General features: G+C 41.5%; 1 protein-coding gene and 1 pseudogene across 1 annotated transcript; one reads left to right on the top strand and one right to left on the bottom strand.

Moving 5' to 3' along the window:
* Positions 1-41,212: 41,212 nt before the first annotated feature.
* Positions 41,213-57,371, bottom strand: LOC148098191 (putative E3 ubiquitin-protein ligase UBR7). Its single transcript, XM_087830044.1, has 8 exons — positions 57,327-57,371; positions 57,168-57,221; positions 54,958-55,063; positions 54,774-54,844; positions 54,536-54,700; positions 54,250-54,415; positions 41,688-41,749; positions 41,213-41,606 (listed from the first exon to the last, which is right to left on the bottom strand). Exons 1-8 carry the CDS (start codon positions 57,369-57,371, stop codon positions 41,517-41,519), a joined length of 759 nt encoding a protein of 252 aa, XP_087686170.1. The 3' UTR covers positions 41,213-41,516.
* LOC148098192 (uncharacterized) lies at positions 47,423-48,106 on the top strand (annotated as a pseudogene).
* Positions 57,372-72,089: the final 14,718 nt, after the last annotated feature.

Raw genomic sequence — 72,089 nt, 5'->3', positions numbered from 1 at the left:
ATTCAAGATCCCCGTGCTGGGCAAACAGGTTTTGAAGCTGTTTGAGCCAAGATTTTCAAGTTATTCACATAATGAAAACCTATACTTTGTTTCGGCCGCATTCCCCCATTCAAATGCATGTAATCGTAGGAAACGCACTGTCTTGACGAAATAAAGCGTTTTTGTACAACTTCATATAAATAGCTGTAAGTCTTGATAGAAGAAGCATACACACATATATGTGGCTTTCTCTTATACAATTCAAGATCCCCGTGATGGGCAAACAGGTTTTGAAGCTGTTTGACCCAAGATTTTCAAGTTATTCACATAATAAAAACCAAACCTTTTTTTTTTCGGCGCTGTTACGGATTCAAATATTGAGGATGGATACAGGAGGAAAACCAAAATAACCACACTGGTCCGGCCGGGTCAAGTCAAACGATGATTTAATGAACACACGCGTGGGAGATGGACACCATACAGCAGACAGCATCAGATCTCAAAATGGTGGAGCCTTGATCAAACTCTTATAGCCTCTAGTGGCCCCCACCTAATCATAAAAGCCTAAACATTCACATTCTTTCTCACACACAGCGCCTAAGCTACGACCTTGGCTCCCTGTTTATCTGCTCCTGCTGAGATGGGGCAGTATGCTCTGTTCTCTTCTAATCAGACAAGTAAGGTGATGACTTTCTGTGAACAATATTTCTTATAACTCAGCAATATAATGCATCATAAAACAATATCATCCATTCACAATAAATCAGCAGTCTAATGTAATGCAAATCAGTTTACCAAATGTAATAGTTATCACCTTCTTCTAATTCAGGAGCATAATGCAAACTAAAACTACATAATAATTCACAATCTTTAATTAGGGGTCTAACATTGCATAAAGTAATATCATAATCCGACAGCGCATTCCCCCATTCAAATGCATGTAATCGTAGGAAACGCACTGTCTTGACGAAATAAAGCGTTTTTGTACAACTTCATAAAAATAGCTGTAAGTGCTGATAGAAGAGTCAGACACACATATTTACGGCGTTATCTTATACAATTCAAGATCCCCGTGCTTGGCAAACAGGTTTTGAAGCTGTTTGAGCCAAGATTTTCAAGTTATTCACATAATGAAAACCTATACTTTGTTTCGGACGCATTCCCCCATTCAAATGCATGTAATCGTAGGACGCATTCTCCCATTCAAATGCATGTAATCGTAGGAAACGCACTGTCTTGACGAAATAAAGCGTTTTTGTACAACTTCATAAAAATACCTGTAAGTCTTGATAGAAGAGTCAGACACACATATTTACGGCGTCATCTTATACAATTCAAGATCCCCGTGCTGGGCAAACAGGTTTTGAAGCTGTTTGAGCCAAGATTTTAGAGTTATTCACATAATGAAAACCTACACTTTGTTTCGGGCGTATTCCCCCATTCAAATGCATGTAATCGTAGGAAACGCACTGTCTTGACGAAATAAAGCGTTTTTGTACAACTTCATATAAATAGCTGTAAGTCTTGATAGAAGAAGCATACACACATATATGTGGCTTTCTCTTATACAATTCAAGATCCCCGTGATGGGCAAACAGGTTTTGAAGCTGTTTGACCCAAGATTTTCAAGTTATTCACATAATAAAAACCTATCATTTTTTTTTGGGCGCTGTTACGGATTCAAATATTGAGGATGGATACAGGAGGAAAACCAAAATAACCACACTGGTCCGGCCGGGTCAAGTCAAACGATGATTTAATCAACACACGCGTGGGAGATGGACACCATACAGCAGACAGCATCAGATCTCAAAATGGTGGAGCCTTGATCAAACTCTTATAGCCTCTAGTGGCCCCCACCTAATCATAAAAGCCTAAACATTCACATTCTTTCTCACACACAGCGCCTAAGCTACGACCTTGGCTCCCTGTTTATCTGCTCCTGCTGAGATGGGGCAGTATGCTCTGTTCTCTTCTAATCAGACAAGTAAGGTGATGACTTTCTGTGAACAATATTTCTTATAACTCAGCAATATAATGCATCATAAAACAATATCATCCATTCACAATAAATCAGCAGTCTAATGTAATGCAAATCAGTTTACCAAATGTAATAGTTATCACCTTCTTCTAATTCAGGAGCATAATGCAAACTAAAACTACATAATAATTCACAATCTTTAATTAGGGGTCTAACATTGCATAAAGTAATATCATAATCCGACAGCGCATTCCCCCATTCAAATGCATGTAATGGTAGGAAACGCACTGTCTTGACGAAATAAAGCGTTTTTGTACAACTTCATAAAAATAGCTGTAAGTCTTGATAGAAGAGTCAGACACACATATTTACGGCGTCATCTTATACAATTCAAGATCCCCGTGCTGGGCAAACAGGTTTTGAAGCTGTTTGAGCCAAGATTTTAGAGTTATTCACATAATGAAAACCTATACTTTGTTTCGGGCGTATTCCCCCATTCAAATGCATGTAATCGTAGGAAACGCACTGTCTTGACGAAATAAAGCGGTTTTGTACAAATTCATAAAAATAGCTGTAAGTCTTGATAGAAGAGTCAGACACACATATTTACGGCTTTCTCTTATACAATTCATTATCCATCCCCGTGCTGGGCAAACAGGTTTTGAAGCTGTTTGAGCCAAGATTTTCAAGTTATTCACATAATGAAAACCTATACTTTGTTTCGGCAAAATTCCCCCATTCAAATGCATGTAATCGTAGGAAACGCACTGTCTTGACGAAATAAAGCGTTTTTGTACAACTTCATAAAAATAGCTGTAAGTCTTGATAGAAGAGTCAGACACACATATTTACGGCGTTATCTTATACAATTCAAGATCCACGTGCTGGGCAAACAGGTTTTGAAGCTGTTTGAGCCAAGATTTTCAAGTTATTCACATAATGAAAACCTATAGTTTGTTTCGGGGGCATTCCCCCATTCAAATGCATGTAATCGTAGGACACGCACTGTCTTGACGAAATAAAGCGTTTTTGTACAACTTCATAAAAATAGCTGTAAGTCTTGATAGAAGAGTCAGACACACATATTTACGGCGTTATCTTATACAATTCAAGATCCCCGTGCTGGGCAAACAGGTTTTGAAGCTGTTTGAGCCAAGATTTTCAAGTTATTCACATAATGAAAACCTATACTTTGTTTCGGCAAAATTCCCCAGTTCAAATGCATGTAATCGTAGGAAACGCACTGTCTAGACGAAATAAAGCGTTTTTGTACAACTTCATATAAATAGCTGTAAGTGTTGATAGAAGAAGCATACACACATATTTACGGCGTTATCTTATACAGTTCAAGATCCCCGTGCTGGGCAAACAGGTTTTGAAGTTGTTTGAGCTAAGATTTTCAAGTTATTCACATAATGAAAACCTATACTTTGTTTTGGGCGCATTCCCACATTCAAATGCATGTAATCGTAGGACACGCACTGTCTTGACGAAATAAAGTGTTTTTGTACAACTTCATAAAAATAGCTGTAAGTCTTGATAGAAGAGTCAGACACACATATTTACGGCGTTATCTTATACAATTCAAGATCCATCCCCGTGCTGGGCAAAAAGGTTTTGAAGCTGTTTGAGCTAAGATTTTCAAGTTATTCACATAATGAAAACCTATACTTTGTTTTTGGCGAATTCCCCCATTCAAATGCATGTAATCGTAGGAAACGCACTGTCTTGACGAAATAAAGCGTTTTTGTACAACTTCATATAAATAGCTGTAAGTTTTGATAGAAGAGTCAGACACACATATTTACGGCGTTATCTTATACAATTCAATTTCCATCCCCGTGCTGGGCAAACAGGTTTTGAAGCTGTTTGAGCTAAGATTTTCAAGTTATTCACATAATGAAAACCTATACTTTGTTTCGGCCGAATTCCCCCATTCATATGCATGTAATCGTAGGAAACGCACTGTCTTGATGAAATAAAGCGTTTTTGTACAACTTCATATAAATAGCTGTAAGTTTTGATAGAAGACTCAGACACACATATTTGTGGCTTTCTCTTATACAATTCAATATCCCTGTGCTGGACAAACAGGTTTTGAAGCTGTTTGAGCTAAGATTTTCAAGTTATTCACATAATGAAAACCTATACTTTGTTTCGGGCGAATTCCCCCATTCAAATGCATGTAATCGTAGGAAACGCACTGTCTTGACGAAATAGAAGACTCAGACACACATATTTACGGCGTTATCTTATACAATTCAGTATCCCCGTGCTGGGCAAACAGGTTTTGAAGCTGTTTGAGCTAAGATTTTCAAGTTATTCACATAATGAAAACCTATACTTTGTTTCGGGCGAATTCCCCCATTCAAATGCATGTAATCGTAGGAAACGCACTATCTCGACGAAATAAAGCATTTTTGTACAACTTCATATAAAAAGCTGTAAGTTTTGATAGAAGAAGCATACACACATATTTGTGGCTATCTCTTATACATTTCAAGATCCCCGTGCTGGACAAACAGGTTTTGAAGCTGTTTGAGCTAAGATTTTCAAGTTATTCACATAATGAAAACCTATACTTTGTTTCGGGCGAATTCCCCCATTCAAATGCATGTAATCGTAGGAAACGCACTGTCTTGACGAAATAAAGCGTTTTTGTACAACTTCATATAAATAGCTGTAAGTCTTGATAGAAGAAGCATACATACATATTTACGGCGTTATCGTATACAATTCAATATTCATCCCGGTGCTGGGCAAACAGGTTCTGAAGCTGTTTGAGCTAAGATTTTCAAGTTATTCACATAATGAAAACCTATACTTTGTTTCGGGCGAATTCCCCCATTCAAATGCATGTAATCGTCGGAAACGCACTGTCTTGACGAAACAAAGCGTTTTTGTACAACTTCATAGCTGTAAGTCTTGTTAGAAGAAGCATACACACATATTTACGGCGTTATCTTATACAATTCAAGATCCCCGTGCTGGGCAAACAGGTTTTGAAGCTGTTTGAGCTAAGATTTTCAAGTTATTCACATAATGAAAATCTATACTTTGTTTCCCGCGAATTCCCCCATTCAAATGCATGTAATCGTAGGAAACGCACTGTCTTGACGAAATAAAGCGTTTTTGTACAACTTCATATAGATAGCTGTAAGTCTTGATAGAAGAAGCATACACACATATTTGTGGCTTTCTCTTATACAATTCAAGATTCCCGTGCTGGGCAAACAGGTTTTGAAGCTGTTTGAGCTAAGATTTTCAAGTTATTCACATAATGAAAACCTATACTTTGTTTCGGGCGAATTCCCCCATTCAAATGCATGTAATAGTAGGAAACGCACTGTCTTGACGAAATAAAGCGTTTTTGTACAACTTCATATAAATAGCTGTAAGTTTTGATAGAAGAGTCAGACACACATATTTACGGCGTTATCTTATACAATTCAATTTCCATCCCCGTGCTGGGCAAACAGGTTTTGAAGCTGTTTGAGCTAAGATTTTCAAGTTATTCACATAATGAAAACCTATACTTTGTTTCGGCCGAATTCCCCCATTCATATGCATGTAATCGTAGGAAACGCACTGTCTTGACGAAATAAAGCTATTTGTTCAACGTCATATAAATAGCTGTAAGTTTTGATTGAAGACTCAGACACACATATTTACGGCGTTATCTTATAGAATTCAATTTCCATCCCCGTGCTGGGCAAACAGGTTTTGAAGCTGTTTGAGCTAAGATTTTCAAGTTATTCACATAATGAAAACCTATACTTTATTTCAGGTGAATTCCCCCATTCAAATGCATGTAATCGTAGGAAACGCACTGTCTTGACGAAATAGAAGACTCAGACACACATATTTACGGCTTTCTCTTATACAATTCATTATCCATCCCCGTGCTGGGCAAAGAGGTTTTGAAGCTGTTTGAGCTAAGATTTTTAAGTTATTCACATAATGAAAACATACACTTTGTTTTGGGCGAATTCCCCCATTCAAATGCATGTAATCGTAGGAAACGCACTGTCTTGACGAAATAAAGCTATTTGTTCAACGTCATATAAATAGCTGTAAGTTTTGATTGAAGACTCAGACAGACATATTTACGACGTTATCTTATACAATTCAATGTCCATCCCTGTGCTGGGCAAACAGGTTTTGAAGCTGTTTGAGCTAAGATTTTCAAGTTATTCACATAATGAAAACCTATACTTTATTTCAGGTGAATTACCCCATTCAAATGCATGTAATAGTAGGAAACGGACTGTCTTGATGAAATAAAGCGTTTTTGTACAACTTCATATAAATAGCTGTAAGTTTTGATAGAAGACTCAGACACACATATTTGTGGCTTTCTCTTATACAATTCAATATCCCTGTGCTGGACAAACAGGTTTTGAAGCTGTTTGAGCTAAGATTTTCAAGTTATTCACATAATGAAAACCTATACTTTGTTTCGGGCGAATTCCCCCATTCAAATGCATGTAATCGTAGGAAACGCACTGTCTTGACGAAATAGAAGACTCAGACACACATATTTACGGCTTTCTCTTATACAATTCATTATCCATCCCCGTGCTGGGCAAAGAGGTTTTGAAGCTGTTTGAGCTAAGATTTTTAAGTTATTCACATAATGAAAACATACACTTTGTTTTGGGCGAATTCCCCCATTCAAATGCATGTAATCGTAGGAAACGCACTGTCTTGACGAAATAAAGCTATTTGTTCAACGTCATATAAATAGCTGTAAGTTTTGATTTAAGACTCAGACACACATATTTACGACGTTATCTTATACAATTCAATATCCATCCCTGTGCTGGGCAAACAGGTTTTCAAGCTGTTTGAGCTAAGATTTTCAAGTTATTCACATAATGAAAACCTATACTTTATTTCAGGTGAATTACCCCATTCAAATGCATGTAATAGTAGGAAACGGACTGTCTTGATGAAATAAAGCGTTTTTGTACAACTTCATATAAATAGCTGTAAGTTTTGATAGAAGACTCAGACACACATATTTGTGGCTTTCTCTTATACAATTCAATATCCCCGTGCTGGACAAACAGGTTTTGAAGCTGTTTGAGCTAAGATTTTCAAGTTATTCACATAATGAAAACCTATACTTTGTTTCGGCCGAATTCCCCCATTCAAATGCATGTAATCGTAGGAAACGCACTGTCTTGACGAAATAGAAGACTCAGACACACATATTTACCGCGTTATCTTATACAATTCAGTATCCCCGTGCTGGGCAAACAGGTTTTGAAGCTGTTTGAGCTAAGATTTTCAAGTTATTCACATAATGAAAACCTATACTTTGTTTCGGGCGAATTCCCCCATTCAAATGCATGTAATCGTAGGAAACGCACTGTCTTGACGAAATAGAAGACTCAGACACACATATTTACGGCTTTCTCTTATACAATTCATTATCCATCCCCGTGCTGGGCAAAGAGGTTTTGAAGCTGTTTGAGCTAAGATTTTTAAGTTATTCACATAATGAAAACATACACTTTGTGTTGGGCGAATTCCCCCATTCAAATGCATGTAATCGTAGGAAACGCACTGTCTTGACGAAATAAAGCTATTTGTTCAACGTCATATAAATAGCTGTAAGTTTTGATTGAAGACTCAGACACACATATTTACGACGTTATCTTATACAATTCAATATCCATCCCTGTGCTGGGCAAACAGGTTTTGAAGCTGTTTGAGCTAAGATTTTCAAGTTATTCACATAATGAAAACCTATACTTTATTTCAGGTGAATTACCCCATTCAAATGCATGTAATAGTAGGAAACGGACTGTCTTGATGAAATAAAGCGTTTTTGTACAACTTCATATAAATAGCTGTAAGTTTTGATAGAAGACTCAGACACACATATTTGTGGCTTTCTCTTATACAATTCAATATCCCCGTGCTGGACAAACAGGTTTTGAAGCTGTTTGAGCTAAGATTTTCAAGTTATTCACATAATGAAAACCTATACTTTGTTTCGGCCGAATTCCCCCATTCAAATGCATGTAATCGTAGGAAACGCACTGTCTTGACGAAATAAAGCGTTTTTGTACAACTTCATATAAATAGCTGTAAGTTTTGATAGAAGACTCAGACACACATATTTACGACGTTATCTTATACAATTCAATATCCATCCCTGTGCTGGGCAAACAGGTTTTCAAGCTGTTTGAGCTAAGATTTTCAAGTTATTCACATAATGAAAACCTATACTTTATTTCAGGTGAATTACCCCATTCAAATGCATGTAATAGTAGGAAACGGACTGTCTTGATGAAATAAAGCGTTTTTGTACAACTTCATATAAATAGCTGTAAGTTTTGATAGAAGACTCAGACACACATATTTGTGGCTTTCTCTTATACAATTCAATATCCCCGTGCTGGACAAACAGGTTTTGAAGCTGTTTGAGCTAAGATTTTCAAGTTATTCACATAATGAAAACCTATACTTTGTTTCGGCCGAATTCCCCCATTCAAATGCATGTAATCGTAGGAAACGCACTGTCTTGACGAAATAGAAGACTCAGACACACATATTTACCGCGTTATCTTATACAATTCAGTATCCCCGTGCTGGGCAAACAGGTTTTGAAGCTGTTTGAGCTAAGATTTTCAAGTTATTCACATAATGAAAACCTATACTTTGTTTCGGGCGAATTCCCCCATTCAAATGCATGTAATCGTAGGAAACGCACTGTCTTGACGAAATAGAAGACTCAGACACACATATTTACGGCTTTCTCTTATACAATTCATTATCCATCCCCGTGCTGGGCAAAGAGGTTTTGAAGCTGTTTGAGCTAAGATTTTTAAGTTATTCACATAATGAAAACATACACTTTGTGTTGGGCGAATTCCCCCATTCAAATGCATGTAATCGTAGGAAACGCACTGTCTTGACGAAATAAAGCTATTTGTTCAACGTCATATAAATAGCTGTAAGTTTTGATTGAAGACTCAGACACACATATTTACGACGTTATCTTATACAATTCAATATCCATCCCTGTGCTGGGCAAACAGGTTTTGAAGCTGTTTGAGCTAAGATTTTCAAGTTATTCACATAATGAAAACCTATACTTTATTTCAGGTGAATTACCCCATTCAAATGCATGTAATAGTAGGAAACGGACTGTCTTGATGAAATAAAGCGTTTTTGTACAACTTCATATAAATAGCTGTAAGTTTTGATAGAAGACTCAGACACACATATTTGTGGCTTTCTCTTATACAATTCAATATCCCCGTGCTGGACAAACAGGTTTTGAAGCTGTTTGAGCTAAGATTTTCAAGTTATTCACATAATGAAAACCTATACTTTGTTTCGGCCGAATTCCCCCATTCAAATGCATGTAATCGTAGGAAACGCACTGTCTTGACGAAATAAAGCGTTTTTGTACAACTTCATATAAATAGCTGTAAGTTTTGATAGAAGACTCGGACACACATATTTACGGCGTTATCTTATACAATTCAATTTCCATCCCCGTGCTGGGCAAAGAGGTTTTGAAGCTGTTTGAGCTAAGATTTTCAAGTTATTCACATAATGAAAACCTATACTTTGTTTCGGCCGAATTCCCCCATTCAAATGCATGTAATCGTCGGAAACGCACTGTCTTGACGAAATAAAGCGTTTTTGTACAACTTCATATAAATAGCTGTAAGTCTTGATAGAAGAAGCATACACACATATTTACGGCGTTATCTCTGCTTATGACAAAAAATCCCCAAAAAAACCACACACACAAACACAAAATCCCCAGCCTTTTGTGTTGGTGGAAAAATGCACCATGTCGACCAATCAAAAATGATATGGCAACATGACATTTGGTTGTTTAGGAACAGGGGGAAGTTTTAGGAGTCACCGTAAGAGAGAGAGAGAGAGAGAGAAAGAAACAAAGAAAGAAAGAGAAAGACAGACAGTAGAAAAAGAGAGAGAGCGAGTTTTGAGATGTGAGAGATTTGTGATGTTTAGCATGTTTGGTTAATGTGTTGTCTTGTGTGGCTAGTGTGTAGTGTTGTGGATAGTTTTGTGTTGTGTGTCAGAACAATGAGGCGACTGCTGTCTCCAGGTAGAAAACAGGAGTGATGCACCTGCTGCTGTCAGACCTGCAGGTATCAGTCCTGTGATGTTCTCCTTTATAGTGGACAGAAATATTTGGAGTGGCACAAATATTTGTGTGGCATCTTTTTTAATGCAGAACAGCTGATTGTTATGTAAATAGTTTGAAATTGTTATTAAAAAGGGGGTAAAAGGTAAATACATGCAAATAACTTTGTTGTTTGCAAAACTTGTGCATATAATTTTAAAATTGACAATTTATATTTGCATTTAAAGTTATGATTCATAAAACATGTTTGTGGTTGTTACAGTAAAAAATACAACTTTTTCTACTTGGTTTTTATGTTTTTTGTCTGATTTTAGATTAATTGTCTTAATACAGTATGTCAAAATGAAAACATAACTGTAAATTCAGACACATGGGGTTGTGCTGAAAAGGATGATACCAAGCAAGGCAAAGTATATAGTTTTTAAAGGTGAAATGTAGAGGAAACATCAAAAGTTGTTAAAAATGGCCAATTATACCCTGGACCCCAGAGGGTTAAACATTTTTTTCTAAAGTAACACAATAGTTACTTTTCAACTAATTAATCACTTTTAGAATCTTGTAACACAGTTACTAACTCAGTTACCTTTTTGAAGAAGTAACCAGTAACTATAATAAATCACTTTTTCAAAGTAACTTGCCCAACACTGTTCATGACACTTTAACATGTGAGTGAAAGTTTTGGTGTTGCTGCAGGTTGGTATATCAAAAAATATATTTTTCTCCATTTTTACTTCAATCCTTTATATTTCTAAGTTAATTCAAAATAAATTACCTACTTAATGATAGAAAGTATATAATAATATACATTTAGCTAATAGAATTATCATTAAGTAGATATTACACTTCAAGGATTGTGTTCAAGTGTAAAATGTAATGCTAATGGATATATATTGCAAGTGTATTCCCATTCAATTCTTCCTTGTAAACAACACCATTAACACATAGCAAAGTTTTGATTTCAGACATTCAAACTGAATTTCGAGCAGAGGACCGGTCCAAATATAAAAAGGTAAGCACAGCCTGTTGTATTATAAATACCAAATGTGCATATTGGACATTCTAAATTAATCTGTTCGCCGAGTTACACGTATTTTCACATTAAATTGTCGGTGTCTGGTTTTCAGCGCGAGATGGTAACATCATAAGTTGAGGCTGAATTCCAGTGTCATAGGAACTGGCTCTAGCAAGAAACTAAAAACATTCTACGTTGAGACTAGAGTTGCAGCCCACATTACATTCCACATTTAATTTTGTGTATGACTGGCTTCTGTTGCAAGAAACGGAGAAAATTTCTAAGATGCGGCCAAAGTTCAGCATATGGAATAGAGGTTGTTGAGACAACGCCGGTCTCTGCGATTCTTTTGGTCCTGGTAGAGATCACTCTGAGATGTTTCCATGTTTTACACAATCCTTTTATTACCCATTATTCTTACAGATGCATCTGGAGATCAGCACACTGCATTCCTATGCAGTCCTATGCTAAAGGCTGATCTAAAGAACTCCACACAACAGTTACAGTTATAACCTCTGGTCTCCTCCCCCCTACAGTAAACACCCCCACAATGGAAATACACTAGTACAGTGGCCAAGGGTGCTGACACCCTGACCCCCATCTCCTTTTATGGTAGTGCCCGTTTGCCCTTTGTCTGCCCCTCACCCTCAGTAACTCTTGCTTCATGCCCTGGGGGTGGGGGTTGGTCCTCCTGCCCTGCACCTCAGTTCTTTGTTCCCATCCCAGGCCTATTTTCTATTTTGTATCCTTACACCCATTACCACAATATTATAATGTTGCAAGCAATCACAAACTACATTCTCTTTAACTCTGATCTACATTAAGGAATCTATTCTCAACAAGGTGAAATAGAGTCTGGCTTGTGGTGCGCTTGCATTTCAGAGCTCAGAGGTTTCTGTGTGTGTTTCTGCGTGTGAGATGCGCTCTCTGTGTGTTTCAGCGTGTGAAATATGAACATGGTGACAGTGAAGGTTGATGTGTGAATTGGAGGACACTTGTGCGAAGAAAATATTTTATGATCAAAGGTTGACGCCTAGTGGACCTCGTGGATTAGTTCCGGGAGTGGTTTCCCAACCGGTAGATCGGACGCGGCCCGGAGGTAACTAGGGTAGCAACCTTGGGAGTGGAACCCCTAAAGAGCTTGTTCATGGTGTGGCAACCCCCCTGTCTGTGGACGCTCAGGCAGGGCTCAGGCAACTGGTCAGCTGAGGTGGTGACTTGGGACGTGAGAACCCCCGCATAACTACAGAATAACCACAGGTTTACATTTATTCTGGACTAGAACAAGAAGATATTTTGACATCTAAGGTTGAGTTCTATATTAGTCAAAAAGGTTGAATTCCTCGTTTCAGTGCTTGAAATTGTAGATTGTTTTGTGCCTGTCCCCTGACGAGTGTGTAAAATTAAATAAGAAAGAGGAAAAGAGGGCAATTTGGAGCCACATAGAGATAGACGGGCGTAATTGGGTGCAATACTCTGTGGTGTAAAAAAAAGAAGAAGAAGAAAAAACGGTAAGAGGTGAGTAGTGGTGTGAAATATGTTGGGTTTTAAATCTGACGTAGAGAAAGGGGAAATAAAGAGAGAGAGGAGAATTATTGAGAAGCATAGAGAGGAATGTGTTGTGAGACTGGCATGCAGTTTGCGCTGTAAAGGAGGGGCGTGTTGCCTGTTTCTCTATTTAACAGTGATGAAAATGATATTAAATAAATCTCTTAGTGTGTTAATACAGGTGGCTACGGACCTGGACCAACCGCCCACCACAAGCACAGCGGCCGAAGCACACTGTTGGGTCAAAGTCAGACCCCGCTGATCCCAGAACTTATTCCCATGAAAGAAAGACAAGGCAACAGCGATCGATCTTTTTACTTGCAAGGGAGGCCTGTCGGTATCTTAGTTCATCACAAAATGACCTCTCCGACTGCCCCCTCTTGCTCCCTTTTATTGGCAATGTTCACACAATAAACAATAGTTTATAACACGTACCTTCCCCACGTAACCCCCCTTGGTTACAAAGACAAGGCACTGTGTGTGTGTTATGTGAGAATGTGTGTGTGTGTGTGTGTGTGTGTGTGTTAGACCTCCTGCTGACCAAAGGGTCGTAAACGCAGGAAGCTTACATCAAAAGCACAAAGATGTGTCTGTGATAAAAGACTACAGCCCCCCCACCTAGAACCTCGAGAATCTGGGGAGGGGAGGACAGAAAGAATTCCTTTCACAGAATTAAAACAATGTACAAATGGCAAACATAAAAATGACAATATTTAACAATTCACCCTGACATTTCCCTCCTGTTTGTCATTTGTATGCCTCAAATTATTCCTATGTAGTACATTCTAGCCATGCACCTCATGCTTGACATTTTCAGCACAGGCATCATTTATACACAGGCTTCTGTCATGTCAGTAATTTCAGTCATGTCATATTGTTGCAAAAGTAAATAATCAACAAATGTATTGGAAATCATCTTAGTTAGCATTGATCTTATACTAGGTAAAATGCATCCTATACGTACATAAGCAAATCAGCATCAACAATACATAAACAGGAATTAATATTTTCAAAAGAGGATGCCACCAAGGACCAGACATTAACCAAGCTATCCAGCCTTATGGTGCATCTACTCCTGTCATGCAATTCATTATGTATTTCTGCAAGTAAACAACTGAATATCAAAAGTCAAACAAGAAGAATCATCATTCTCAAAAATCATATGTCACTACAATCCAACTGTATACTACGGTGGCTGGGAAGTGCAAAGCGCAACAAATTAAAAAACGGCAACAAATTAAAAATCCGCAACAAATTAAAAATCCACAACAAATTAAAAAACCGCAACAAATTAAAAATCCGCAACAAATCAAAAAACCGCAACAAATTAAAAATCCGCAACAAATTAAAAATCCACAACAAATTAAAAAACCGCAACAAATTAAAAATCCACAACAAATTAAAAAACCACAACAAATTAAAAAACCGCAACAAATTAAAAATCCTTGACGGAAAGGGATTGTCTGAAATACCGGAAGTGACACAACGATTAGCCTAATAGGGCTTTTGGAGACTGATGTCACGAGAGGGGCGTGGCCAGGATTTTTGGTTGAGGCGCCATGTTTCTGGGCCGAACAAAGCGCTAGCGAAAGAGGAGCAAAAGTACAGGGATAACACCAGCTATGGTTCGTACTTGCTGTGCGGTAGGTTGTAAAGTTAGATCGCACGACCGGCAAGGGAATAAGGTTGAAATGGTTTATCTTTTCATTCTTTCCCCACCTGGAAGCAACATGAGGCAGCTCATGTATCGGATGTTACCAACGACCGTGTCTAGTCTGGATAGCAGCTGTGAGACGAGCTGATATCCAGTTCTCTTCCATCTCCAAATATCTGTTGGTGCTCCAGACATTTTCATTCCGGTAAGTTATAGATATGTTCATATCACTCTTTATCCGGTCTTTTAAGTCTGACATCACTAGCCGTGTCTTGGCTCAAACTCCGCTGCAGGTCCATAAATCACACGATCACGATCATCACTGAGTGTTGAAAAACTATCTAAAGTCTTTCATCTGTAATAAAATGATCAGCGTTCTGCTCTACCATGTGTAATAATTGAGTTTATCATCCAGGCATCCATGAAAACGAAATTAGCAGGAAGTTAGCTCGCTAGATTCCATCTAAATACAATATAGCATGTCCTAACTGTGGGGTTTTGGAAACAAATTCAAACGTACAGCTCTGCTATCACTTAATCACTTATAAATGAAGACAGAAAACTAAACAACAGTGACGTTTGTAGGGTACTGTGAGTAAAATGCGTTTGATTTTCCCCCGAACATTCAAATTAGTGCAATCATAAATTCATTCACGAGGGACAAATTACAGGGAGAGCATGTGGAGGCTCTGGCTACGTTCACACTGCACGCGAAAGCGCATCAAATCGGACTTTTTTTGACCGTATGCGACCCATATCCAATCATGGTATGACAGTGTAAAAACAGCACAAATCCGATATTTTCAAATCCGATCTGGGTCACTTTCGTATGTGGTACTGAATGCGATACATATCTGATGTTTTAGAAAGCAACTGCTGATTGAATGGTCATGTCGCATTACATCAGTCTTTTACGTCACTGACACGAAACATATGCCAATTATCAGCGCTGGAGAAGCGTCCGAGAAGACATTGAGAACACATGAGCGCTTCGTGTCCATCCCGTGTAGATGTTAGTGAAACTGTTGGGAAGACAACATGAACATTTTATTTATACTGTATAATCTGCAGATTCTGACAGAAATCTGCATATCCTTTGAAGCACCGCTCCTCTCTAAAACGGCAATAAGGATAATTATTAGGCCATATGTAAATAACAAAATAACTTAAAGCAAAGTCTGAAACAAGTCTTTATATTAAGGGCCATCAGTCAAACAATACTGTTTGGTCTGGGTCTAAACAGAGCGTGTTGTGTGTGACACCAGCTTTTGCATATGCGGGCCACTTTGAGGGTTCACAAAGGAGCGTGTTTGCTGTCACATTTTATTTGTAGTGTGAACAAGCAGACAAAGAAATCGGAACTGAGCAGTAAGACCTGCAGTGTGAACGTAGCCATAGTGAGTTCAGTGCATTGATGTGCCATTGTCCTGAAGAATTTAGTTATTCTCAGTGGTTAAAGAAATTGCAATTATTTATTCATATTTATTAGAAATAATCCTAATTACATATCTTGCTTCCATGTTTGTGTCCTGTGTCACAAAAATACATTTTTTACTATATTACATTGATTAATGACCTGCAGAATCTCCTTATCACATTATGTGTCCATAATTGTCACCTAAAGTCAAACTTTATGCTTTCTCCATCTTGAAAGTGATTACATACTTTAGTTTCATTTTCTGAAGGCAGGTTTCTGAAAGAGAACAGGCAGATTTGGAATATAACATGCAGCGTTCTATAGATGGATACATTAGAAAAAAATGGATAATTACATGTATGTGCTAACTTTCTAAACACTTTTATCTACTTTCAAATCCATTTATCATAAATGTAACAAACACATTTATGTCGGCCTTGGCTCATTAGTCTTTGTCTTTAAATTAACTTTGTGTGTTTCAGGTCCTGCTCTCTCAAAGACTGAATGAACCAGCATTACAGCCATGGGTCATTGTGAGCATCACAGGGAAGGTTGAAGCCGCCCACTGCACCTGTATGGCCGGAGTTGTGGAGACCTGCAGCCATGTCGCTGTTCTTCTTTTTAAAGTAGAAGCAACAGTACGGATCTGTGGCACAAGGGCTGTTACAGATGAACCTGCATCCTGGGTTTTGCCTGGTAATATGACCAAGATACAGCCAGAGGTTGGCCATAAGATAGACTTCTCCTCTTCAGCTGCCCAAAAACAGCTCTGGATCAAAACATAAACAGACCATCCGTATTGAAAGGTAAAAGGAACCGTCCTCAAAAAAGAAAAATCCCACCTGCTACTGTGGAGGAGTTGTCACTGCTATAGTGCCATAATGTTTTATCTAGGGGTCTAGAATTATGCCTGTAGTGCACTGCCATGTAAATAATTTGTATTTACTGAATACCACTGTTCAAAAGTTCAATAAAGAAACAAACTAATTTTTTGCCTCTTTTTTATTATAGAACATCACATCAGTTACAATGTAGAATCCATGTCATTTAGAGTTTATAAAAGACAAAATGTTTACACAAAATCATGACAGCATTTACCCACTATTACACTACTTAATTTACTATCAATTACTTCAATTTATCTTCTGAAAAGTTACCGCTATCTATACAGCACAAGACTTAAGAATATTTAACAGGAGCAAGTTTCATTTTTCCCTGGTTTTACTACCACACTGTTCACCAAAACGGCAGCAAACCTTCACCGTCTTATCCAGAAGGGTCACCTCTTCACCCTCACGTGGAAGAAGTAATCTGATTGGCATGGTGGTTTGTTTGAAGCAGGTCCCTTGTGTAGCGCTGGAACCCAGTCACGATGTTTCATCCATTTCATAGGCTGGTTTGCTGCAATAATGCCAAATAATTAGCAAGTTTATAAATAGAACGTAGTTCTGCAAAATCACTCATTAGGATGTTTTTTTTCTAATTTGCTATGACCTCAGAGTGCATCGAAAAGAAAACTAATAGGCTATCTGGTCTTTAAGTGATGGCGTGACAAATCCTGCTTCCAGGCCTAAAGTAGTCTGCGTTTAATATGGGTTTTGTGTTGTTAACATGTTTAATGTTTTGTATTGTCTTCTATTTAATCTCAAAAAACTCCTAAAAACAGTAAGTGATCACTGTTGGCCTCCCTCGGCTTCTATCACCACTGATCATTTGAAAGCTCAGTTTTTAAAACCTTACGATGTAGCTACAGCCCAGCCCATGCAGCAGTATATGAATGACTAATCCTATTCATCCTTGTGGATGGATTATCTCAGTTCTCCTGGCTGAAGTTTGGTCCGTTTACAGCATCCTGCCATGAGATTACATTTGTTCCTGACCACCGAGAATCCTCACGATAACTTTTATCAAGTGGAAAAAGTTAGTGTTTATATTATGCTCACATAGCTGTGTCGCTAGCGGTCACGTAGCACATCGTTATACACCAGCTAGCCAAACTTCAGTAACCCTACAAACGTCACTGCTGTTTAGTTTTCTGTCTTCATTTATGTTGGAAGTGATAGCAGAGCTGTACGTTTGAATTTGTTTCCAAAACCCCGCAGTCAGGACATGCTATATTCTATTTAGATGGAATCTAGCGAGCTAACTTCCTGCTAATTTCGTTTTCATGGATGCCTGGATGATAAACTCAATTATTACACATGGTTGAGCAGAACGCTGATCATTTTATTACAGATGAAAGACTTTAGTTTTTCAACACTCAGTGATGCTACAGTGATCGTGTGATTTATGGACCTGTAGAAGAGTTTGAGCCAAGACACGGCTAGTGATGTCAGACTTAAAAGACCGGATAAAGAGTGATATGAACATATCTATAACTTACCGGAATGAAAATGTCTGGAGCACCAACAGATATTTGGAGATGGAAAAGAAGAGATATCAGCTCGTCTCACAGCTGCTATCCAGACTAGACGCCGTCTTTGGTAACATCCGACACATGAGCTGCCTCATGTTGCTTCCAGGTGGGGAAAGAATGAAAAGATAAACCATTTCAACCTTATTCCCTTGCCAGTCGTGCGATCTAACTTTACAACCGACCGCACAGCAAGTACGAACCATAGCTGGTGCTATCCATGTACTTTCGCTCCTCTTTCGCTAGCGCTTTGTTCGGCCCAGAAACATGGCGCCTCAACCAAAAATCCTGGCCACGCCCCTCTCGTGACATCAGTCTCCAAAAGCCCTATTAGGCTAATCGTTGTGTCACTTCCGGTATTTCAGACAATCCCTTTCCGTCAAGGATTTTTAATTTGTTGTGGTTTTTTAATTTGTTGTGGATTTTTAATTTGTTGTGGATTTTTAATTTGTTGTGGATTTTTAATTTGTTGCGGTTTTTTAATTTGTTGTGGATTTTTAATTTGTTGTGGATTTTTAATTTGTTGCGGTTTTTTAATTTGTTGCGGTTTTTTAATTTGTTGTGGTTTTTTAATTTGTTGCGGATTTTTAATTTGTTGCGGTTTTTTAATTTGTTGTGGATTTTTAATTTGTTGCCGTTTTTTAATTTGTTGCGCTTTGCACTTCCCAGCCACCGTAGTATACAGACATATGCATTCAAACATATCAGTTGACTTCATTGTTTGTCCATGTGGCTCTCAGCTAACTTCAAAGCTGTAGCCTGGTCAACACTCCTTTTTATGACTCCTATCAACCCCCCAAATCTCACTGTAGGCATCCTGTGGGGGTTAGAGTCAACTGGTGAGTTATCTGCATTTACAACTCTTCTCCTGTCCTGTTGTCACCACAGAAAAAGCTTTGTAAAGGAAATTGGATCAAGCTGTTTTGATCTTCTTGGCTCAAAACCTCAAGTGTTCATGATGTAGATGTAGACAAAAGGCTTCTCTGTTTACATCCTTCTTGCAGAAGACAAAAGAATAGGTGATGTTGCACAAATTCCATGGTAAATCTTCAACTTGGACTAATCCATTGTCCTTTATGCACATAGGCAATCGGCCTGTTTCCAGTTCGTTTAGCTGTTCAATGTCCTGCAGCGAGTCATATCCTTTGAGTCAGACTAGCAGGTCTGTCGTACCAGAGCAGTTCACCTTCCCGGCTACTGGTGAATCAACCGTCCATTCAGGTTCAGAGCAGTTGAAAAGTTGGCAGTGTTCCAAGTACGTTTACTCCTGGATGCGTTGCTAAGGCAACCAAACAAACTGTCTCGCTCTCAGTGATGCTATATGGCCAGAGTCCAGAAGTATGTGTAGCAAGTGGCATCACAAGCATAACCATTGGTCTCGTTCTTTATGTGAGCGGTTGTGTTCTTAAACTGCCACCAGTAGTTGTTGAAAACCCATGTGGGCACTGGGTGTGGTTTGCTCTGTCCCAGTGCGCTCCCTGTCATCCCACTCTGGGTCCACAGGCTCAAGAAGATGCACAGCACATTCCCAGCCATTCTGATGAGTACCTGTGGCTCAGTTGGTTTCTTCACCGGATTGAGACGAGGGGCCCTGGAGGCTTTCCCCCCCCTTTGTACCCGGTCTTCCTGCCACTTACTCCGAGCTGGCCTGGATGTGTGTCACCTTCTTGCAGTGCGCTTGATGTATCCATGTATTCCTTCCGGCAATCTTCACTGCTGTGGTCGTTGTCAGCAGCACCCGATAGGGACCTTCCACCGCGGACTGGACCAGCACTTCCTCTCCATGGCCTTATCAACATCCAATCTCCAGACTTCAGACTCTGCTCCTGCGGAGAAACAGAATCATCTGGCAGATCATTTGTTCTCATGACTACTTTTAAACATTTCAAGCATCTAATCTGCTAATATGCTCTGTCTTCTGTTTTTCTATCATCACTACAGAAGACTAGAACTCTAAATGCTCTAACATATATAATCTCAAAGAGTCAGACCATTCTCTGTTGGAGGAATCCTCATGTATATCTTAATTAATTCTATACAGTCTAACCATGTCCTGTCTGTCTTCCTAAGTCTTAACTTTACTGTTCTATTAGTTCTCTCTGCCTGCAAATGCAAAAACTTTTAAAGTATTTAATAATCCTAGAGTGAGTATAAACTACTGCTGCCATCATTCCCCCCTGTGGAGACATTGCAAAGCCCATGGCTCAAAATAGCAGCAGTCTTGTATAAATTCTTAGGCAGTATTGGTTTATCACACAGATGATAAACACCAACCTGCAAGCTCGCTCCTTCTGTAAGTCACAACTGTTTTCCTGCTGTAGGTGAGTGGCCCTACATGTCTGCTGATGTTGTACTGCTAAAATGTTAACACCATGTTTACTAAAAGCTGCCTCTTATGCGATGTTATCTGCAAAAATATTCCCTAATGCAACTGGATCTTTCCCTCACATGTGTGCTGCACATTTACAAACGGCAATTCCACTGGTTAATAACACTGCCTCCAGCAGATTTTGCAAGAGTTTGGCGTGTTCTACAGGTTTCCCTGTAGAGGTTGTCACACCTCGTCTCACTTACTGCACTACAAGGAAATGTAATGTAGCAAATGCACACTGGCTATCAGGGTATATTGTCTCTCTGCAGCTTTACACATTTCCGTTAAAGCTAGCATCTCTGCTGCTCAAGCAAATATGAAACATGTTAGTTGTCCTGCATAGATAACTTTCTCACTGTCTACTACAGTAAAACGTGTTCTAGTCTGTCCCTCTGCTGTCGTAAAACTCAAACCATCAACAAACCAAACCTTTCCCTCAACGAGTGGCACAGCTATTAAGTCATCCCTCGACTTACACTTCTTCTCCACGTGCTCTCTACACTCATGAGAAGTGCCCTCCTCTTTCGTTGGCAAAAAGGGTTTGACAAATTCAGAATTGTGCACCACTTTAGGGTTATGTATGGTTGTGAGAGTAATAGTAACATTAAAGACAAGTGTCTTGTAGGTGACAGAAATGTAAGTTTAGTCTGCAGTAGTAGACATCCACCTCGTGTGGAACTAACAATGTCAAAAGGTGAAATAACCTATTTCCTGAAACATTGTACAGCTTAAGCTGCTGCACATACTGATCTCACGCATGGAGGTAAAGCACAAGCAACTAGAGCTAATCCTTTAGGATAGTAAGTTACTGGCTTCACTTGTGGAACAAGTGCTGTTAGTTATTTTACAGTCACCTGGCATTTGTGCTGTTCACAGAACCACAAGTCCATCGCTGGACCTCCTCTGCGCTGTCACTCTTTGGAGCTTGGCACGCTCCCTCAGGTTCTCATGTTCCAACGCTCCTGGAAGCCCAGTAGCACAGCTCTCTGCGCAATGCTGCTGTGCTGGAGGTGATCTCTGATCCTCCTGAAGACTCTCTCCAGGCCTCAGCTTCCATCTTGTGGGCGATCCTCTCAGTCACTCCTTCTCGTTATGGCACCTCACGACATCTACAAATTAAAAAATAACACTCCTCTCGCCACACGGCTTTTGCCATGTGTCAACTCCCCAATGAGACATGTACAAGAATGTTGCACAGTCTCCCTAAAACAATCTCCAGGGTTTGTCCCTTGGAGCAGCTTCACTCCAAGCTGTAACCCTGTGTAAAAACATTAGTCAGCAATTAACTGTTTTGCTTGTTTAACTCGCAGCTTCAGCCTGTATCCTAGAAGACAAAGTCTTAAAGTCAAAACAACCTCACATTTGCAACCAACTGCAGCTCGTAAGTGTAATAAAGTATTCAGCATCACAGAGACAAGTATCATTGCAGGTTTATTCTACACTCATTAAACTCCTACTTTTTCCCATAATTTGTTCCACATCATTGAACATCTCAATGTCATTCCACATTGTAATCAGCGACTTTCCTTAAGTTTGTCACTCACCATGAGCCCAAATAGTGGTCAGATAATGAGCCCCATGTAACTATTCTGTAACCACTGCACATCTGTTCAATTGCCACTTGTCTGTCTGCTGAATCCTTTAGCACTCTTAAGACAAAAACACACGGTTCATCCTGGTCAGGTGTCGGCCATCCAGATTCCAGAGGAGCTGTGAAAAGTCATAAAGTTAACACTCACTGTGGAAAAGTAACAATGGTCTCATCACAGTATGTCTCAAACTGTATTAATTTCTCCCCTGTAATTTTCACATTTTCTCCAACATTCTCTCAACAACACAGTGTAATTCCATCATCAACATATAGCCAGTTTCCTTCACACAAAATCTCAGTAATCCTGTGGTAGAAAAACATAATTAAGTTGTGTCCTGCTGTAAATCACATGATCAAATCACATGATTAACCATCTGCTGTAAAAAGAAATGTAAATGTTAGCGCTGCGCAGGTGTATACACTCTTTCTCACAGTAATCTCTGTGAGCAACATAAGGTAGTGAATAACACTCCCATGGTAAATTCACAGACACAAGAAATTTTAAACTAAAAAGGTTAAATTTGCAGAGTTCACATAGTCATGTGACCCAAGTTTCCTCCTGTGGTCTCCTTCTGCTCCTGCAACAGAGACACACACAGAGATACATCCACACCTTTGTCAGGTGGGGGTTAACTTCACACAATGGTGTTAAGTCAGTCAGTCTTGTCAGCTTCCCCATTTATTTTAAAATTCTCACTCAGTGATTCTTTGCAGATTGTGGAAATTATCGTCGCATTCGTTTCCACGCTCAGCAAATTGACGTCATTTCAAAAAGAAAAATAATTTAGACTGGATTTCCTCGTTGAATCCTTTTGGACAGGAACTTGTTTCCTAATTGTCCCGAATAAGTGGCTTTCTCCTGAGCCCATTTTAATTTTGGAGAAGCTCACTTTGCAACAGTATTCTCGACGACGCTTCGGTTCTAATCGTGCAGATCTGCTTAAACAGAGATCATCAAACAAAACTTCAGTGCACCATGAAAGTAACAAAATAAAAGGAAATAAAGGAAAGGAAAGGAAAAGAAAGAAAGGCCTTGTTTAAATCATGACACCTGTTCTTCATGCCAGGGGGATAAATCGTAACAACCCAATTGGCAGGCTCAGCTTAGTAACAAAAGACAAATCAACAGCCAGTTTAATCTCAAACATTCATCCAATCAGCCATACACACAACATACAGCATAACCCTGTTGTCTTAGCACATAAGTTTCTTCTCATGTAACTAAATGTGTGCCATGTTAAAACTTCTTCACACACCAGAAACTCACAATCAGCTCACTCATCTAAAACCTCTCATCAGCGTTCTGTTTTCTCCTCTATGATGTAACCATCTGTCCTCGTATAATATTCAGTCCACTAGTCTATGTATCACTTTCATCTTACTAGTGACTTGGACAAGATGACAAACAGAATCTCATGCTTAAGGTGCTGTCTAGTCTAGAGATGGACCGATCCGATATTACGTATCGGTATCGGTCCGATACTGACCTAAATTACTGGATCGGATATCGGAGAGGAATAAAAAATGTAATCCGATCCATTAAATATCAAAAAAGCACCTTAAAAAACTTGCGACATGGCGTAACTCGGCTCATAACGTAGCACGTCAGAGCAGTGTGGTCACGTGATAGAGCGGCTGTGTGTATTTGTAGCCTGCTAGCAAACATTTTATCTCCGAGGAAGTTATCTCAGATAGAAGTAAAGCAAGTGTGTAGGTTCATCTTTGAATGTTTGTAAAGCATTCCCGCGTTAAGCTTAACATCCGATATATAGAGCAACTGCCTCTTCTCTCTTCCTCCCTCTGCTACTTCAATCGTGAAACTGCTTAATGATCAGCTGATCGGCTTTTCTGTCGCGAGTCCGTCTCTCTTCTTTGTTTTTGGCCCACTTTGCACCAGAAAGAGGAAACCAGCGGCTGAACAACAGCAGCACTATTAAGCTTGATAAGCTGTTGTTAGAATTTATTTAATATTACTTTCTAGACCAGGATCTTTTTCTACGCAGCTGACGGCTGGTAACTGTGCAGGGGCGGATCTAGCAAAGTTTAGCCAGGGGGGCCGATAGGGCATTAACAGGGAAAAGGGGGCACAAAGACATACTTTTCTTTCTTATTCTCATTTAAAATATCTAGCTTTTAATTATTTAATAATTATCTGAATCTTACACCCAAAGTTTTAATCTGATGTAAGATGTATAGAAGTCCATTACTGTATATAATAACTGTTAAGTCTAATATACCCTAGTAAGCTGTAGTACTTTTTCCTTTGGGAAAGTACCATCTGTGAATTCTGCAATTCTGTTGAAGAAAGATGTTGAATCTATTTAATTATTCTCGAAAAATAATTTATTTCTGTGAATTTTTTTCACCCTGCATCAAATTAAAGTTGATTACATTGATTAAGCATCATGAGGAAGAGGGTGGTTCCCTATTTTCTTTTGCTGGGAGTTTGCAACCCTATTAGTTAGGTTGCTTAATATTTCTGCTAAGTACTCTTTAAAATACCAGAATAGGAAGGATGGTGCAGGTTTAACTTTATTAGATTGATCAGTGTTGCTGATCTATGAAATATTTTGGGTGCAGTGTGTTTTTTTTTTTACATACAGGTATAACAGAATAGCTTTAGTGTTGTTGTTGTTTTTTAACTTGAGTATGAACTTATACAAAAAGCAGCAAGATATTAAAAAAACATTTTTGATGATTAAAAAACACACTATATCGGATTCATATCGGTATCGGACGATATCCAAATTTATGATATCGGTATCGGTATCGGACACAAAAAAGTGGTATCGTGCCATCTCTAGTCTAGTCTTCATGAGTATCATTGTATGTGTATATGTATGTAGGGTTAGTATAGTTAATGCATTTTCTGTATGTTTTTGTGTTCCTCTCTCATCACACTTTCATTAATCTCATCACTTCTTAAAACATCACACATCTCTCTCTGGGATTTTTTTGTTTTTTTTAAACTGTGTCAGGGATGGATATGTGGTTGTAACGTTTGTGTTCACTAACTTTACTTTCTGTTTCCTGCCCTACCTAGTCCGTCTTAGACTCAATGCTGCTCCTAATGCCTCTCCATACTCAGCCTTTAATTTCTCCTCCACCTTTGCCTCTGCTCTTTCACACTCTTCTCTGCCTTTCTTTCTGCTAACATTCTTGCTCTTTCTAATGCTTTTCTATGGTGTTGTTCTAAAGTAGTTGCAGTGGATTGAGCTGTGGTTTTATCCTCAAGTTTCACAACTACTGCTTGCAATATTGCTCTTTTAACATTCTGTGCTTTTCTTCTCTTTTGAGCCTGCTCCAGCCACAACTTAGCAACTGCTAACTGCAATTCCTTCCTCTGCTTCACTTTCCCTGTTTTACCTGCTACACTTACAACTATTCTTTCTACAAGCACTTTACTCTTAACTTCCACTAATGTCCCTTCAAATCCATATTTTTCACGTCAACAACCTACATACTGCGTGCTGCCCAGTAAAAATTTCTCCATAAATTTTACATCCCCTTCTAAGGCAGACTTACACATTTTATTCCCCATTATGACAATTCTTTTAAGTTTGCGGCAGGTAACACCTTACCTCAAAAATCCAGGCTACGTGTACACAACAGGTCACAGAATTAGTTAACACCGTTTAGGTTTCCTTCTGTGTGGCTGCGTACACCTACTGGCAATCACACACGCATATGTTCATTCACACACTTTTTCAGGCCTATAATCTTAAACTCTGTATACCGCGGCGAGCTCTTTCCTCCTTATATATTGGTGGAGAAACCATATACTCAACGCCCTTATCTGCGGAGTCCCTTTTATTTTATAGAGCTCTATCCTCCTTTCGGCGGAGAAACCGACCTTACCCTCCTTAAATAAATCAAAAAGATTAAAACAAAAACAAAAACACTGGCGGAGAAACCAGGCAGCTTGCGTCTACACGCACAGCTCTCATGGACATGCGTCCGAAACGCACAGTCCAACGCACTCCCGTGCCCGCGTGAAACCGCGCAGCTACGGAGCCGTTTATTTCTTTAATAGCCTGCGACATTCCCGCACGGCTGGCGCACTCACGTACCTGCGAGAATCCGCACGGTCACATAGCCGCTCTCTATTGTTTTAGGTTCGCGTGAAACCGCGCAACCAGCACTCCCCTGGACTCGCGTGTATCCGCGCAGTCTCAGTGACGCATTCCTATCTAGAATTTCACATTCATTCACACGGTTATAGAGACGCTCTCGGTTTGCTTACTGTTGTGTTGCGTTTCGTTCACAGGAGAGTCCCAGAATCCCGTCAGTCGCTGTCCACGAGGGGAGTTCAAACGCTATCTCGCCGGCCTGGTCGCGACTTTAACACTTCAGGGCTTTATCAGGCGTCCAAACGGCCTGGCTGTCGACAGTCTGTGGCGTGTCCTCGCTCTCCTCAGTGTGCGGCAAAAATTCTTGGGCTCCGGCTCCGAAGGACCAAATAATGTTGGGTCAAAGTCAGACCCCGCTGATCCCAGAACTTATTCCCATGAAAGAAAGACAAGGCAACAGCGATCGATCTTTTTACTTGCAAGGGAGGCCTGTCGGTATCTTAGTTCATCACAAAATGACCTCTCCGACTGCCCCCTCTCGCTCCCTTTTATTGGCAACGTTCACACAATAAACAATAGTTTATAACACGTACCTTCCCCACGTAACCCCTCTTGGTTACAAAGACAAGGCACTGTGTGTGTTATGTGAGAATGTGTGTGTGTGTGTGTGTGTGTGTGTGTGTTAGACCTCCTGCTGACCAAAGGGTCGTAAACGCAGGAAGCTTACATCAAAAGCACAAAGATGTGTCTGTGATAAAAGACTACAGCCCCCCCCACCTAGAACCTCGAGAATCTGGGGAGGGGAGGACAGAAAGAATTCCTTTCACAGAATTAAAACAATGTACAAATGGCAAACATAAAAATGACAATATTTAACAATTCACCCTGACACACACCCAGCAAGAATCAGCAGCTGTGGAACCGACAGCAGCGAGGAGAGAATTAGAGGAGAAACTAAACATTTAAGAGTACACAAAATTGGGTTGGATTTTGGGCCAACGGACTTGTGGAGGTTGGGAAAGCGTCCGGAGCATCGCAACAAAAGGTGAAACAAAAACACACACAAGCAGAGAAATGTGAGAGAAAGGCACCTTTTAAGGAAACGCCTTGTTGGAGAAAAAGTTAGAATTAACCCGCCTACAAATCCACACACATGCAATGAAAAAGCAGCTTACACTCATGAACACGTGAAGATTTTTCAGCAAGGTTAAGGCAGGGAAATTTAACATATACCTGTTGTTAAAGGATGAACTGTATCCATTACTAACAAATAAACTCTCTGGGTTGCAGGACAACAACTTAACTTCAAAGAAAAAGAAAATAAAGAGACTGGTATGACCAACCAGTGATGAAACAACAAATTTAGTGGTTAAGAGTCAAATTGTGAGAGGTTTTCTGCTGACTGAATAACAAGTGATTATTGAAGGAAGGAAAATTCTCTTCTGTGAGTTTAAACATGATCTTAAGAATTTAAACATGTACCAGTGTTGTCCTGTCAACTTGGTGGGCTATGAGTTGATTATATCGTGAGAAAAAACAAAAGAAAAGGGGGAGAGAAGGCTGACACAGGGCCTGGCCTGGTGTTTCTCCCCTCTCTGAATAACACAGCCAAAACAACATCATTTTCCTGTTTGTCTGTGTTTGTTTTGTTTTTTGTTTTTTCTCTTTATGTTTAATTACAGGCTGCTTTGCTGGCCCTGGAAGCCGAGGCTGACCTGGACTCCTGCTCTCCCCTCTACCATCTTCAACGTGACCCACAACAACCACCTGAAAATGTCAACAGTGCTGCAGGAAAGCAATCTCATGCAGCGGAGACGGAGAGCGGTAAACCCAAGGCCCGTTTCACTACATGGGGAAAATTTCCAGATAGCTTCAGCTGACAGAGCTGTGACGAGAAGCCCATTAAGCCCGAATGAAAAGTGAGGCCGAGCAAAAGAATGCTGACCTTGATAACTCTGCATTAACACTGTGCAGGACAGTGATGGACCAACACAGATGATCGGGCAGCAAAAAGGGCGTGACAGGGACAGGAGGAGCTACTGAGGTCAAAAGGCACCTCAGAATGGACAAAACACAGAAGAAGATGCAGGTTTCACCTGCAGTGAGCATGGACACTGGAGAAAGGACTGCCCCAATTGGGGTCAGAACCAGGACGGACAGAACTTTGAGCAGCAGCTGCAATGGTCGAAAACGGACTGAAAAGGAGGAGGGCAGGACCCCAGGGCACGCTTCAGGTCTGCCAGAACAGGAAAGTGATGACCACACACACGCACACACACGTCTACACACACGCTGATTCAGCTTGAAGTGAAATACACACATGAACACATGTGCACTCGTTGATTGAGTGAGAAATGACACACACACCTAAATCGAAATGCTGATTCACTGAGAAGTGATCCACACACAAATACACATGCACACGCTTGTGCAATGAAGAGTGATGCACACAAACACATGCTGATGCAATGAAGAATGCTTTGCTAACAAATGCGCATGCTGATACGCAAAATGCACACAAACATCCAAATATAGAATTTTTTATAAAAAGCCATTGATTACTTATTGGTTAAATGTGTTTTATGTCACACAGAGGGCATATATGTAGATTTAGGGAACAAGGTCTAAAATAGTCTGGTTATGAAAACAATGTCTGTGCGTGATGTCTGTGTATGGCTGCTCAAGGCCTCGATTGAATTGTTTACTGTGCTTCCCACAGCCTGATGAGGAGCAGTGGTACAGAGTAAAAATTATGAACTAACGGTGTAAGTTTTATTTCGGAGCGTTGCATTTTCTGTGATTGAGATTTAATTCAAGGAGGAACCAAAGGTGTTACGGTACCTGAGGTTCTCATTCCCACACAATGTTGTCCTGGGAGGAAGCAAAACTTTCCTGTGAATTTCTGGTTGGTTTTTGGGTTTTGCATAGCATTAGGTTGGTTTTATCAGTGGGGTTTGGATTGTTTTCTTTCTCTAAGAGAGAGAGAGATGGTTTTATGCTTGGACATGTTTGCAACGGGCCCTAGTATGTGTTATTTTATTAGTATTTTGTTGGTTATGTTTGCTTTTGCTTTCGTTACAGTGCACTGGGAGAAGAACATCTGAGAGGTGTGATCCACCGGTGGTGATATTTTGTGAGTTCATGATTTAACAATCAGCTCTTTAAACCAGGCCTAAAAGATTTAAATTTAAAGTGCTATGAAATTTTCTTACTGACAACAGTCGCAAAGTGTGCTTCTCCATGATTATAATGGGCTTTGGAGAAGTTCCCTTATATGGGACACTGATCACAGGAGATAGTCCTGAGTCTAAAAGGATTGCAGCGAGTCAATCCAGTGCAAAATAACAAGGAATTGTTTTCCTTTTAAAATGATGACGTCATCTTGCTGGTGATGGATGCTTGAATAGCTTGCAGACTCCATTATCAGCAAAATCTGGTATGAATGTGTGAGACTGTAGCTTCACATGACAGTGTGGAACTGCAGACTGAACCCTTTGGTTGCAAATTTTGAGCTATTGATGTTTGCATTACGGAAATTGTGTTTTGTTGGCTGTGTTTGATTAGGGTATCACATTATCACCTTGAGGCGACTTTTGTTGTGATTTGGCGCTATACAAATAAAATTGAATTGAATTGAAATTGAATTATATTGTTGGGAATGTCAAATACCACAGTGGAGAAAACTTTCAATATCACTCATGACGGGAATATGTTACTACTAACCATAGCAGGCCACTGTAAAAAGTCAGTTAAGGTTTATAGAGGAAAATAGCCAAAACTTTAACAATATCTATGAATAACAGGGGAACGGTAGACTTGTCACATTCAAAATAGAGAATTTTCCGGGATTGAAGATCCTCTGGGTAAGTGGTTAACTAAAGCATGCATAAAGTAGAAAATAAAAAATAAAAAATAAAAATCATTATGTTATCGATTGGTAGTTGATTGATAATAGGCCATATTTACAGCTGTTGTAGACGCAGTCTAGTTCATGTTCAAGCACTCTAATTAACAGATTGAAAACAGCGACATTGAGGGAAGAATATGCAGTGCCACACTATCAGATGCCAGTGACGGTTGGGCTCAGTAATGAATCAGGTGAGCTGGATTCATAGCTGAATCAAGACATAAATTCCCCTGCTGTGGTCAGTGAGGGAAAAACAGGGGAAATAAAAAAAAAGGCGTTTTTATATGTGAAGTTCATATTAATACAGCTTTTGTTTCTAGGTAGTTCTGCAGATGCAGGCTCTGGGCGGAGCCAGGAGTTTAACAGATCTAACATGATAATTAAATTGATTTCATTCCCTAACACAGGATGACAAGGCTGGAGCAACGACACTGGATAGGAGTGTAAACGACCACGGCAGACCCTGGTGCACATTCATGCTTTGCAGCATACTTTATTAACACTTTCACGGTTGCTGTACATCCACACCCAGAGCTGCAGCTCTCCCCCTGCCAGCTCAACATAACAACCACAACAACAACGCCAACCACAGGACCCAGTACAATATTTAATTTGGCGGGGCGTGATTGCAGCTGCCACGCAGGTGCAATCCTCCTCCTCTGCACGGCACCGCAGGCCACGCCCCGCCACAAGGAGAAAGTCTGATACTTTCTGAGATATGATGTCACTAACCTTTTCTTTTAATTTCTTGCTCCAGGTGAATTGACACATGGGAGTGTGTCAAAAAGGGGGAAGTTGAGTTTTAACATCAAACAACGGTTTTATGAACATTTTATGACTTTACTTGTGTGTTTAATAATTTAGGTATGGTAAAACTTAAGCTTATAATGACCCAAAAGTTCCCAGACTTTTTTTTAGAGAACCAGTGAGAAGTATAAATCATGATTTTCATGTTTAAGCATTAATGATTGAAATAAACTGAATAGCGTTTAGAAGATAAAATGCCTGTGTGTGTTCATGTGTGTTCATGAGAAGCTGAGTATTGCACTGGAGAGGAAATTGTAGGACGGAAGGCTGAAAGAAACACATGATTTTTGTAAAAAGGGGGGCAAATGTCAGAAATAAAAATGGTTAATTTGTTTTTGATTTCTTTTACTAAACTAAGTGGTTATAATCATTTTCATACACATTGCGAATATGCTCATAATGAGTTGGCACTCAGTCTTTTGAAGGTCATAAGCTTTGTTCGGTGTGATGTCCGGACTGATATATTTTAGGTATTGACTTTGAGTGCAGAGGATGCAAACACGCTTACACACACATAGATTATGATTAGAATAAGTCCTTGGGTCAGAGAGTCCTGAACATGATATTCAAAACCAAATTTGCATCACTGGAAGACTAATGGACAATAACATTAGATTATCAAGGCTAGGGAGAGAGGTGTTTCTTTTCTGTCTCTTACAGAGAAAGGAACAAACACCAGACGAGGTCATGGAGATATGAGGATCCTTGCAGCAGAGACAGACGTAGAGACTGCCAAGACAGCAACTGGGGTCAAGTGTCATGGCGTTTGGGCTCCGGCTAGTCACCTCAAAAGGATGGATCCCATAGACACAGCAATAACCATGAAGGGGTTGGCGAAAATCCAGAAACACCAGACCAACGAGGTTCGAGAGGCTCTTGGTAAAAAGGGGGACATGGCTGTGACCCCAGAATACACAGATCGTTGTTTGAAAATCGGGGCAGAATAATCCCCTGATATGTGCAACGACTGAAGGGTGGTCTAACCCCTGAGGTCGAAGAAAGAAGCAGAGAATCACCCGGCTGGAAGATACTGGTAGCTGCAGCAATAAAATAAAGGTTAAAAGCTCCTTAGACAGAGGTTCTAGTCTGAGTACATTTGAGGGTACAAGGTGGCACCAAGATGGGGGTGGGAAACTGGAGCACCAAAATAAAGCTGTGGGAGAACTGGAGAGCGATGGGAGTGTCTACTACTACTGATGTTGTTGTAATCATTGTTTTCCTTGCATTTGAACTGCCCAAACACAGAGGTCATCCCACATATGGTCCACCCGTTAAAGGGGGACAGAGGGCCTCAAGGGCAAGGGGAGATGGACCTCGTAATATTGGATTGCAAGATGTAAGTGATCTCTTTAAGAAAGAGATCAAAAGGGAGAATTGTGGGATTATAATATTATCTTATGCCATGTTATTGTCACGGTTCTGGGTCAGTTTCTACCCAGTATTTTGAGTTTATAATGTTTTGGTTTAATTTTCCATCAGGGATTGTTTTCTTGTTCTCTTGTTGCGTTGATGATGACGATTATGATGTTTATTATTAGAGTTTCACGTTTCTGTTTATTTGTGTTTAGGATTTGTTCTTCGGTTGTGTCTGCTTAGTATGTCTAGTTCCATGTGTCATTTTCTGTCTGTCTCTCAATGTCGAGTCTGCGTCTTAGTGTGATGGTTTCTTGTTCCTGTTTTATTGTGAAGGTCTGCGTCTCATGTGAGTGTGTTCAGTTTTACCTCTCGTCTCGTTAATGACTCCCAGCTGTGTCTCCCACCTGTGTGTAATCTCCCTGTTATTTTCTGAGTGTATTTAAGTCGTGTCTTCTGTGTTTGTAGTTGCTGGTCCGTCTGTGTTTCCACCCTGCTTCATCTGTGTGTTTCCCTGCAGTCTACCGTCATCTGTTTCCGCCCGCTCTCATTCATGTCCAGGTTCGTGTTCTGTAGTCAGTTTGTTCCCAGTTTAGTTTAGTCTTTGCTCCGTTCGCCGTTTGTCCATTTCCTTTTTGTGTTTAATAAACCACCCTCACACCTGTACAAGTGCCTGCGTTTGGATCCTCCTTTATTTTCCACACGGCTCATCTCACTCGCCGTGACAGTTATACCCCTAATTAAAGATTGTGAAATTATTATGTAGTTTTAGTTTGCAGTATTCTCCTGAATTAGAAGAAGGTGATAACTATTATATTTGTTAAATTGATTTGTATTACATTAGACTGCTGATTTATTGTGAATGAATGATATTGTTTTATGATGCATTATACTGCTGAGTTATAAGGAATACTGTTTTCGGAGAGTCAGGACCTTGCTTTTTCTGATAGTAGAGGAGACAGAGAGCACATTCCACGGGAGCTTCACCCCCACCGTTGTTGAAGGCAGACAAAATAGGGAGCCAAGGCCATAAGTCAGGCTCGCTAGGAGTTAGAAAGAATGTGAATGTTTAGGCTTTTATGACTAGGTGGAAGCCACTAGAGGCTATAAGAGTTTGAGTAACCCTCCACCAGTTTGAGATTTGCTGTGACCCTCTTCATGCATGTCTCCCCATCCGGATGGTTTGGGTTCTTAAAGTGTTGAATTGTATGGAATAAAGGATTGTTGATTGAGCATTTATACACCGAGTATTGTCCTTTCTTCAGCCCAAAGATCGAAAGAATTGGGAGAATTTAACAGTATAAATACACAAACAATAGACATATGCTTTCAATTGTGTAATTTAAGTGATCTAGGTAGCTCTGTTTTGGAAGTTCAGTTAACGCTAGAAATGTGTTTTTTGGAGTTTGCACGTGCTTTGGAGTTTGTAAGTGCTTTGGAATTTGTACGTGCTTTTTGGAGTTTGTACGTGCTTTGTCTCTAGGGGCCACCGCATATATTTATATATAAACATATATAAATAAAACCACTTTTTTTTACATTAGTAATCATTTTGTGCATAATTTTATATTATTGTTAATAATAAATTACTTAAAGCAGCAAAACAACCTGAAGAGCCGGTTCGGAGTCGAAAGAGCCGGCTCTTTTTAGTGAGTCGAGCCGAAAGAGCCGGTTCTCTAAAAAGAGCCGGAAATGCCATCACTAGTAGCATGGGACCCAACACAGCTAAGGCCTATGCCACTGTTTTGTGTTAAGTTTAGTGTTTTCAGCAAACACCTTGTATTGGTGTTGTCAATATTATTAGTTGCTGACTCTGCTTTTCAGCGTTCACCTGTCAGCAACTCCAACTCTGTCCATAAAATCCAGGTCATCTAAACCATTAGAATGATGGACACTACATGTAGCTGTGTCGCTCAGCCTCCCCTGACACCGCCCCCTGAACAACCCAATATCACTCTAAACCATGTAATAAACACCCACACAGGGTTGTATTACTACATGCAGAAGTTGAATTCCAGCAGGAGCAGAGAATATATTTAAAGTCATGAAGTCAATAGTGAGCACAAAAAATGTATGAAGAACAATGCAGGGTCAATCATTGCCAGAAACGATTGAGGTTGCTAATATGTATATACAAGTAAATGTGTTAATAATGCCCGTTTAAACACTTTCCTATGATTGTTTTTATGTTGGCTTGAAATAAAGTCCTCCCTCTGCTGTTAATGCAGCTTCTGCATGAGTGTTGAGACGGCTGGAGCCTATCTCAGCTGTCATAGGGCAAAAGGAATCCCATGACAGGCTGCCAGCCTGGTAACCAATATAACATATACAGTGGGGCAAAAAAGTATTTAGTCAGCCACCGATTGTGCAAGTTCCCCCACTTAAAATGATGACAGAGGTCAGTAATTTGCACCAGAGGTACACTTCAACTGTGAGAGACAGAATGTGAAAAAAAAAAATCCATGAATTCACATGGTAGGATTTGTAAAGAATTTATTCGTAAATCAGGGTGGAAAATAAGTATTTGGTCAATAACAAAAATACAACTCAATACTTTGTAACATAACCTTTGTTGGCAATAACAGAGGTCAAACGTTTACTATAGGTCTTTACCAGGTTTGCACACACAGTAGCTGGTATTTTGGCCCATTCCTCCATGCAGATCTTCTCAAGAGCAGTGATGTTTTGGGGCTGTCGCCGAGCAACACGGACTTTCAACTCCCGCCACAGATTTTCTATGGGGTTGAGGTCTGGAGACTGGCTAGGCCACTCCAGGACTTTCAAATGCTTCTTACAGAGCCACTCCTTTGTTGCCCGGGCGGTGTGTTTTGGATCATTGTCATGTTGGAAGACCCAGCCTCGTTTCATCTTCAAAGTTCTCACTGATGGAAGGAGGTTTTGGCTCAAAATCTCACGATACTTGGCCCCATTCATTCTGTCCTTAACACGGATCAGTCGTCCTGTCCCCTTGGCAGAAAAACAGCCCCATAGCATGATGTTTCCACCCCCATGCTTCACAGTAGGTATGGTGTTCTTGGGATGCAACTCAGTATTCTTCTTCCTCCAAACACGACGAGTTGAGTTTATACCAAAAAGTTCTACTTTGGTTTCATCTGACCACATGACATTCTCCCAATCCTCTGCTGTATCATCCATGTGCTCTCTGGCAAACTTCAGACGGGCCTGGACATGCACTGGCTTCAGCAGCGGAACACGTCTGGCACTGCGGGATTTGATTCCCTGCCGTTGTAGTGTGTTACTGATGGTGACCTTTGTTACTTTGGTCCCAGCTCTCTGCAGGTCATTCACCAGGTCCCCCCGTGTGGTTCTGGGATCTTTGCTCACCGTTCTCATGATCATTTTGACCCCACGGGATGAGATCTTGCGTGGAGCCCCAGATCGAGGGAGATTATCAATGGTCTTGTATGTCTTCCATTTTCTGATGATTGCTCCCACAGTTGATTTTTTCACACCAAGCTGCTTGCCTATTGTAGATTCACTCTTCCCAGTCTGGTGCAGGTCTACAATTCTTTTCCTGGTGTCCTTCGAAAGCTCTTTGGTCTTGGCCATGGCGGAGTTTGGAGTCTGACTGGTTGAGGCTGTGGACAGGTGTCTTTTATACAGATGATGAGGTCAAACAGGTGCCATTCATACAGGTAACGAGTGGGGGACAGAAAAGCTTCTTACAGAAGACGTTACAGGTCTGTGAGAGCCAGGGATTTTCCTTGTTTGAGGTGACCAAATACTTATTTTCCACCCTGATTTACGAATAAATTCTTTACAAATCCTACCATGTGAATTCATGGATTTTTTTTTCACATTGTCTCTCACAGTTGAAGTGTACCTCTGGTGCAAATTACTGACCTCTGTCATCATTTTAAGTGGGGGAACTTGCACAATCGGTGGCTGACTAAATACTTTTTTGCCCCACTGTAGGACAATAAAATAATGACTATGAGACAGCCCTCTTACTAAAAATCTCTGTGGAGAGAATGTTTGCATGCATGCATTTGTGAAGAATGGGAGTGGAGAGTTACTATGACACGAAGGAGGCACTAAAAGAATGTCTGGCTTTAAAAATGTGTGATTTAGTATAAGAAATTGTATCAAGCACATTTTAATTGACAAAAACAGTCAACATTCTGAAAAGGAAAAATGAAAAAATAAATATTTTATGAATTAAAGAGATTTGAAGAAATGGATATTCATGTGCGAATAAGCTAATTATAAATTTAATTAAAGTATAAACTAAGTGGGAGTGTATTCATATGTGACCGAATGTTCATATTTGATGAAAATAACAATATGTCATGTTAAAGAATGACATAGAAAAGAAGTTTGTAAAAGACCCAAGGCACACACAGACAGTGTTGCAGGGACAGCATTCATTTATTTACATTAGCAATCACTCTTGGGATTCTGTGATGTTGCATTCACCATGTCTTCAGGTCTGTCCTCTGGTCCCAGCGGGCTACTGAAATAGAGAGTGTATGATCGCACAGTCACTCCCAGTTCGTCTGCCAGCCTGCTGGCACCACCCCTCCTCTGCAGCGGAGTCGCAGACCACACCCAATGCCACAAGAAGAAAATGTAATGAAGTGATTTTAAGGTTTGAAGTTTAAAACTTTGTTTTAAATCGTGTATGTGAAAAATTCACAAGAAGGGAGGAATATAAGATGTGGCTGGACATCAGGTGACTGTATGTCAACAATAGTGATTGGATGTCCAGAGAACAATTCACCTAAAGGTTAGACCTTTCAGTGTTCAGAAAAACTCTAAAAACAAACAGAAAAGCTACATCTAGTGATGTGCGATACCACTGATTTTCTTTCCGATCCGATACCAAGTAAAATCCAGGGTGGTATCGATGATACTGATCCATACCTGTTAGAGATATTCTTTATCAAGTAATCAGGTATAATGAAATAACACTCAGACACTTGTAACAGTTCAACGTGCACAGGTGAGAGCTCAAGGGAGACTGACACCCCTGCAGCAGCTCTCTGCCTTTATTTATACACAGCATGAAGCATACAAGAAAGGAAGTAACATTCTTATCTAGTCAAACAGGCAGGTGCGACTTCTCGTTATGTTCAAAAAAGGTCATGTTCTTAAAAGGTCGTTTCTTACTCTTGGGTGGCGGTTTCCTGTTAAAGTTAGATAATGTGAGAGCAAAACAAGTCTTTTTAAGGCAAGGTGCAGACAGTTAGTTGTGCAGCTGGTTGAGTGCAAACAGAAATATGAACACTTTTTAGCTTTAGTATATCAGCAATAATGATTAATAAAATGTCTTAATAATAAAAATCTTCTAACAATACCGATACTCTGTACATAAACGTAATGTTTCATTGTATTTCATAATACAATATAGAATTGCATTATGTAATTGTAATAATAATATAGTTTCATAATGATTACAGGACATCCGACTACTTGTTCTTATTGCTTAATGATGCAGAATAATCATATAGAAATAAAAAACCTGGAGTTGTGCGCTATTTGAGCATGTTGCCTGCCTGCAGCACTAAAGGACTCTGCGAGAGACGTCTGTCTCGCCCTAGCAGCACCTGTGCCTCCCCTCTTCAGTTCACCTCGACATAAGCTTATCTTATTCTGTGATATGATTTACTCTGAGGTGTTTGACGAGGGTTAGTGGTGTTGCCACTGTCTTGCCACATGTATCGCAAACCGTGCCTTGGCTGTTTGTGGAGGTAAAATACATCCACACATGACTCGGTTTAGGCTCAGCCATTGTTGTGAGCGCGCATGCCAGGTGCAGTGTTGCCAACTTAGTGACTTTGTCACTATATTTAGCGAGTTTTCAGAACCGCTTAGCAATTTTTTTTCTAAAAAGTGACTAGCGACAAATCTGGTGACTTTTTCTGGTGTTACTGGATTTATTACAACTTTTTGACGTGAAAGCGCATATCGCTTTTCTCAACAAGCAGCGGGTGCTGCTGTGGGTGCTTCGCCCGTGCCAAAGCGCTCACGGGCAGAGGATAGTCCCCCCCCAGCTGCTATCAGGGCAGGAGATGTTCCCACCTATGCGTCCAAACTGCAAATGAATCGCGTATGAGTGAAGCCTCTGCTCCCGCATTGACTGTAATGCAATCAGTTCTTCTTTTACTGTTATGTTGTTTTGTGGATCACAAGGTTTAAAACTACTTAAACACACACACACACACAAAGTAACTCCACTAGAGTGCCTATTTCGAGTCACTTTTACCGGTCCAAGCGCAGATAAAGGAGTAAGGTTGGAATTGTGACATTAAAAAAAACAATAATCGCTAAAAGAAATTTAATATGTAGTTCTAAATAAATTCTAAATGCATTTAGGACGTTTTTTTACTCACTTTGTTTCTTCTTTTTTTCTCTCCTACAACATGGGTTACAATGACATTAGCATGACCAATTATGCAAATTAGGCAATGACGTCGTTTAGCGACTTCTAGAGACTTTTAGGATAGCCAAAAGTGATTTTCCTTGCTGAGGAGTTGGCAACACTGGCCAGGGGCTGCGACACATTTATACAGCCGTATTTCGCATATGACTATGAAAGGCGTAAGAGGAAGTAGTTTCTTCCAATTTAGATGATCCGAATGATATAGTTTCTTTCCATTGTGTTCCTGTTAATGAAAAACTACAATTTTACCCCAAAGTACTAAAATATTGATATTTTAATATGAGAATCGATTCTAGAACATAAATTACTGGGATCGGAAGAATCGATATTTCAATATCGATCCACACACCACTATCGCATGCACTTGCGCGACAAGCACTCCTGTTTAAACACACGCAGTCACGGTGACGCGTTTCTATCTCGGATCCTACGATCATTCGCACGGTTATAGAGGCGCTCCGTTTACTTACTGTTGTGCTGCTTCTCGTTCACGGGGAGGGTCTCGGGATCCCGTCAATCGCCATCCAACCAAGGGCAGTTCAGACGCTATCTCACCGGCCTGGCCACAAATTCACGTTCCAGGGCTTTCTTCGGGCATCCTAGTGTCCTGGCTGTCCACAGACTTCGGTATGTCCTACCCCCTCCTCAATGAAAGGCCATTTGTTGGGGTCTGGCTCCAAAGGACCAAATAAATATTAGGTCTGTGCTTGCAGGCCTTGCTGACTCAGAGACTTAGTCCCGCGAACAAAGCCAGACAAACAGAGATCGATTGGTTTTAAGTTGCGCAAGGGGAGCCCAGTCAGAATCTCAGAGCTGTGAGCTCTGCACCCAAACCTCAGACGACTCCAACTCTGGCCCCCTCTTGCAGTTCTTTTATTAACTCAGTGTTTACACAAACATCTCATTAATTATGCGACAGATAAAACACATGTGAACATGTGTCGTGTGTCTGCAACAGTGAACATGTGATGTATGTGAATGTGTCTGTGAGCATGTGATGTGATCAGTGAAACGTGAGTGTGCGTCTGTGTAGAAAACAGAGGTGAACATTCATGCTAAAGATCTAATCATCTTGCACAATGACAACCATAATGATCCACAATTCTCTAACAGAACTGTTACCTGCAACTGCAACCACCTGACCTCATTCTCCATCCTCATGTCACCAAACATTCCAAAGAAACTCTGTTTGGACATTATAACCTACATTGGAGTTGGCCTGTCCATGATTTCCTTGGTCATATGTCTCATCATTGAAGGACTCATATGGAGAAAAATAACGACTGAAACCTCTTATGTGCGTCATGTTGCCATAGTCAACATTGCTGTGTCCCTCCTGATTGCAAACATTTGGTTTATAATTGGAGCGGCCATTTCAGATGCAAAAGTTTTTAAAAAAAAACCAGCATGCACTGCAGCTACCTTTTTTTTTTTATCCATTTTTTCTACCTAGCTCTGTTTTTCTGGATGTTTGCCTCAGCTTTGTTGCTGCTCTACCGTACAACTAATGTCTTTGGTGGGGGGGTTGTCTAAAGCATCTATGATGGCCATTGGATTCTCTCTAGGCTACAAAGCTCCTCTCATCATAGCAACAGTAACTGTAGCTGCAACTGCACCTGACAACAAATATATCAGAGAAAATGTAATCTGTTGGCTCAAATGGGATGAGTCCAAAGCTCTACTGGTGTGTGATTCTTACACTGTTAATAGTGCTGATAAACCCAATTATCCTGCATGTGGTTTTCAGTTAGAGATATTTGTAATGAAAATCATTTTCACTAGCAGTCATAAACTAATGTGTACCCTTATGGCAGCATTTTTGTTAAATATGAACAGAATGATAGCAGAAGTGCTGCCACATGCCTGGCCAGAGAGTACCAATTTGTTTATTTAGTAGTTCAATGAAAGGCTTCAGTTAAGTAAGAGTGAGGGAAAAATTGTGCTTACTTTCACAGTTTTGTCTTTTTAAAATAAAGTGGTAAATGGTAAATGGACTGATTCTTATATAGCGCTTTTCTACTCTCTCGGAGTACTCAAAGCGCTCTATACAACACGCCACATTCACCCAATCACACCCATTCTCACGAGCACTTTATCTATACTTAGTGCTATCTAACTACATTCACACACATTCATACTCCGACGGATGCATCGGAGAGCAACTTGGGGTTAGTATCTTGCCCAAGGATACTTGACATGCAGACTGGAGGAGCCAAGGATCGAACCACCAACCTTCCGATCAGTAGGTGACCTGCTCTACCTCCTGAGCTACAGCCACATAAAGAAAAACACTACATTTTTCAAAATATTTGTGGATGTTTAAGTGGCCATCCAATGAGATGGCAGCGCCAGCTGGGTTAGCCTCATCTTAGATAACATCAATCAGATCATTAAAATAAACTAAGTTTTAAAAATAACATCTGAATATTATTGATCGCTTAAAAACCCACCTGAATAGTTTTGTTATTGATCTGGCCTCTGTAGTTTGATGGTTTTTCATATTTTCTGGTTCTTTACTCTTTCACATTCACACATCTATTTTTTTTTTCTTTAACTGAAAACTTTGTTTCTTAAGTATTTATTGTCTCTGAGCTGTTTTTCAGTTTTCCATCATTCTATCAGCTGATTCATAAGAGGATTAGTTGGCAGAATTGATTGACTAATCAGTTGACTGATCATGAAGTAACTCCAAATGTTGCCATGTTCAGATTGTTTTATTAGATTGTTTAAAAAGGAAACAATACTGAGAAACAAAGAGGTTGTTCGACATGTCAGACAGATTTTATAGAAAAGTTAAAACGGGAAACACACAACAGGTTCCATTTAATCAGGGATGAAAGATCAGCAGATGGAGGTGAGGTCAGAGGGGATCAGGTGCAGTAGAACTCTCCGGCATCAACTCTGCGTCTTTTACGAATCTGCTGCTCGAAGAACTGACGAATGTCATCAGATGTCACAACCTATCAGAGAATAGTTAAATTATATCAGTTAACCTATCAGAACAGTCACAAGACACTCGACCTATCAGGTGAAAGACTCACTTTTCCTTCAGCTGCAAATCTCTGCAGGAAGTCCTTCAGCTCAGTTTTCATGTCATTGTATCCTGCAAGAAAAATAATCAGGACTATTTAATCTGTTCATAGACTTTCTGCAGGTTTATACGTTCTTCTTACAGAGTCCACTTACAGAATTGTTAAGTTATAGTGTGAGCACCTGCATAGAAGCAAAGATTTCACGTGTGCGTTAAAAGAGTACTGAAGGGGGAAAAAACTAGTGATGCGCGATACCACCACTACTGAACAGGTGATGGAGAAATAGGTTTACCTTTTAGGTGACATGAATGAGTTGAACGGAAGTTATGAACTGTTTCTGAGAGACAAATAACACCAGGATCCTTTTCTAAGTAGCTGACAGCTGGTAACTGTGCAGGGGTAGGGCATTAACAGGGAAAGGGGGGCACAAAGAAATACTTTTCTTTCTTATTCTCATTTAACCCTTTAAGACCTACCATAGAACCAAGTCCGCCAGAGCTTATATTATATTTTTACATGCTGCAGTGCCATTTTTGGGAGCGTTTCAAGTTGCTATATATCAATACAACCATTATAGCCCAGATTTTAATAATATGTATGCATTAAGTGCATAGTAATTACATAAATTGCAAAAAAGTGCAATAAACTAAAAAAAAATAAACCATTGAAAAGCGTTTTTTTTTTTTTTTAACATATATTTCTAGTTAGAGAAATTTAAGAGGCTTATCCCTCAAAACTGTAAAGACAAAAAAGTTGCACAAAATAGTTTCCCACCACAGGAAATTTATTTTGAGTGTCTTCACAGTTTTATTTTTTAAATACACCAATTTTTATATACTGCAGGAAAAACAAAAATAAATATTATAATGCAAATTTGTAAAAAAAACAAACAAACAAAAAAAAAAACAGCATATGCATCAAAATAAACTATTTCCAGCAGTGCAATTTGATTTCTAAGCATCCCAGAAACAATACAGAAAGTCATAAAGTCAAACATAACTTTTAAAAACACCAGTACAAGCTTATGAGGCCCTGAAGGTAAAAAACTACATTTCCGCGAAAATGACGTCACTTACGGTTTCGGGCAGGTAATGGCGGACATGCGATAGTTCGCGCTGACGTCTATTACAACGTAGGAAGTGTTACGAACAGCTGATCGGATCGGCAAAGCGTGTTTCTGGAATATTATGTTTTTGTTGCTGCAAGTGCTTTTTATGCTGTTTTTGCAAAGCTATAGGTGGAAGGAAACCGTGACCTAGGACAAGCTGATGGCATAAGATGTAAGTACAACTACTCCGGTTTCATATGCAAAAAAACATTATTGTGCTAGCTTACGTGGTTGCAGTTCTACCGGGATTTAAAATAGTTACGCAAAACGAAGTGTGCCCACTCCGACCGGCTTTAAAGGGTTAAAATGTCAAGCTTTTATTAAATAATTATCTGAATCTTACAACCAATGTTTTTATCTGATGTAAAATGTACAGAAATCATACATATACCAACAAGACAGTGAACATCACTGTCACAACAGTTTTCGCTTTCATTCAAAGGCTTTATAGCTTTAATACCTGGTGGGCCGGTCTCTAGTCAAAATCCCCAGGTCGATTTTTGTTCCAGTCCAGTCCTGGGCACGACATGCAGTGAGTTAATCTGAGAGTGTGCCGCTTCTTAATGACGGTATCTTATCTACCAACCCCAACTACCAGATTCAACTTGTAATTGGCTTAAAAAAAAAAAAAAAAAACGGTGAGAGGGAGGTTGCTAGCTGGCAGTTTTTTCAAGCGATGTTGAAATTTCCACATTCCAACACTTCAAATGCTTCAGGAGCTGTCACTTCCTGACAAGTTTAAGTGTCTTCAGAACATTGTAGAGGCCTTATTGACAGTATTTGGCTCTACATATCTGTGTGAGGAGATTTTCTCTCATACGAAGAGTGTCCCCGGGTAGCTGTCTGAATGCTGGACACTCGGAGACCTGTGTCTCTGAGTGGGAGACCAGAGATCACATTAACATGTGTATCCCTGTATTAACATGCCATATTGGCCCAGTTTATTTTTCTTATCATTGTTGTGAGGAGACCATAAATAGCATTTGCCTTTTCTGTTGTACAGTTCATGTGCTGTTATGGAGTTCTTGTCATGGATAAAAAGTGTCTTTTTTTTGTTTGTTTCAAAATCTGATAACTATTTGCTGCGAACAAATCTATATTTAAATAGATGTTAAACCTAAACCTTTAGTTAAACCTAAAATCACTGTCCATTTTAAAACCCAAATTGGTGACAGTGGGCTTTCCGCACTGTGCTAGAGGGCCCATGTCCACAGGAAAGGACCCAGTAGTGACACCCAGCCCAAAAGACAGAACCTCTGTCTTATATTCATGAAAATTTAAAACACTAAGAGCCAACCAAGCTTTCACTTCCTCAAGACTTCCTCATCTACAGGAGTATCATTTTTCTCTTTTAGAAGCATATAAATCTGCGTATCATCTGCATATACAGACATGGACAAAATTGTTGGTACCCTTCGGTAAATCAAAGAAAAACTCATAATGGTCACAGAAATAACTTTAATCTGACAAAAGTAATAATAAATAAAAATTCTACAAATCTTAACCAATGAAAGTCAGACAATGATTTTCAACCATGCTTTAGCGGAATTATTTTTTATAAATAAATGCATGAAACAGGCCTAGACAAAAATGATGGTACCCAGCACTTAATATTTTGTTGCACAACCTTTTGAGGCAATCACTGCAATCAAACAATTCCTGTAACTGTCAATGAGACTTCTGCACCTCTCAGCAGGTATTTTGGCCCACTCCTCATGAGCAAACTGCCCCAGTTGTTTCCTGTTTAAAGGGCGCCTTTCCCAGACTACATGTTTCAGTTTCTTCCGAAGATACTCAATATGATTGAGGTCAGGGCTCAGTGAAGGCCACTTTAAAATAGTCTAGTGTTTTCCTCTTAGCCATTCTTGGGTGTTTTTAGCTGTGTGTTTTGGGTCATTGTCCTGTTGTAAGACCCATGACCTGTGACTGAGACCAAGCTTTCTGACACTGGCCAGAGTTTCAAGACACCCTGTGCCAGATGCAGCAAAGCAGCCCCAGAACATAACAAAGCCTCCCCCATGTTTCACAGTTGGGACAGTGTTCTTTTTATGATATGCTTCAAGCTGATGTGCCTTGGCAAAAAGTTCACTTTTTGTCTCATCTGTTAATAGAACATACTCCCAGATACTTTGTGGCTTGTCAACATGTAGTTTAGCAAATTCCAGTCTGGTTTTTTTTGTGATTTGTTTTCAACAATGGTGTCCTCCCTTGTTGTCTCCCATGTAGCCCACTTTGGCTCAAACAACGACGGATGGTGCGATCTGACACTGATGTTCCTTGAGCATATCTGGATTTGTATATTTCTAAATTCCTTTGAAAAGATAAACCCGCGCGTATCAGCTTAAAAACGCTATAAAGGACCAAAGACAAAGGAGGACTAGATCTGCCTAATTTTCAACACTATTCTTGCCAACGGGCTACAATTCATCTCAGGGTGGTTAAACCATACCCTCTTAGATGAGCCCTGGCTAGATGTAGACCAGGAACTACACAATAATATATAGATTTCGGACCTACCATTTATCAGCTCAAACGTCAAACAACATGTATGCTTTAAAAGCCTCAACATAAGCTCCTCTCTGACAACATGCTGGGAGTTTCTAAAAATGACTGTTCATTAATCCCATGCAGATTGTACACCGATCTGGAACAACCCTGACATACGACTGAACAACAATAATATGATTAACTTCCCAGATTGGGGTTGTAAAGGAATAAAATACTTGGAACATATATCAGAAGGAACAAACTAGTTGTACAGTATAGGAAACATTTTTAGAATATCAACAAATTAAATCTATAATAAAAAATAAATTTAAACCTAATCAAGTTGAATTACAAACACAATCAAGTGTGGTACAACTTCTTAATCTTAAACCCCCCAAATTACTGTCTAAAATACACTAAATATAGCTGTGAAGGTTCTAAGTAATCCAAAAGTTGACACTTTTCTTTACAAGCTCCGTAGAATACACAACATAGATCAATCAATATCCCTTCTGCAAAGTGGAAAGCAGATTTATCAGTCGGCTTAGACCGAAGCTTCTGCTCTCAGGTATGCTTAAAAATCTTTCATGTGATTAGAAATCCCAGTCATGGTTTTGTCCCGCCTCTGTAATTGTGGTTGATGTAGGAGTAGGTGTGTGCTTGGGGCGTCTGGGGACTCCCTAGGGACGTTTTTCCTGGAGGGCTCAACCCAGGGGCTGTGGTCATAACCTTGTTGGGGCTCTGGTGGCTCTTGGGTAGTGTTTTCCTGGTGGCTACGTGCAGCAGAGCTGGGGGAGGGTCTGGCAGAAGAGGGTTACTGGACCGGTAGCTTGGCTGCCGCGGTGTGGGTCTAGGGCAGGCTTAGGGTTCTGGGGTGCTCCGCTTCTGGGCTAGGCCTCGGGGGCTTGGGTTCTGGTTGGTGTCGCTGGGGTTGTGGGTGGGCACGTGCCAGCCCTGGTACATTGAGGGAACTGGGGGCCACTTCAGCTGGCGGGGAGGTTGTTACATCCTTGCACGAGGTCTCTGCTCTCCAGGAGTTCCCTCTGAAGATGGAGGGAGAGCTCTAGAAGAGGTGCAGAATGAACTCAACCTGGGTGTCTATTGTCTTATGTAGTCTGGAAGATGATTATATGATGGGGTGGGTGTAGTTTAATGCGTTGGGGTCAGGTGGGCCGCCATGGGCTCTGTTGCGGTTGACGGTGCTACTACCGTGGGGGCCCCGGCCCCGGCACCCTGGCCTTAATTGGTTTCCAAGGAACGGTGGCGGCTGAACTGAGGTAGGCACCCCCGTTCCCTGGACATACTACGTCCAGTCTCAAATACCACTTGCTAGCCAAGCACACAGCTAACGCAGAGAGCCCTCCTCCCTCTCACCAAAGGCAGACCACGCTGGATAGCTTTCAAAGGAGATGTCTGGACAGTTCTACAACCAACAAACTTTCAACAGCCATAGCAAAATGGGTGGCTACAGCTTGCAGGTCGATTAACATTGTGGAGGATGAGCATCCTCCACATAGCATAGCATCCAACAACTGCACATATGAATTGCCTTCAAGAGCCACCACTGTAAGATGGACAAAGATTCTCATCTTCATACAAGTTGTGTAAGCCAAAGTCGTGGAGGCTTTGGGGCTGACCAACACGGTTGCACTCACCAGAGACTATTGGATTTCTCTAAGTAAACATAGGGGTAACAGTGCATTATTTTTCACCAGAGTGGGAACTTCAGTCGAATGCTGTGACTGTTATGAAAACGGAGGAGAGGCACTTTGCTGACACGTGCGCTAAGCACTTTATGCCGGTGGCTAGACAGTGGGGAATCGAACAACAGCAAATTGCAAATTTTCATAAGAAAGAGTCACTTACACAGGACGTATTAACAAGACGGAACAGAACCCTGGAAATGATCAAGTGTGTTCTAATAGATCAAGAACCACTGAAGAGATGCACTGGCACTACATGCAACCAACGTCACAATGCCATCAACAACAACTGAAGAAGCTGGAGACTGCTGGAACACTGCAGGTAATTTATTAATATTTCCTCTTACCACTTTTGACATAGGAACGTTTGTGTGTGTGTGTGTGTGTAAAATATTTTAACCTTATGTGCGTGAATGTAACAAATTCTTAATGAAGTGTATTTCTCTATGGAGGGAGGGGAGAAGTTTGTTCCCTGCTCAGTGCTGTTGCCAGCTTTGTGTCACCAGTTGCGAGTGATGGAGGTCTCTGAGGAGGATCCAGCTTACATGGTTAAGTTCAAGGGGACCTTCAAAGCAGAAATGGAGAAGCGCAAGGAAAAAGCTAACATCATGTGGCTCAGGGCAGCACTGGATCCTAGGTTTAAAGATTTTAAGTGTCTGAGCAGACCTGACAGGGCTGAGGTGTGGCGCTTGATCAGTGCGTTGCTGAGGGAGAGGCAGAGGCCTGCGCAGCTTGAACAACCAGTAACATATGAGCCATCTAAGAAAAGATCAGCTCTCATGCTTGCCTCAGAGTCTTCATCTGATGAAGAAGAGGCCTGTATTGAGAAATGTGTGGAGTGATACAGGGCAGAGCCAACTGTTGACATAGAGGACTGTCCCCAGAAATGGTGGCCCAAGCATGAAGGGGCACACAGTGAGATGGCATACCTTGCATGCAAGTACTTGGCAATACCTGCCCCATCCATACCATGTGAGGGGTTATGGGTGGGTGTAGTTTCCTGCGTTGGGGTCAGGTGGGTCACACTTTCTGGGCATGTTGTTTAAAAGAAGCGAGCTGCCCTGTCATCTGAAAATGTCAAAATGCTTGTCTGTTTGAGCAACTGGTTCAGGGCAAAGAAACAAAAGTAATAGGGACAACCCATGCACTGTATGTTTTTAGTTCTTTCTTCCCTTTCTCCTTTGTGGTGTTTCCATGTTCATGTTTTGTTAGGAAAACTGAAAAAGGAAGAAGCTTGCGTTGTTCAGCTTCTGCTAAATGCAACTGGAGAGCAACAAGTACAGCCAAACTGTTTTAGTCAAAGACACTGTAAGTATTAAGGTATAGCCTAACTGCATTTTATAGGCTTATGTATTACACTCCCCACAGTTACATATGCATTTTATTTATTGTATTTTTATTTTTAATGTGTACTGTGTCTCCCTGTTTTGATCCCACCTAGATGGAAATATGTTTTGTGAGCCTTAACTGTCTAATGGTAAATTAAACAGTTACATTGTGTGGGAGCGTATGCTTAAGTTTCCTTTCAGCATATTTTTGAGCATTCAGTACATTTGAGGTTTTTCTAAAGAATATTTTGGACTTTTGATTGTTTTGAATTGTTGCAATAAAAATAAACATATTTGCATAAAGCAAGTATATTTGTTCACTCCCATACTGTTAAGGGTATTAGAAACATGAAAAGTATCTAAGTATTCTAAGTTCCTTTAGAACAATTCTTTTAAAAATCCGTGATTAATTTGGGATGAATCTTGAGTTAACCATTGATAAGTACGCGATTAATCGCGACTAAATATTTTCATCGACTGACAGCCCTAATATATACACTTTAAGCAGTCTGTTTGCCTCCTTCCCAGGGCAAAGGGCAACATCTCCTGGGTCTAGGAGTAGATTGCCCCTCTGGGTGTGATGGCACCTGGAACTGAGGGTATAGAGTATGTTTGGGGAGTGTGTGTACAAAGTTAATTTCTGTTTGTCTCAATGGGGGGCGAGTGTTGAGCATTGGTATATGTGTGCATGAGGGCAGGAATGCATGTTTGTGTCTGTGTGTGCCTGTTTGTCTATGTCTTAGACTTCACCTCTCGGTGAAGGTCGGGTCTTACGGTGTGTTCACACCGAACGCGATAGACGTGAACAGAGCGTCAGGTTTACATGTAAAGTCAATGGAAAAGCGCGATGACATGCGACTGCGGGTCCCGCGAAAATTCGGAAGCAGATTTGCGTTGCCAAAACGCCAAAACGCGTGAAACGCGCATCAGTGTAGCGCGTCTGGTGCGTTTGACTCGCGAAAAAAAACACGCGCATGAGTTTTTGTGTATTTTGTGCATACGCGCGTGTCGCGTCTACCGCTCGAGTTGGAAAAATCTGAACTCCAGCGTCAAATCGCGCTGCGACAACCAATCAGGAGCCTGGTGACGTGGCTGTGACCTAGGTCAAAGGGCCAGATCCAGCCAAAGCCCTTCATTCTTCAATGGAGGGAAGGCTAATCAACGCCGTAGCAAACAACCCGGAGCTGTACGACACCAGCTGCTTTCTGTACCGAGACAGGAATACAAAGGACCGAACTTGGAGGAAGATATGTGAAGAGATTGGGCAACCTGGTAAGTTCATTCATTTCTCTTTTGAAAGTTTTCACTGACCCAGGGAAGCCGAACAAAAGCTAGCAAGCCACCGCTATTTTCCCACTGACGTACAAATACCGTTCTGCTTTTATGCATGTTGTCATATAGGAATATATTTTACTGTTTATTAATAAACAGCACACAGTGGTCCCGCTGTTTATCCATCACTGCTTCACATTTTCGCTGATTTTTTTATTGCAGTACAGCATTGCATTATGTAGCCTGATTGACAAATCTCTTCTGTGCTGTGTCTCCTGCGCTTGCCAAATTTATCACGTTTGGTTTTGATAACCATCACGTCCAATAGAAAAAAACAGCACAAAAACACCCATAACTATGACCCTCATTCAGAAATAGACACCTGCACCGCGAGGGAAAAAGGCGCACGAAAGTGGCAGGCAGATGAAGACAAAACACGGCATTAATAATACTTTTATGTTTTGCAATCTACAAAGGTTTGCACTTTGAGAATCAACTTGTGAGAACTGTGACTAATGTTCATGTGTGTGGGGAAAACAGTGTATAAAGTGCGTGGCGAGGGGCTAGTTATTCTGAGAACCCCTGCTGTAATAAATGAGGGACCACTGTATATACTTTCTCTGACAATATGACTATTGTTCTCAACCTGTTAACATTTAATACTGTCTTGATAGAACCAACTGATTCTGCAGCAGAGCATCCCCTGTTGCTTCTCCGGCCTCCCCAGTCCCTGAGCTCCTGCTGCTGCAGCCACAGGTATGTAATTGTAGCATCAGATGTACAGCAAGCACTGATAACTTTTTACTCGGTGGGATTCCCTTGTGATCACCTTTACTAAATATCTACAACCAATCTGATTATATCCTGGTTTTTTTTCTTCAATGTTGAAAAGAAAATCTAGTAGCAGCCTTCTCATTACTTTGTGTTTTGTGCTGTTTTACAGGCCCACAGAGGAGGACAGCTCCGAGGCAGATGAGGGACGGGTCCCGGGACGGTCCATCGGCGGTGGAGCTGGCCATCCAGGTGTGCCTGAAGAGGCCACACCAATCTCCAACGGAGCATTTCCTCCTCAGCCTTGTTCCTGCTCTGGAGAGCAGCTGGGTCCTTTTTATTCCTGTCTCTCTGTAAATATTTATATTTTATATATTTATGTTTAATGTTTTTCTGTTTGAGAATTTTAATATTATTTCAAATAAATTTTTATAATGACTAATGTCTCAGTTCTACTACAGAGCAAATGTTGGCACACGACTTGACACATGTAGAATTTATTTCATATTATACTAATGACAAAATATACTAATACAGTGGGATGCAAAAGTTTGGGCAACATTGTTAATAGCCATTATTTTCCTGTATAAATCGTTGGTTGTTACAATAAAAAATGTCAGTTAAATATATCATACAGAAGACACACACAGTGATACTTGAGAAGTGAAAAGTAGTTTACTGGAATTACAAAAAGTGAGCAATAATTGTTTAAACAAAATCAAGCAGGTGCATAAATTTGGGCACCACAAAAAAAGAAATGGAATAAATATTTAGTGTATATCAATGTGTGTGTCTCCTATATGATATATGGGGTGCCTTTGTCTGGACATGCTTCCCATCCAGAGCTCCACAGCAGAGAGGGAAGTTCCAGCGCTCCTGGAATCCCTCTGTGATGGACCGCCAGTCTCCAGGTGAAGGCACAGCCATGAAGTCATCCACTAGACAGTCCCAGATGGCCGTCGCTACCTGGGGGGTGATCTGGCACACCGTGGACACACCGACTCTGAAACTGAACGCGATGGTCCTGAAGGAGTCCCCGGTGACAAGGAACCTGGACAAAATTGTTCAAAATTAGTATTATGTGTACTGCAGTTACAAAATACATTATTCAAATTCCTTTTGTGAGGTCAGATTTAAATTACAAAACATAAATCTTACATAAAACATTTTGTAATTATAAGGATAATTACATAATATATATTAGATATAATATTAAACAGTCAGTTGTGTTTTGTTTTAACTTTAACATATCATAATTTGATTGGTAGCAACTTTTACCCCTACAGTGAGCCAATCACTCATAATTCCTAAACATGTCAATCAGGTAGGAATGAAGTAAGACATTATTAGAAATAAAGAGTTGTATGTTGACATGTAGCCCTTTCCTTGCTTATATCATTGTTAACATTTTTGAAAAATTAATCTGTGATAAGACAGCATATCAAGATAGAATATGCAAGATAGAGCCATATAACTAAAGATGAACCAAACGGTTCACAGTTTTATCTAACTCTCAGTCTTAAGAAAGGTTGGTGACCCCTGTTATAGAGTCTGACAGCTGCGGGGATTATATACAAATACTCAACTATACCAGAATTAAACCAGGTCTAAATAAAAAAAAAAAAAGGAGTGAGTATCACAACAAAGATTAACCCACAGTGGTCCTCATACCAATTTGATATCAGCAAACACCGGGAGCATTCACTGATATGACACCACAGCCATGCTATCATTGCAAACACTGATAACAGCATAAATTGAATTAAATCGGGACTTGATGAGACCTTTCGAGTATCACTAGAAATATTATAAACAGTCGTCTCCATACCACAGTTTGCTTTCAGTAAACACCGACAGCATTCATTGATAGCATAGCACATCCATGTTAGCAGTGTATAAACGGATAGTTTAGCATATGTTAGCACAAGTATCAATAAAGGACTACCGTATTAAACACTTTTACTAACCTCAGGCAGACGGACAGGCGCTCTGCAGGTGGGATTGAGCGCCTGTAGTTGGTGTCTAGGCGGGCGATGCTTGGACCAACGCGGTACAGCAGGTCCTCAAACTGGGTGAGGGAAAGACGGCGATATCGTTGAAATCGGCCGTCATCCAGGCGCAGCTCCTGGAGCAAGTGCTGAAACTCACTAAACTGCTCACGCGTCTGGAGGACCTGATGAACCCAGGTACGGCAAGGATGTCCTTAACGCCGCTGCTCTCCACAGTAAATAGAGAAGGGAGACTCTCTCTTCAAACGCTAGCTCGACAGCTGCCATCTAGCAAAGATACCAGTCTGGCACAACTTCCTCCCACATTCCTCCCACATTTCCGGCTCACGCACGTCAAAATATGCATTTTTGAGGCGCGATGGATTTTTCTTGGACACGCGTTGAGGTGCGAATGTGCACGGGTCAAATTAGGGGCGTTTGGGGCATTTTCGCTCGCGTCTATCGCGTTCGGTGTGAACACATCGTTAGACTTCACCTCTCTGGGAACATCTCAGGCCCTTCCAGGTGTGGAGGGCCTATCTTCTCCTGCTACACTCCCTGCCGGTGGCTGATGCCCTCAGCCATCGGTGCATTGGTGTTTCTCGATGTTCGGGGCTGGGGACTCAGGTATGCACTGACTCACTTGTGGTGGTTGCTTGGCAGAGGCCTGGCACCCATGGCTCGGTCGAGCCCCTTCCGGAGATTTGGGTGCCCTCGGACCTCTGGGTCCGGGGCTCAGACTGCTCTGGCGCAGCTGGCTGCTGGCAGAGCCTGCAGGCACATCACCGCAGTCCTCTGTAGCTTCTGTACCGTGGGTGCTGGGTGAACCCCCATCTGGGGCTCTCCTCAGTTCTTTGTAGAGATATGGCTCGGCTGCTTGCGGTCCTCCTTGGGCTCTCGTGCTCTGGGGGCCCTCTAGATGTCTGGGGCCCAGATCTCCTCTGTGCTTGCTTCATCAGATAGTTACATGGAGAAACCTTTTGAATACAAGCATGCTCGTGCTCACAGGCGTGCACAGACACACACTATATCTTCCTTGGCTGCTGCCTCAAACCATACCGTGCGTTGTCAGGCTTGTGTCCTGCTCAAGAACATTCAATATTTATTATTTACTTTTACTTATACTTATCTAGGTTGTTGCTGTGGTCTCCCTACTGTGTTGTTCTCCTTCTGCTTGTTTTTCTTTCTTCCAGTAGGTGATTCAGTGGACTTTTTAATGTCTTTTCTCACTCCCTCTTTCCCTCTGTTTTTCTTTACCCTGTTTTTCATTAACTTCTCTTGTCTACGTCTTTCCCTTTCCTATCCTCCAGTCAAGTCTGTTCCATTTGTAATAACTTAAAAGTTAAACAAAAAATAAATAAATAAAAAACAATAACAAAGATGAATCAAGTGGACCAATAATGATCTACTTGGAAAATTTTTCCAAAAATGAAAGTTTGTCATTTTTCTTGGCCTTCAGGCATTAATTGCGATTGCTACAGTGCCGAACAGGACAGGCAAAAAAAAAGAAGAAGAAAGAAAAGAAAACCCACAAGCAGAGCTGACAGGGGCAGATGGCGTGCCACACACACCGGCACAATTGTCCCGCCAAGCACAGCAGCAAAGCTCCAACAGAACGACCGAAAAAGAAATGTATCAAGGTGCTGCCTGACTGAGACTGTGGTGGGACATTTAGAGAGCTGTGCATAAATGAATGCTGCAAAACTAAATGAACTGAAGTAATACTGTAAACAAGCGTGGACCAAACTTTCTCCTCAGTGATGTGAGAGAATAAGAAAGTCACACAGCAAATCATCACTCAAACTTATTGGTCGTGAATGACTGGACTCAGTTTCTCACACTTCTTTTTTTACCATGACCTTAGAAATTATTACAACTTCGCGTGTGTAGTATTAGTAGTAGAAGTATCAGTACCATGGATGATCTCGAGCTGCTGCACGTGGTTCAGGTTGTCGAGCGCTGACATCAGAGGGTCGTCTTCCTGTCGTCTCTGCTCACTGTTCTTTCCTTTGTTTTCGTAGGCGAGGACTGTGTCTGACTCGTCCAACAGGAAGGACAGACCAGCTTCAAGCAGGCGCAGCTAAGCACACAGGTCGGTCCGCCGGGCGAGTAAAAAAAAAAAAAAAAAAGATCTCTTCAGTAAAATCTCATTATATATCAATCCGAGCATGCTCAGACACACTAAACACAGACACAGTACCTGGCACATTCCGCAGGAGCAGAGTTTGGAACGCCACGGTGAAGGCCAGAACACAGCTCCTGATTGGACTCTTTTCTGACCAATTACCTGCAGCTCCTTCAGTCTGCATCTCGGCTCCACTTCCTCACGGCTCCGCTTGCAACTGGGCTCAATGGCATCATCAACCTGCCAGATTTTGGATTATTGATTAATCAACCCTGATCAGTGAGTGTGATGCAAACTGCTGTGACCCCCTCACCTCTTCTTCTTTGATGGGAATGGTGGGCTCTTTTGCCGTTTCCTCCTTCACCTCCGCTGCTCCCCCCGGTACTAAAACAGGAAGTGCATCACACACACAAACATAGACACACAGGAAGTGCACAACATGTGTATAACAGTATGTTTGTGCCAGGTTAGTACTGTAAGATAACAGGACGCTTTACCTGCTAGGTGCGAAGCATAGGTCCAGAGAAACGAGTGTGTTTTCATACAGGACTCGCAGATCATCTCCTGAAGCTCCACGCAGTCTGGAACCACACAGCCCAGGTGCTGCAACAATATACAGGTACAAGAGTCAGGAGATCTTTTCATCCAGGAAAGTAAATCTCCAAAAGTTGATTCTGTTCATCTGGACGTAGCGTTTTGTGGGAGAAACGTTTTGTCACTCATCCAAGTGACTTCTTCAGTCTCAGCTAACTGCAGTTTTCCCCAATCTTATAAACAATGCATTTGCATAATGACTGAAACCAGCCCACTGAAAAAACAATGGGCTGGGAGGTGAGTTCCTTACTCTGTTTGTGTTGGGTGGACCTGATCCTTGGGGTGGACCAATTTTTGTTTTGGGGTTTAAAGGCCACAGAGACCCGGTGTTTAGAAAAAATGCGTCTCAACTGTTCCGATACTCCTGACACATATGGGATCACTACAGGTTTTCGCTTGGGCAGCAGTTGTCCTTCTCTCCTGGATCGGCTGGAGCTTTCTTTAGGTGCCTTTCCAGCTTTGACCAAAGTCCAGCTGGGATAACCACATTTACTCAGGGCCTTCTTGATGTGCTGTTCTTCTGCCTCCCTGGCCGCTGTGTCAGTGGGGATGGTGTTCGCTCTGTGTTGTAGCGTCCTAATGACACCCAGTTTGTGCTCCAGTGGATGATGAGAGTCAAACCTTAAATACTGATCCGTATGTGTAGCTTTACATTACACGTCAGCTTTTAGATGTCCCATATTACTGATGGAAATCTCACAGTCTAAGAAGGCTAACCTGCCACTTTTCATATCCTCCCTGGTGAATTTTGGTGTCGGTCCACTGAGTTAATGTGATCCGTGAATTGTGGTACGTCCTGAGATTTGATTTTCACCCAGGTGTCATCCACATATCTGAACCAATGGCTTGGTAGTGTTCCAGGGTAGGATAGCAAAGCCCTCTTTTCCACTTCTTCCATGTACAAATTGGCCACGATGGGTGAAACTGGAGAGCCCAAGGCACACCCATGTTTCTGCCTGTAGAATTGACCCCTGTATGTGAAGTAGGTGGAATGAAGACACAGTTCCAAAAGCAAACACACTTGGTCGATGCTGAGAGTGGTCCTGTTGCTGAGGTTGGTGTCATCCTGTAATCTCTTATGGACTACCTCCAATGCTTCCATGACTGGGATGCAAGTGAAGAGAGATGTAACGTTGTACGAGGCCATGGTTTCATCTGCCTCCATAATTGGTCCACCCCAAGGATCGGGTCCCTCGACACAAACAGAGTAACATAGTGTACGCTGTTAAGTGCCAGGAGGATTGCCAGGATTTATACATCAGGGAAACCAAACAACCTCTGGCGAAGCAGATGGCACAACAGCTACCTCGTCAGGCCAGGACTCTGCAGTCTATTTACACCTACAGGCCAGTGGACACTCTTTCAAGGATGAGGATGTACACATCTTGGACAGGGAGGAACGCTGGCTTGAGTGCGGAGTCAAGGAGGCCATTTACGTGAAAAGGGAAAAACCATCTCTAAATCGAGGAGGGGGCCTAAGGATACATCTTTCGCCATCTTACAATGCTGTGATTGCAGCCTGTGGCGGGGCGTGGCCTGCGGTGCCGTGCAGAGGCGGGCGCACCTGTACGGCATCCACAATCACGCCCCGCCGAATTAAATATCGTACTGGGTCCTGTGGTGGTTGTTGTGGTGATAATGTTGAGCGGGCAGCGGGAGAGCTGCAGCTCTGTGAACATTGTGAACAGCAACCGTGAGAGTCAATAAAGTATGCTGCAAAGCATGAATTTGCACCCGGGTCTGCCGTGGTTGTTTACACAGCCATTCCCCAGCTCTCTGTGAATGGTACTCATGGCCATTGATCAGTGGTCTTTGATCAGTGGGTTTTGGTCAGTTGTTGATCAATGGTCATAAGAATTTGCATAATTAAGATTAAGGAACTGACCCCCCAGCCCGTTGTTCCTTCAGTGGGCTGGTTTCAGTCATTATGCAAATGTACTGTTTATAAGATTGGGGAAAACTGCAGTCAGCTGAGACTGAAGAAGTCACTTGGATGAGTGACAAAACGTTTCTCCCACAAAACGCTACATCCAGATGAACAGAATCAACTTTTGGAGAAGAGTCAGGAGAGGCACACCAGACAAGTGCAGGAACAGGTAAACTGATGACTCACCCGGCCGTGCAGCCAGTCCTCACACACCACACACTGAATCATCTCATCCTCCACCTGCAGACACAAACAGCTTAAGTAAAGCGAAACCAGCACAGGAGGAGGAGCTAAAACCATCAGGTGAGACATTAACAGGAGTAGTTGAGTTATTTACAAGCATACCTGCCAGCGCAGGGAACTATTCCGAGAAGCACGTTTAGCTAACATATCTGAGTTTGTTAATCCCAAGACAAGAGAAACTCTGATTTTTTTGTTCCAGACAAAGCATCGACGTTAACTCTGAGTCAGTTACCGTGATAACAGTGAACTAAACCCACTCGCTAGCAGGTTTTCTTCAACAAACTCTGAGTTCCAACTCCTCCCTTCTTGCTGCACCTAAAACCAGCTGACTGACACTATGACTCATTTCCTTACATATAGTAAAAGCTGTCAAAGTGCAAAAAGAAGTTAACTTACGTTAACTTCACGTTTTTCGTCCACGTTCTTGCAAAATCTGTAACCACATTTGTGTACTAAAGATGAACATTAACAGATTTATTATCAGCTCAGAATAAAATCTATAGCCTCCACCTTGACTTTGTGGATAGTGATGCTGTCAGAATGCCAGTTCCTTTGCAATGTAAATATTTATGGTATGTTACACACTGATCAATGACCAATTGTTTGTCTTATTATAATCAATCATACTGATGGAAAAAATGTGTCACATTTGGATCTTGCAGATAACATGAATATTTGAGTGAAGTTGAGGCTGAAATGATTTTAAGACTCTGAAACTAAACCAAATGTGTTTTAAGTAACATTTTAAATGTAGACTGCAGAGAGTCTGATTGTAATCTGATTACGCTTTACGTTGAAATGTGTTCACTGATTGCGGTTCAGTCATTTAATATCAGACAGCATTAGTGAGGGTGTGTTGTCTTCTAAATCAGGCTGAGCGGGTCAACCCAGGCACACATCAATCTGAACGTATCAAACGGATCACATTTTAGATTCAGTCCCAGACTGGCTCCGGTCATTTCCCAGCTCATCCCACCTGGATTCATCCTATTTTGCATTTATGAGCCATATTGGTGAATACTACCCTGAAATATCCAAAATACGTAAAAGTTAAAACATTTCTAATATGTTTGCCTTTAAGATGAAAATGTGTCATCTATCAGTAAAGATTGATATGAGATCAATGTTCGGCTTTAATGTTCCTAGTGTAAGCAATTGGAATTTGAAGAGGTTTTTTTTAAGTATGTTTATTGAGATTTTTTGATATAAGGGGGAAAAAAAGACACAAAAGACACACACACAAAAAAACAACAACAACAACAACAACAACAACAACAACAGACAACACAACAGCAAGGGCAAAAACACACAAATAAGGCAAAAGATTACACTGCAACGACAAAAATACTACTTCAACACTGGCAATAAACAGAAATAAAATGCTAAGGTGGTAGGCTGAATTATTGCCGATCGATCAAACAGGACTTTGTTTTAATACATGATCTAAAAATGGCTTCCACACATTAAAGAAATTACTAAGTTTGTCTGCCAATGTGTACCTAATTCTCTCCATATGCAGTAGAGCAGTCAGTTCTGTCAGCCACATTTTGAATTGAGGCACAATATCCGACTTCCAGAGAGTCAAGATAATTTTCTTAGCAATTACCATTCCGAACAAAACTGTAGTTTGTGCAGCAGAGCTGAGGTGTAAAAGGGAAGAGGAAGATCCAAACAATGCAGTTATTGGGTCCAGCTCTAATGTGCAATTATAGATATCAGCAAAACATTTAAAAATGTCCAACCAATAGTTATGCAATTTGGGGCAAGTCCAAAATAAATGAGTGAGAGTGAGCCTTCTCCAAGTTTACAACGATCACATGTCGGACTAATAGGAGGAAAAATCCTGTGAAGTTTAGTTTTTGAATAATGAAGTCTGTGAAGCACTTTGAATTGAATTAACTGATGCCTTGCATTTATAGAGCAAGAATGGATCCTACACAGACTCCTCTCCCACACCTCATCTCCAATTTGCAAACTAAGCTCCTCCTCCCATGCCATCTTCAAAAAGTCAGACTTAAAATTTAAATACTCTGAAAAAGCTTTCACAAAACCAGAAACCAACTTTTTAGAATCCAGGGAAGAGATGGAAAATTAAGGATACTCTGACGAACATAGTTTCTTATCTGTAAGTAATGAAAAAAATGTGACGCAGGGAGAGAGAACTTGTTCTGCAACTGAGTTAATGATGCAAACTGCCTGTCAATATATAAGTCTTTGAGAGTAACAATACCTTTCTGTGTCCAGACCTCAAAAGAGTCATCTAAACATGAGGGTGGAAATGTATGATTACAATATATTGGAGTATGGATCGAAGTGTCTGGTAGAGCACAACCTTTTTTGATCTGACTAAAGATTTTAACGCAGTTCGAAACTATAAAATTATTGACCTTGGTTTGCGGATTAGAGGACGAAAAATGAAGAGCAGGGAGGAAACTATTCTCAACCCCACCACTCTCTATGACCACCCAGGGGTGGGGTATCGGCAGACATGACCTTTTTGTACCCTTCCTGCCTAGCAAGAGTTCTAGCATTTGCAGCCCAATAATAAAACTGAAACAGTGGCAGACCAAATCCACCCTTAAGTTTAGACTTACAGAGATAAACTTTTGATATCCTGTCAGTTTTAAAGCGCCAAACAAATGGTAATACTACTGAGTTGATCACTTTTAAAAATTGCTTATTCAAAAAAACAGGTAAGTTTAAAAACAAATATAGAAATTTAGGAAGGGAAACCATTTTGATTACATTAATGCGACCTACCATGGAAATAGGAAGAGCCCTTCATTTCTCAATGTCTTTTTTCAATTTTTCAACTTGTTCAAGATAATTCAACTTAAAGATCAATTTAGGATCCTTAGGCAAAATAACACCCAAGTATTTCAATCTGTCTGTAATTTTAAAAGGCAAAATTTTCAAAAAAAAATCAACATCCAAGTTTGCAGTTAAAGCCACAAACTCACTCTTCTGCCAATTAATTGTATAACCCAGACCTTCCCAAAGTGTGGGGCCCGCCCCCACTGTTTTAGCTGTTTGGTGGTTGTCGAAATTTTGTGAGGTTTCACCTGAAATTCTGGCATTTCGGGCAAAATAAATTTATATTAAAAAATGGATTCAGGATTTTAATGAATGGATATCACGTTATCCAAGCCAGAATCGATTTTAATCGATACAGTGGGGCAAAAAAGTATTTAGTCAGCCACCGATTGTGCAAGTTCCCACACTTAAAATGATGACAGAGGTCAGTAATTTGCACCAGAGGTACACTTCAACTGTGAGAGACAGAATGTGAAAAAAAAATCCATGAATTCACATGGTAGGATTTGTAAAGAATTTATTCGTAAATCAGGGTGGAAAATAAGTATTTGGTCACCTCAAACAAGGAAAATCCCTGGCTCTCACAGACCTGTAACGTCTTCTGTAAGAAGCTTTTCTGTCCCCCACTCGTTACCTGTATGAATGGCACCTGTTTGACCTCATCATCTGTATAAAAGACACCTGTCCACAGCCTCAACCAGTCAGACTCCAAACTCCGCCATGGCCAAGACCAAAGAGCTTTCGAAGGACACCAGGAAAAGAATTGTAGACCTGCAGCAGACTGGGAAGAGTGAATCTACAATAGGCAAGCAGCTTGGTGTGAAAAAATCAACTGTGGGAGCAATCATCAGAAAATGGAAGACATACAAGACCACTGATATCCCTCGATCCAGGGCTCCACGCAAGATCTCATCCCGTGGGGTCAAAATGATCATGAGAACGGTGAGCAAAGATCCCAGAACCACACGGGGGGACCTGGTGAATGACCTGCAGAGAGCTGGGACCAAAGTAACAAAGGTCACCATCAGTAACACACTACAACGGCAGGGAATCAAATCCCGCAGTGCCAGACGTGTTCCGCTGCTGAAGCCAGTGCATGTCCAGGCCCGTCTGAAGTTTGCCAGAGAGCACATGGATGATACAGCAGAGGATTGGGAGAATGTCATGTGGTCAGATGAAACCAAAGTAGAACTTTTTGGTATAAACTCAACTCGTCGTGTTTGGAGGAAGAAGAATACTGAGTTGCATCCCAAGAACACCATACCTACTGTGAAGCATGGGGGTGGAAACATCATGCTATGGGGCTGTTTTTCTGCCAAGGGGACAGGACGACTGATCCGTGTTAAGGACAGAATGAATGGGGCCAAGTATCGTGAGATTTTGAGCCAAAACCTCCTTCCATCAGTGAGAACTTTGAAGATGAAACGAGGCTGGGTCTTCCAACATGACAATGATCCAAAACACACCGCCCGGGCAACAAAGGAGTGGCTCCGTAAGAAGCATTTGAAAGTCCTGGAGTGGCCTAGCCAGTCTCCAGACCTCAACCCCATAGAAAATCTGTGGCGGGAGTTGAAAGTCCGTGTTGCTCGGCGACAGCCCCAAAACATCACTGCTCTTGAGAAGATCTGCATGGAGGAATGGGCCAAAATACCAGCTACTGTGTGTGCAAACCTGGTAAAGACCTATAGTAAACGTTTGACCTCTGTTATTGCCAACAAAGGTTATGTTACAAAGTATTGAGTTGTATTTTTGTTATTGACCAAATACTTATTTTCCACCCTGATTTACGAATAAATTCTTTACAAATCCTACCATGTGAATTCATGGATTTTTTTTTCACATTCTGTCTCTCACAGTTGAAGTGTACCTCTGGTGCAAATTACTGACCTCTGTCATCATTTTAAGTGGGGGAACTTGCACAATCGGTGGCTGACTAAATACTTTTTTGCCCCACTGTATCTTGGTCAAAAATGACTCCAAGGTTCCTCACAGTGTTACTGGAGGCCAAGATAATGCCATCCAGACTAAGACTCTGGTTAGATAACATATTTCTAAGATTTTTAGGACTGAGTGCAATAACCTCACTTTTATCTGAATTTAGAAACAGGAGACCCTTATGAAAAAAACATCGAGGGAATAGTTTACCCTGCCCGGAATAGGGTTACCTGGTGGAGAAGGAGCCTGAGTTAGTGCGTGAGGTTGAGAGGTACCGGCTAGATATAGTCGGGCTCACCTCTACGTATGGCTTGGGCTCTGGAACCAGTCTCCTGGAGAGGGGCTGGACTCTGTCTCAGTCTGGAGCAGAGGTGGGTTGTAACGAGCTACATTTACTCCATTACATTTACTTGAGTAAGTTTTTGAAAAATATATATATATATTGTGTATTGTATACAGTGTATGGCCAGCTTTTGGAGGCTAGCTCCAAACAAACATCTGCAGCTTGGCAGTGTATACAGCACTATAATGACCAGACCTAATTCTTTTGAAAACCATACATCTTTCCACTGGTCTCCACTTCATCAGACATCACCTAGACACAGAGCTGGGTGAGGTCAGCACAAACAGCGGCCTATTCGACGATGATGGATCCATGGGGTCAGGAAAGCCAGAAGCAGAGGAACTGGAGAGGTACCTTTCATGTCCATTCACTAGAGGTGTGGATCTATTGCATGGCTTTCCTCACATCAAGAAGTTGTTGATCAAAGTCAACACAGCTCTTCCTGCATCTGCAGCCTGTGAGAGACTTTTTAGTCATGCAGGACTCCTGTTCACTGCCAAACGATCACAGGTTCACAGCAAGAACCTTGAGAGCCAACTGCTGCTGAAGCTGAACCACCATTTCACTGACTGAAGAAACAATTTATGGTAAAGTGAGCCATTCACATATGTACATCCACATAGTGGAAATTTGTATTTGTCTTTTATAATTAGTTTTACTCTGATTTCAGTGTTTATTTGTGAGTGCAGTTTTTACATTTTTACATATTACATTGTGTTAATCCACTGTCTATACTTCAGGGTATTTTAGTATACAAAGAACATTTTATAGTTTTGTTAGAATGTCTATTCCTGTGGAATTTTAGCACAGATGTGTTGTGTGTGTTTTTTTTTTTTTTGTTTTGTTTTTTAAATTCCTGCTGTCCGCCTTGGGAATAAACTTTTCCTGATTATACCTGTTGCATCTCTGTGTCATTTGTTTCTGATTTACTTAATCCCTCCTTGTATTTAAAAGAACCACCCCTAGTATGACATTCTGGCGCATCAGCTGTAGTCTGTTATATTGAAGTTGCCTTGTTCTAATGTTTTCTCTGAGGCTGCTGTGAATGCAAATATATTTACTGTGGGTTTTGCTTGAAAAAGATTTACGTTGTGAAAAACTGAAATCTTGAAATTAGAATTGTTGTGCCTTATTTTGTGGATCTTTTTACATATATTCCTTTTGAAAATACTAAAATTTGTATATTTATTTATTTTTGTTTGTCTGATAGCATTTATTTATAAAATAAATCAGACATTTCAAACAGTTACTTGCTACTTACTCAGTACGTGAGTAGCCTTTTCACCAAGTACTTTTTTACTCTTACTCGAGTAACTTTTTTGACGACTACTTTTCACTTTTACTTGAGTAATAATATTTTAAAGTAATAATATTCTTACTTGAGTACAATTTTTGGATACTCAACCCACCTATGGTCTGGAGTTGCCCCTGGTGAGAGGCGGCGGGCTGGGGTGGGTATTCTAATATCCCCTCGGCTTGCTGCTGGTATGTTGGTGTTCTTCCCGGTGGATGAGAGGGTTTGTTCCCTGCGCTTTAGGGTCGGGGAACGGGTCCTGACTGTTATCTGCGCTTATGCGCCGAGTAGCAGTTCAGAGTACCCAGCCTTCTTAGAGTCCCTGGGTGGGGTGCTGGAAGGTGCTCCACCTGGAGACTCTGTTATCCTACTGGGAGACTTCAATGCTCACGTGGGTAACGACAGTGAGACCTGGAGGGGCATGATTGGGAGGAATGGCCTCCCTGATGTGAATCTGAGCTGCGTTTTGTTATTGGACTTCTGTGCAAATCACAGTTTGGCCATAACGAACATCTTGTTCGAACATAAGAGTGTCCGTAAGTGCACGTGGCACCAGGACGCTCTAGGCCGCAGGTCGATGATCGATTTTGTAATCGTATCACCAGACCTGCGACCATATGTTCTGGACACTCGGGTAAAGAGAGGGGTGCTGAGCTGTCAACTAATCACCACCTGGTAGTGAGTTGGATCAGGTGGCGGGGGAGGACGCTGGACAGACCCGGTGCACCTAAACGCGTAGTGAGGGTGTGCTGGGAACGCCTAGTAGAGGCCCCAGTCCGCGAGATCTTCAACGCACATGTAACCCAGTTCCTAAAATCATCTCAAACAAAAAGAAGAAAAAGTAAAACATTTAATGTTCATTGTTTCTGTTCTTACTGTCCTTGTTTAATGAAGGTGAAAAGAGATCAAAATATTTATTTAAACATAGAAGGGATGCAGATTATATATAATATGCTCTGGTCAAACAAGGGTTAAGTTTTCTCAGAGGGTTGATGAGCTCTGATGAGAGCCTATTGTTTTTCTCCACTCCTCACATGTCAGCCAATCGGTGAAGCTCTAGGCAGCTCTTGTCTCTCCTTAGTACCAGCTCCCAAGTTTTCAGTCTCTTGCTCCTACAGCCGAACAGAGCAGGCGGACTAAAACTTTGTTATTGGTAAGCTGGAGAAATTAACTTCTAACGAGTTAAAAAAAACAAAAAACATCTAAACGGATATTTTTTCACAAATTATGGTTTTGCATTCGTTGTCGTCAAAGGCAGAGCGAAACCGGAAGGTTTACTGAGCTGTGGCTTCACGTAAACGCTGAGCATCCACTCGACGGTGGTAAGATAAGTGTGGCTAATCAGACATGCGGTGTGCGGAGTGTGGGTACAGTTGTTGCATGTCTCTGAAACACACTGTTGCTATGCTAGTTAGATCATTAACAGTCAGCGATTCCAGAACCCAGAGTGTTCCAGTGTTCATTGGATGGCGAGCCAACCCAAGATCCTAGGAGACGATATACATATACATGCACACTCATTTGCACATTGATGGACTACAATCCTCTACTGTACAAGTAGTACGGTAGGACAGACAATCACGCACACTCCTTGTCGGACGAATTCTATTGTCATACACCCATTTGTCATGGGCCCCACCGGTACCATTTGGACTTAAAAAAAGACTAATTCTTTTACTTGTGCACAATTTTATTTTATTCTATTTTTTTGCTACTTTGGGGGAAATTTTTATACTTGACATTCTGTTAAAACCTGTTGAAATACTTTGTTGTTTACAAATTTATTTTACAAGGCTTAACATCACTAAAGTACTTTAGTACCACACAACTGTGTTTGTCTGGTTTCTCTGCCATTCATGTACCAGAGCTCTAAGAGTCGTTCTTAATCTTCTGATACTGGCCCAAATTACTTATTACATTGGTAATTATCCATTGGTACTTTATATAACTCCACGTAAGTGCTACACACACCTCCGACAGTTTTACGAGGGAGACTAGGGACATTGAGTCCGAATGGACCATGTTCAGCATCTCCATTGCTGAAGCTGCTGCATTGAGCTGCGGCCGCAAGGTGGTTGGTGCCTGTCATGGTGGTAGTCCCCGAGCCAAATAGTGGACACCAGAGGTGAAGGGAGCCACCAGGCTGAAGAAGGAGTCCTATCGGGCTTGGTTAGCCTGTGGGACTTCGAAGGCAGCTGACAGGTACCGACAGGCCAAGCGGAATGTGGCTCGGGCAGTGGCTGAAGCAAAAACTTGCGTGTGGGAGGAGTTCGGAGAGGCCATTGAAAAAGAATTTCGGACTGCCTTAAAGAGATTCTGGCAAACAGTCAGGCCTCTCAGGAGGGGAAAGCGGTGCTCTACCTACACTGTGTATAGTGCTGGCGGAGCGCTGCTGACTTCGACTGAGAAAATTGTCGGGCAGTGGAAGGAATACTTTGAGGACCTCCTTAATCCCACTGACACGTCTTCCGAGGAGGAAGCAGAGTCTGGGGATGAGGGGGATGACCCGCCAATTTCCGGGGGCGAGGTCACTGAGCCAGTTAAACAAATCCTTGGTGGCAGAGCCCCTGGTGTGGATGAGGTCCGCCCCGAGTTCCTGAAGGCTCTGGACGTTGTAGGGCTGTCCTGGTTGACACACCTCTACAATGTTGCATGGAGATCAGGGGCGGTACCCCTGGACTGGCAGACCAGGGTGGTGGTCCCCATCTTTAAGAAAGGGGACCGGAGGGTGTGTTCCAACTACAGGGGGATCACACTCCTCAGCCTCCCTGGGAAAGTCTATGCCAGGGTGCTGGAAAGGAGAGTTTGTCCGCTAGTCGAACCTCAGATACAGGAGGAGCAATGCGGTTTTCGTCCTGGTCGCGGAACACTGGACCAGCTCTTTATCCTCTCAACGATACTTGAAGGTGCATGGGAGTTTGCGCAACCAGTCTACATGTGTTTTGTGGACTTGGAGAAGGCATTTGACCGTGTCCCTCGGGGTGTCCTGTGGGAGGTGTTGGGGGAGTATGGGGTGTCTGGCCCATTGGTACGGGCCATTCTATCCCTATCCCTATCCAGTGCGAACCGCTTGGTTCGCATTGCCGGCAATAAGTCGGACTCGTTTCCGGTGGGTGATGGGCTCCGCCAGGGCTGCCCTTTGTCACCAATTCTGTTCATAATTTTTATGGACAGGATTTCTAGGTGCAGCCAAGTGGCGGAGGGCTTTCACTTCGGTGGCCTCAGAATCTCATCTCTGCTTTTCGCAGATGATGTGGTTCTGTTGGCCTCATCGAATGATGGCCTCCAGCTCACACTGGAATGGTTCGCAGCCGAGTATGAAGCAGCGGGAATGAGGATCAGCACCTCCAAATCTGAGGCCATGGTTCTCAGCCGGAAAAGGGTGGAGTGCCCACTCCGGGTCGGGGATAAGTTCCTTCCCCAAGTGGAGGAGTTCAAGTATCTCGGGGTCTTGTTTGCGAGTGATGGGAGAAGGGAGCCGGGGATTGACAGACAGATTGGTGCTGCACCGGTCCGTCGTGGTGAAGAGGGAGCTGAGTGTATGAGCGAAGCTCTAAATTTACCGGTCGATCTATGTCCCTACACTCACCTATGGCCACAAGCAGTGGGTAGTGACCGAAAGAACGAGATCGCGGATACAAGTGGCGGAAATGAGCTTCCTCCGAAGGGTGGCTGGCCTCTCCCTTAGAGATAGGGTGAGAAGTTCAGTCCCCGCGGCCCGGCCCCGGATAAAGCGGAAGAAGATGGATGGATGGAGAAACAGGACAGTCATCATCCAGTTCTTTAAGTCTGTAAGACAGATCTCAATCAGTTGAACTCATTAAACTGATTGATCGTCAAGTACGACAATGACACCACCGTAGTAGTAAAGGTGGAAAAGAAGAAAGGAGTAACTGTTCAGAAGGAAGCTGATGCTGAGGAGGAAATTGGAGTCTCTGAAATGGTGGAGAGCACTGAGGTTGAAGAAACGGAACCATCTCTGTCAGATCTGATGTCAATATTGCAAGCTCATATGGGTCAACAGAAGGCTCGGAAGCAAGGCAAGAAGAAGTAACTGCACGACAAGAACAAAAATTCAAAGCATTGCAACATCAGTTTCAGCTTTTACAGTTAGAGGTGCAGTCCCGGACATCACCAGTACCAGAGCTACCATTACCTACCACAGAGTCACCAGAGTCAAGGGAGCTACCTCACATTTCTAGTTCTCCTCAAGCTCAAGCTGAATCCAGTCAGTCATTACCAGGTCAGTTTTCATTGCATGAACCCAGACTGGAAAAGTTGACTGATAGTGATGATATTGAGCATTTTCTGACTACATTTGAACGCATTGCCTTAGCATATTGTTGGGAAAAAACAAACTGGGTTTTTCGATTAATACTACTGCTAACGGGCAAGGCAAGAGGGGCATACGTTCATATGGATATTGATGACTCTCTCAGCTATGACAAAGTTAAAGCTGCAATTTTGTCCAAGTATGATGTTAACCCTGAGACCTACAGGCAGCGATTCCGTTCACTGTAAGTCAGGCTTGATGAGAACCCTAAGGAGTTGTGTGCTCGACTTAAAGATCTGTACGGGAAATGGATTCAGCCAAAAGGTAAAACGAACCAAGAAATTGGTGAAATAATCATCCTTGAACAATATTTGAGAATGTTGTCCTCTGAGCTACAGGTTTGAATTCGAGAGCACAATCCATCTTCTGCAGTGATGGCAGCTGAGCTGGCAGAAGTATTTGTAGCTGCCAGGAGGAAAGGGCAACCTGTAATGCAAATAAAATGCCAAAGGAAGGCCCCAAATCAGCCCAGATGTATCATCAAAGGCCATTGTCAGCAGATAAAACTCCTGTGGGTGAGAACCAGTTTGCTGGCAGACCATTAAAAAATTCAAAAAAGATCTTTTGTTACCTCTGTGGGTTAGAGGGCCACACAAAGCCAATGTGCCCAAAAACCTCAGCTAAGATGGTTCAAATGTGTTTCATGCCACGTCCACATGCTGAACAGGGGCTCCAGTGTGACCAGACCGTTAAAATTATAAAAATTGAAGCTAATAGAACAACTTTAAGAGCTTTACTTGATTCTGGTAGTTCTCGTACGTTGATACACAGAATTTTTGTGCCCCCCAATATTGTCCGTGTCAGTGATACCATCCCCATTTGTTGTGTGCACGGAGATGAGAAGATGCACTCAAGAGCTGACATGTACATTAAGGTGAATGGGCAGACTTACCTTCTAAATGTTGGGGTGGTTGATAACTTGCCATATTCAGCTATTCTGGGACGAGAATTTCCAGTGCTTTTTCATTTGTTGGAGTCAGACCAGAATCATCAATGCAATGTGGCTGTTACTAGAGCCCGAGCTCAAAAATCTAGTGAAACCTCAGAGGTTTTCAGTGCCTTGCCATTTTTTAATGAGGAATGGGAAGTTGCACCTGGGAAGCCTTGGAAAAGTCGCAGACAGAGGAGACAGGAGAAGTTCCAGCGTACACCCAGAAATGCATACTGACCCAGACTTGCCTAGAGTTGCAAAAAACTGATCCTAGTTTAGCTTCCTGTTTTCAGCGAGCGATAGACAAGGACCAAGTAGAGGAGGCAGGCATTAACAAAAGTGACTATGTATTGCAAAATGGCATACTTTACCATCAGGTGGGCTCACTTCTGAAGCTAGTGGTCCCCTAAGAAGTTAGAGAAACAGTGCTTAATCTGGGACACTCCATTCCCTGGGCTGGCCACCTTGGTAAGCACAAAACCACAGCTCGTATTAAACAACATTTTTTCTGGCCTGGCCTCCATAGAGATGTAGCCTACTTCTGTAAGAGCTGTCCTCAGTGCCAAATGACATCCTCCAAAGTCCCTTCTAAAGCTCCACTCCAACCACTGCCTATTATTGGTACCCCATTTGAGCGCCTTGAAATGGATATTGTTGGACCCGTTGAGAAGAGTAAGTCAGGGAATCGCTATATGCTTGTAATCACTGATTATGCAACTAAATATCCAGAGGTCTTCCCACTGAAATCCATCTTGGCAAAATTAGTAGCTTTCTGCCTTGTACAGCTCTTCGCAAGAGTAGGGTTCCCACAGGAAATACTGACTGATCAGGGGAGTAACTTTATGTCCAACTTACTAAAACAGGTGTACAAGCTGCTGGGCATTAGAAGCCTAAGGACCACCCCATACCATCCTCAGACTGATGGGCTAACAGAACGATTCAATCAGACTCTGAAGCAGATGCTCCGGAAGGTGGTAGATAAGAATGGTGCTGATTGGGATCAGTGGCTTCCTTATCTTCTCTTTGCCTACAGGGAAGTGCCACAAGCCTCCACTGGTTTCTCTCCGTTTGAACTTTTGTATGGGTATGAGGTACAAGGACCTCTAGCCCTGTTAAGAAACATCTGGGAGGGAGGCAAGGAAAAGATGGACTATGTTAACATTTCCTATGTTGTGCAGATGAGGGAGCGACTGCAGAAAATGAGTGAGCTTGCTCAGTCAAATATCACCAAAATCCAGCAGAAGCAGAAGTTTTGGTATGACCGAGCAGCTCGTCAGAGGTCTTTTGGTCCTGGACAAAAGGTGTTGGTGCTCCTTCCCACTGACAACAACAAGCTATTGGCTAAGTGGCAAGGGCCCTTTGAGGTTCAGAAGAAATTGGGGTCCACTACTTACCAAGTGTTCATCCCTGGAAAGCCACGCTCCAGCAGGGTTCTGCACATAAATCTTTTGAAGGAATGGGCACTCACGGAGCGATCAAAGAAGATGACTGCCTTTCGAACACCTTGGGGTCTCTTCCAGTTTACAGTGATGCCATTCGGGCTGCATGGGGCTCCAGCAACCTTTCAGAGATTAATGGACCAAGTACTATGTGGTTTCTCAGATTTTGCATCTGCATATCTTGATGATATTGTCATCTACAGCACCACATGGGAGGAACACTTGGAACATCTGCATGCTGTCTTCGACCGTCTTGGCACTGCTGGGTTGACGGTGAACCCCTCTAAGTGTGTTTTTGCCTCTGCTGAGACTGCGTACCTGGGCCATGTGATCGGGAATGGGGTGATCAAGCCTCAGGTCAGTAAGATCCAAGCCATTGAGTCTTGTCCTCTCCCACAGACAAGGAAGCAACTAAGATCCTTTTTGGGCATGGCAGGCTTTTATCGTCGGTTCATACCACGATTATCCACCAGGGCAGCTCTACTAACGGACTTGATAGGCATCAAGTGTCCTAATCAGATTAACTGGAGGCTATAGCAGCTTTCAAGGACATCAGTCAATCACTGAGTAGTGAACCAGTTTTGTACAGTCCAGACTTTAATGAGCCCTTTTTCCTTCAAACTGATGCATCTCATAGGGGTCTGGGAGCAGTGCTACTTCAAGGTTTGGAAGGAGAACGTCATCCTGTTGCTTATATCAGCCGAAAGCTGTTCCCAAGAGAGGTTCGGTATTCAACAGTGGAAACGGAGGCCCTTGCCATCAAGTGGGCCATTGATTCCTTCAGGTACTACCTTCTTGGAAGAGAATTAACCCTGGAGACAGATCACAGTGCACTTCAGTGGATGGAAAAGATGAAAGATAAGAACGGAAGGATCACAAGATGGTACCTTGCTCTGCAACCTTTCTGGTTTGTCATCAAGCACATTCCTGGGAAGAACAACGTTACCGCCAACTTCCTCTCTCGCTGTACCAGCGAGAGTCCTGAAGAGGGGGTGTGTGTGATGGCATCAGCCACACAGGGGTAAATCAGTCTATTTTTTACTTTATTAGTTTGCTTTGCAGTTTTCTTCATTAATCATTTGGTTAAACCTAACACTGGTATTATGAGGTGCGCACATAGTAACATTGTGTGGTTTTTCTAAAATGTTTTGTTATATTAATTATGTTTCTCTTTCTTTGAGTTACCTGGGTTTGGGCGGTGGCTGTTTCCTGTCTGGGCAAAAGGCGTGGCTGAGGACTCTGTGAACAAAATGCCTGCTCAGCAGGACCAACCATGGGCTTACCAGGAGCAGGGGTGTTTTAGGTTTAGTTAGGTTATTCTGTGCTTAGTTAATATTTGTGTGTGTTTTTGTTTTCCCCCCTATTGTGTGTAAATGGTTTGGCCAAATCATTATAAAAGCTACCCTCATGTGTCTTTGTAATTAGGTCAGTTTGTGAGTTAAGTTGTGTCTCACTTTGTTTTGTTTAAGTTTCTGGAAATTCTTTTTTGTAGAGTTATATTTAGTTTACCTCTTTTATGGGCCTGCAAAGTATGTTTTTGAATTTTGTTAATTTTGGACTTTTTGAGGGTTAAAATAAAGAAAAACCCTTTTGAAGACACTTTGTTGCCTGTGTCCTCTTTGCTTTGGCTGCTTGGTCCCTCACAGGTGTGTGTTCTTTAGCTTCACAGATAGGTAGAGTTGGGTGTGATCTGCATAGCAGCAAAAATGTATGCTATGCTTTCTGATGATACTGCCTAAGGGAAGCATGCATAATGTAAACAGAATTGGTCCTAGC

Source organism: Neolamprologus brichardi, chromosome 16 (genome assembly GCF_056152115.1).
Source record: "Neolamprologus brichardi isolate AB-2024 chromosome 16, ASM5615211v1, whole genome shotgun sequence".
Lineage (NCBI taxonomy): Eukaryota > Metazoa > Chordata > Actinopteri > Cichliformes > Cichlidae > Neolamprologus > Neolamprologus brichardi.
The sequence above is the reverse complement of the archived record's forward strand: the minus strand, read 5'-3'. Positions and strand labels throughout refer to the sequence as shown.

What these genes read in the sequence shown, in the direction of transcription:
- LOC148098191 (XM_087830044.1), bottom strand. Translation starts at nt 57,371, where the DNA reads ATGTTAGCTAAACGTGCTTCTCGGAATAGTTCCCTGCGCTGGCAG. An exon ending in ATAGTTCCCTGCGCTGGCAG is followed by an intron (nt 57,222 to 57,326) that starts GTATGCTTGTAA and finishes TTGTGTCTGCAG; the next exon opens with GTGGAGGATGAGATGATTCA. An exon ending in GATTTGCAGCTGAAGGAAAA is followed by an intron (nt 41,607 to 41,687) that starts GTGAGTCTTTCA and finishes ATTCTCTGATAG; the next exon opens with GTTGTGACATCTGATGACAT.